This window comes from Tiliqua scincoides, chromosome 4 (assembly GCF_035046505.1).
Source record: "Tiliqua scincoides isolate rTilSci1 chromosome 4, rTilSci1.hap2, whole genome shotgun sequence".
In the NCBI taxonomy this organism is placed as follows: Eukaryota; Metazoa; Chordata; class Lepidosauria; order Squamata; family Scincidae; genus Tiliqua; species Tiliqua scincoides.
In genome coordinates this window covers 36,260,487-36,332,575 of record NC_089824.1, presented here as the reverse complement: position 1 = coordinate 36,332,575, position 72,089 = coordinate 36,260,487, and the positions used below count along the sequence as shown (strand labels likewise).

The 72,089-nt window shown below is 44.4% G+C and overlaps 1 protein-coding gene across 1 annotated transcript; it reads left to right on the top strand.

Moving 5' to 3' along the window:
• Positions 1-13,928: 13,928 nt before the first annotated feature.
• HNF4G (hepatocyte nuclear factor 4 gamma) lies at positions 13,929-50,778 on the top strand. Its single transcript, XM_066623862.1, has 10 exons — positions 13,929-14,043; positions 19,334-19,505; positions 27,540-27,634; positions 40,238-40,344; positions 41,220-41,375; positions 43,513-43,600; positions 45,186-45,338; positions 46,420-46,656; positions 49,363-49,482; positions 50,660-50,778. The coding sequence occupies exons 1-10, from the start codon at positions 13,929-13,931 to the stop codon at positions 50,776-50,778; spliced, it is 1,362 nt and encodes a 453-aa protein (XP_066479959.1).
• Positions 50,779-72,089: the final 21,311 nt, after the last annotated feature.

The window sequence follows — 72,089 nt, the reverse complement described above, 5'->3', positions numbered from 1 at the left end:
CAGAGGAACTCTGAACGTGACTGGAAGTGGCTTCTTCTGATCATGTCAGAGGTGTTCTGAGGTAAAGGAAGGCCACATGCGACCTCCTTATGCCTCAAAAGGGCTTCTGAAAGGCACTTCCTGTGTTTTGCTAAACCAGAAATGCATTTCAGAAGACTCCAGGAGGTCGCACTCCATTATGACCTGTGATCCACAGTGAGTCAAATCTGCAGGTTACAAACCTGCAGATGATCAGGGCCAGCCTGTATTTCTTTTTGTATTGTAAAAATTCTTAATGTACAAAATGTACATATTATTTACATTGACCCACATTAATTGACCCGCTCTGTCCAACGTAAGAACAAGACTGAGCAGTGTGTGACCTGGCAGTTGAAATTGTAGGGACCCCTCCTCTAGATACTCACATTTTAAATAATATGTTTGACAGAAGCACACTCACTATACTCTTGATATTTCCAAAGTGGTTAACCTTCTAGTTGTGACTCACTAAGGGCACAATCCAGCCCTTGACTTGGGCCAGTGCAAGTCCCTTGCACTGGCCCAGGAGGGTTGTAAATGTGCCATAAGGCACGTTTGCGCCTCCTCAGAAGTCGGCTAGGCCAGCATGCAGAGGCGTGCTGGCCTGTGGAGGCTGAAACAATCCTCCGCACCAATGGAGGCACCAAGGCTTGCGTTGGTCTGGCTGGGCTGATGCAAGCCTCTGAGGTAGGCGGGGAGGGGGTGGGGAGGAAGTGGTAGGGAGGTGTTTGTGGGCAGGGAGAGGGCAGGTGGTGGAGGCCCTGGGGGCGGATGGGCAGGGAGCGGGAGGTGGGGCTGGGAGCCAGCAGTTATGCCGGATCCCAACCCCCGTTCCTGGGGAGAACGGAGTGGCTTCAAGTCTGAGGAGTCCAACTGAGTCCGAGGAGACCCATAGGGGAAAAGACACCTTTCTCAGAGGTAAGGGGATATGTTTCCCCTTGCCTCTGGCTGAGCCAATTTGGCCTCTATCCTGTGCTAGATACAGCACAAGCCTCCTGGCTTGCCAGTTCCAGTGCAGAATAAGATTGTGCCCTAAGACTGTTATCCTGTGTGCACTTACTTGTGAATAAGCTATGTTGAACCCAGTAGGACTTACTTTTGGGTCAGCATGCATCAGAATGCATGGTACATCAAACCTGTACAACCAGTGACTACCCATGCCAGACACACAGCCCATCAACCATTTCATGGTATCTGCCAGGTCATTGAGAGCTCTCTCTTCCCTAATGATGCTCAGGTCAGGAGAAGAAGGAACATTTTGGCCATCCAAAGTTACCTAAGTGCATTGAAGGGTGAGATGGGCTTGTATGTACCTGACCTTCACACATTTGCCATAAAGCCTGAGACAGGCCTCACACATATGCGCAAAGAGATTTTTCTGTGCAATTAGAGATCTCTCCGAATGCATGGTTGTGCAGAATCCCAAAGAAGCATCAAATCTGCAAAATGATCTGGTGACCATATACACAACCCCTGTGGCCCACTGTGTGAAGTGGCAACATGAAGCATTGATGATGGGAGGGTTAACTGAGCAGTACAGCACCAATGAGGCTCTGGGAGTTATGGAGAAGTTGTGTGGAAGCTATGTTTTTTAAGGAACTCAGAGTTACCTTGTTGGCTCTTTCAGGTGCAAGTATCGGCGTGATAAATTAAAGCATTATCAATGGCTGTTGTGATTAGATTTGTTTTCCAGAAGCTGTTTATAGATATAACCTTGATTTTTATTAGCTTGTGTTCTATTTTATATCTTGATCACAGTTATTACATCTAATAGAAAACAGGACAATTAGCATGCGAAAGGAGTCTTACAGATAAGACAGGAATGCTTTCTGATAGCTTTCTTATCAGCTGGAAATGAGCTCACAATCTTCTAAAAGTGAAATATCATGCTTTCTGGCCATGCCATGCCTTGCACACTCATCCTTCTAAGGGTGGAACAGTATTCAGGGGCATATCTAAAGTGTGGAAAACCAGGACATTTACCCTAAGCATCACCGAAGGGGGAGCACTGGGTATGGACTTACCCAGGTGGTGAGCAGTGGCACCCCCCCATCTGTGGCGCTCTGGGTGATTCCTTGCCTTTTTGTGTGGGGGGGGGGAGAGGGTTGCGTCCAGGTGGGCCCGCCCAGCCTCCCATGTGTAAGTTTTGCTCTGAAATGGAACTTTTCCAGGAGGAAAGGGGGGTTTAGCGTATAAGTGCAGGAGCAATGTGATAGCGCAGGGGGGTCCTGCTGCTTCATCACCATGTTGCCCCACCCCAGGTTCCATTAGGCCTTGGCATGCAGCTGACTATGTTATAGGAAATGCAGGGCTGCTACCAGAAGTGGTGAAATCGTCTTGCATTCTTTCTCTTCCTCTGTAATGCATAGTACATCTCAGGGTCAAATCACACATTACTTTAAATGTCTGTGTTGGCTCAATATATATATATATATATATTTTTTTTTTTAAAAAAAAGGTACATGAAATGTGGTGAAACCACATGGAGGAGGTAGGGGAACTTGAACACTTTGCCTCCTTCTTGGTGCCAGTCTGGATCGCATGTCCCTTACATGCTGGTTGAATTAGGAAGGAAAAAAAAACACCTTCCTTTGGCTTTCCATTGAAACAATGCTCCTAATCAATAGTGTGTAGAGGTGTGCTATAAGGATTGGACTCCTTATAGTGGGGGCAATTGTTAACCCCCTCCCACTCTGCCAAAGTTTCTTCATATTTTCAGTGCTCCCACAGCAATTAAAAAACAACAACAAACAGAAACCCAGGCTAAAGTGTGTGCATTAAGGAACATGGGCGTTGGCTCCAGACCCAAGCTAAATGTGACATGGTTCATATGTGAACAGGGATTCTGATTCTGACTGATGTTTAAGGTGTTAGTAGCAGCCACTACTTTTTCTGGCAGGGAAAACCACCAAACGAAACCAGGGAACATGGCGTTGGCTTTGCGGTCAGAAATACCCTGCTGAAATCCATCATCCCACCTACTGTGGGAAGTGAAAGAATTTTGTCCCTGCAGCTCCAGTCATCAGCAGGACCTATCACTCTCATCAGTGCTTATGCACCGACTCTGTCGTCTCCAGCAGAAGCCAAAGACAAATTCTATGATGACCTGGCCACCACTGTCAAGAAAATCCCTGTAAAAGAGCCATTGTTCATCCTCGGCGATTTCAATGCTAGAGTTGGTGCTGATAACAGTTCATGGCCCACTTGCTTAGGTCAGTTTGGCACTGGGAGGATGAACGAAAATGGCCAACGCCTGCTAGAGTTTTGCTGTCATCACGGTCTCTGTGTCAGCAACACGTTCTTCAACACAAAGCCCCAACATAGAGTCTCTTGGAGACATCCAAGATCAAAGCACTGGCACCAGCTCGACCTGATCCTCACCAGACGCTCCAGCCTTCCCAGCATCAAGATCACACGCAGTTATCATGGTGCTGCCTGCGACACTGACCACTCCCTGGTGTGCAGCAGAGTGAAACTGCAAACAAAGCGGCTGTATCACACGAAAAAGGAAGGAAGACCTCGCATTGATACCAGCAAGACCCGGGATCAGAGAAAAGTGGAGGAATTTGCACAAGCGCTTGAGGAATCTCTTCCAGGCCCGGCCGACGCAAACGCATCCAACAGATGGGAACATTTCAAGAATACCGTTTACAACACCGCCTTGTCCATATTCGGCAAGAAGACCAACAAGGCGGCAGACTGGTTTGAAGCCCACTCTGAGGAGTTGACAACAGTCATTGAGGAAAAGAGGAGAGCTCAAGCAGCATACAAGGCCTGTCCCAGTGAGCGCAACCTGAAGGTCCTCCGAACTGCTCGCAGCAAAGTCCAACAGACTGCCAGGAGATGTGCTAACGACTACTGGCTCCAGCTCTGTTCCGAGATACAGATAGCAGCTGACACGGGCAACATCAAGGGGATGTATGATGGTATCAAGCAGGCCCTAGGTCCAACACAGAAGAAAATTGCCCCTCTGAAGTCTGCCACAGGCGAGGTCATCCAGGATCGGGCGCAGCAGATGGAACGCTGGGTGCAGCACTACTCTGAGCTATATTCCAGAGAAAATGTAGTCACCGAAGAAGCACTGAACAACATTGAGTGCCTGCCTGTGCTGGAAGAGCTTGACAGTGAACCAACCCTAGAAGAACTTCACGTGGCCCTGGACTCCCTTGCCTTTGGCAAGGCACCTGGAAAAGACAGCATCCCTGCTGAAGTCCTAAAATGCTGCAAAGAGATCATCGTCACTGAGCTGCATGAAATCCTCTGTCTCTGCTGGAGAGAAGGTGGAGTACCTCAAGACATGAGGGATGCAAACATCATCACGCTGTACAAGAACAAAGGTGACAGGGGTGACTGCAACAACTACCGCGGCATCTCTCTCCTTAGCGTTGTAGGAAAGCTGTTTGCCCGAGTTGTACTAAAGAGGCTCCAGGTACTTGCAGAGAGCGTCTATCCAGAATCGCAGTGTGGATTCCGAGCCAACAGGTCCACCACTGATATGGTATTCTCCCTTAGACAACTGCAGGAGAAATGCAGGGAACAACGACAGCCACTCTTTATAGCCTTCATAGATCTCACAAAGGCTTTCGACCTGGTCAGCAGAGACGGCCTCTTCAAGATTCTCCCCAAGATTGGATGTCCACCCAGGCTCCTCAGCATCATCAGATCTTTCCACAAGGACATGAAGGGCACTGTTGTCTTCGATGGCTCCACATCAGACCCTTTTGACATCCGAAGCGGAGTGAAGCAGGGCTGTGTTCTTGCACCAACCTTGTTTGGGATTTTCTTCGCTGTCCTGCTGAAGCAGGCCTTTGGAACTGCAACAGAAGGCATCTATCTCCGGACCAGATCAGACGGAAAGCTCTTCAACCTCTCCAGACTGAGAGCAAAATCCAAAGTCCAGCTGAAATGTCTGCGTGACTTCCTCTTTGCCGACGATGCAGCTGTCACTACCCACTCTGCCAAAGATCTCCAGCAGCTCATGGATCGTTTTAGCAAGGCCTGCCAAGATTTTGGACTGACAATCAGCCTGAAGAAAACACAGGTCATGGTTCAGGATGTGGACTCACCTCCCTGCATTACAATCTCTGAGCATGAACTGGAGGTTGTCCATGACTTTGTGTACCTTGGCTCAACGATCTCCGACACTCATTCTCTCGATACCGAGCTAAACAAGCGCATCGGTAAAGCAGCTACCACGCTTTCCAGACTCACAAAGAGAGTCTGGTCCAACAAGAAGCTGACGGAACATACCAAGATCCAGGTCTACAGAGCTTGCGTCCTGAGTACACTTCTGTACTGCAGCGAGTCATGGACTCTTCGCTCACAACAGGAGAGGAAATTGAGCGCTTTCCACATGCGCTGCCTCCGACGCATCCTCGGCATCACCTGGCAGGACAAAGTTCCAAACAACACAGTCCGGGAACGTGCTGGAATCCCTAGCATGTATGCACTGCTGAAACAGAGACGCCTGCATTGGCTTGGTCATGTCGTGAGAATGGATGATGGCCGGATCCCAAAGGATCTCCTCTATGGAGAACTCGTGCAAGGAAAGCGCCCTACAGGTAGACCACAGCTGCGATACAAGGACATCTGCAAGAGGGATCTGAAGGCCTTAGGGATGGACCTCAACAAGTGGGAAACCCTGGCCTCTGAGCGGCCCGCTTGGAGGCAGGCTGTGCAGCATGGCCTTTCCCAGTTTGAAGAGACACTTTGCCAACAGTCTGAGGCTAAGAGGCAAAGAAGGAAGGCCCATAGCCAGGGAGACAGACCAGGGACAGACTACACTTGCTCCCGGTGTGGAAGGGATTGTCACTCCCGGATTGGCCTTTTCAGCCACACTAGACGCTGTGCCAGAACCACCTTTCAGAGCGCGATACCATAGTCTTTCGAGACTGAAGGTTGCCAATACAAGCAGCCACTAATTGGATCTGAACTATGGTTCAGGAGGGAAAGGGTTTAACCTTTTTCTCCTGATCTGTTTTTCTGTTTGATATTCCTCTTTACTCTGAAGTTGCAATGTAGTCCTTGGGGGTGGGGGATGGTGAACATAAAGCTGTCATGTGGGTAACTGAATGCTTTACTCCATTAGGCAAGTAGAGACTTTGGGGGACAAGTTCAATCAAAACATTCCCTTCCACCCATTCATTGCTGCTTAGAATGCTTAGAAGTTCCATGGCCCATCTCATTCACATCATGTCTAGTTCGGCCTTTGTTCACTGCTCTGGTATCATTATACTGTGCATTTCTCTATTCCAAGGGATCCCACCTCCTTTTTTGGTTGGCATGCAGGCAGCCTTCAGTCCCACAGCCCTTTATATATGTGGGGTTATGTATGTAGGGACTCCATTTTGTGGTTTTACAAAAGTTGACACATGTATACTTTACGAGCCAACTTTGGTTATGCTACTATTGTAATACTAATTGAACCAGTATAATAAGCAAAATTTATGGCCGAGTGACTCCACATAATCAGTTACCACTGGGTATCATACCCAGTTACCACTGGGTACCATAATCAGCAACCTCTGGGTATCGAGGATGTATATGAAGTTTATTTTAGCCATGACTTTAACTGCCCAGTTCTATACTCACTGGGTTGCTGGTGGTGGAGATCCTCTTCCACAGGCACTGACTGCCATAAAGCAGACAGTGCCATTTGTAAAAGGCAGTCCAGCAGTGTACGAAGCTGCACGCTGCTTGAGCACTATCAGGAAGGCTAGAGTAGTAGTGTACCTGGGGAGGGGGCTATCCAGGGGGGTCACTTGAAGTGTGTGCAGCCAGCCCTCACAGAACAGCATCAACATGTTGCTTCAAGGTTTCCCAAGAAATCAGAAGTGATATTTTCAACCATTTAAGGGCCTTACAGGTTCTTCAGAGGGTCCAGGAGACTGTGCACAGAGACTTCCTCTGAAAGGGAGGCAACAGGCAGGACCGATGGGGGGGGGTGGCAGTTTGTGGTTGTGGCCCTGGGAAGCACTGGGGTCAAGATCTCCACTGGGCTGGAGTCTTCCCATGTGCTCCAGAGCAGTGCAAAGAGGCCGACAGAGGTAAGTTGGCAGGAGATGTGTGTGTGTGGGGGGGAAATGTGGTGGCGATGGTGTGGGGGATGGGTGGGTTGGCTCCTGGAAGGGGGTAGTTATGGTGGCTGCCAAATTCTAACCCCCTTCCTGCACCCAATCCCATGGTGTAGTTCTATGTGGATCTGCACCAGCTATTTAGCTTGTGCAGGTCCAAGTAGACACACACACCCAGTGCTGTGGAGGCTTATCCCCAGGTAAGGGAATAATTGTTCCCACAGGATGCATCAGTAGCCATTTTGGCACCATTGCATCAACAGGGAGGGAGACAATAGGTCTGGGCTCTTAATTATGGAATCTAGAGCTGGTATTTTTTAATTAAGGTCCAGATTGATTAAACAATCAATGTTGTAATAAGGAATTCTTTTGAAAACTTGTAAGTCGTCTTCTTGTGCTCTCAGGGGGGTTTAATTCAAATGCAGCGCTCATACTGAAAGTACTAATTGGGCCAGTCTAATGAGGTCTAGATTGATAAAACAATCAATATTGTAATAAGGAATTCTTTTGAAAACTTATTTTGTAAGTCCTCTTCTTCTTGTGCTCCCAGGGGGGTTTAATTCAAATGCAGCGCTCATACTGAAATCCCGAGGGATCTTAGGCCATTTGGCAGACTCCTGAACAAGTTTTACTCAGCAGCTGTAGCCTTTCAAGTGAAGATTTGCTTTCCTAGTTTATTTCAAAATGCTGTTTGAAAAAAAAGTTAATAAAGTTTGAGAAGTATTAAAAAAAAACAACCCTTGGAAAATAAGGACCGGTACAGCATTCTTATTCCTGGCCTTTCTTCCTAACGCTCGAGATCGTAACCCCTGATGGCTTGGTGAAAGTCCCTATTGTCATCACAGTATCCTCTCTTCCGCTTGATGGTGTGCCTAGGATATTTGTAGTGGTATTGATCACTGTGTGAAAGTCTACAGAGCAAGGATGGAAAAGGCCTTGCACAATCTATTTTCTTTGATATTTGGTTTTACATGTTAGAACAAGGTGTTTGATTTAGAAGTAAATATTGGTCCTCTAGGAAGACCAAATCCAAATGCCTCCTAAATAAACCACAGCATCTCTATGGGTATTTAATGGACTTCAATCAAATTGGTACTTGATTGCATGGTTTCACTTGCGTGACCCAGTGACAACACGTGCCACAAATTACTCACAAATTACTGCTCAGTTAGGTTTAACACTGAGATCCTACAAAGGACACTGAGATCCTACAAAGAAAGAGCCACCTGAAAACTTTTAAATAACTTTTTGTGCTATTCCACTGCTAAGAGATCCCTCTTGTCATTCTTAGTCATTCTTGTCCGGTCATTGATTAGACAACAGTAAGCAGAAACATTCCTACTTTCAGCATTTAGAGACAAGAATTCTTTAATAAATTAGGCTTGCACAATTTGTCATCTACCAAACCAAATGCTGCCACCAAGGAAATTTTTACTAACTTTATTATTATTTATTCCCCTTTTCATCAATAAGTAATAAAAAGTACAGTCAAGTCTAGTGAGATGCAACTCACATCAAATGCACCACTACAAAGCAGAAAAGGACATCAGCATTAAACAAGGACTGTCATTAATTATAAAATAAAAGGTAAACCAAAAAATGCATTAGTACTGAAATCACAGGTGTTAGTTTAATCATTTCTTCTACCCTGCCAGTGTACATTGAGACTGCAGTTCTATACACACTTCTCTGGGAATAAATCTCATTGAATTCAGTGGAATTTACTTTTTGGGAGACAAGTATAGGATTGCATTGTTAGTAAATAGATGACTTGTGCTTTCCATACCACAAATTACACATGAGAACAATGGATTTGCCACTAAGAATAGAAATATTCTTATGAGATTCTGCCTTGGGTCCTCTCCGGGAGAGAGGTAGAAATGTATGGATGGATAGATATATAATCCCCATCAAAACCCACTGTAGAGCTGTCGTTTCAGGTACCCAGTGAGTTATTCTTACAATGTAATCTGGGGCTGTTCATTGTCCCTTGTTTGCCATCTCTTGATATAACATTTTTTGCTGAGTCATGAATTGTTCATCTTTTTGCTCTATGTCTTAACATAGATGAAAAATAGCGAGAAGAGTAACATTTGAAATAGAATATTTAAATTTAGGCAATTATATATATATATATATATATATATATATATATATATATATATATATATATATATATATATATATAATTACTCTTTGCATATTTTTCAAATTAATGGTACAAATTAATGGTAGTGGCACATAGTTAAGGGGTCTCTTGTAGTTGCAAAAATAATGTAAGTAATATATATGTCAATTCTTTTTATCCGCTAGAGTTATGTTCCTGGAAAATCTAGTGGATACCGAATTAGCAGGTACCGAATCTTCCCCTGACTCATAGATCCCATTGACACTCTCAGGTTTGGACCCAAGGGCAGGAAATACAGCAGATGGGAAAAATGATGTTAGGTTGCAGGGAACCCTCTTCACCATATACCCTATGAACTTTATGAACCTGAATCTTAACTTAAAATCTGTGGGGCTGAGTGATAGCAAGGGCTGGTCAACACCTGCAACATCTGATGCTTCCTCCTCTGTTCTGGTTGTTCCTCGACTCATTGAAGGTTGCTGGCCCAACAACAAGGCCTCAGAGTTCAGCAGTGGGGAGGGGGTTGCTTCAACCGTCCTCCTCCTCCATCTGTCTCTTGGCTCCTTTCCTTGTCCTGCCTCAGTCCCAGAGCAGCCCTCAAGTAGCCTTCCAGAGACCTCTCATCATCAGCCTCTCATCGTTGCCAGGGTTGTGAAGGTTCAACTGGAGTTCCCAATATGGTGGGGTAAGTCTTGAAGCAGACACAAATGTCTCTTCTCTATAGGCCCATTTGAGATGATTCTCTATAGGCCCATTTGATACCACACTAGCGCAGTATTCGTGGATAATGAAAACAGAGTTGCAGGTAACAAGAGATTGGTGGCAATTCAGTTCTTTGCAGATAAACAAATTCACGTATAATAAAGAAAGCTTACTGTATATCCAAATAGATAGTATTACAGATAGTATTTGAAAGCTAGTATTTTTTTACATGTACACCAGAATGTCTTTGAAAATGAATTTGGTCTTAATTTAGTGGGCCCTCTGAATCCACAGATAATTAAACAGGGGGCAGGGGGGGGACACGGGACGACGACACACACTGGCAACTGGAATTGCCTCTCTGAAGCATCTAGGAGGCTGTGTGTGACCTCCTTACACCTCAGAAGGCCTCCTGGACACTTTGGAGAGTCACTTTTGGTTTGCAGAAAAAATGGAACTGTATTTTAAGGTCCTCTGGAAGATGTTCTGAGGCACAGGGAAGCTTTGTGCGACCTCCATGCACCTCAGAACACCTCCTGAATGGAACTGGAAGGCACCTTATCAGGGAGTTCTTTGAGGTCCTCTAGATGTGGGCTTGGCACCCACATTGAGTCAGATCCACGGGTGGTCCATGGATAAGGAGGGCCCAATACACCTTCATTTTTTTGATGTAATATTGTACTGCAACAGTTTATAGTTTAAGCAAATAAAAAAGTTAATCTACCCCGATCTCCTTTCTCCTCTTCCCTTTGAGATTGCCTAACTATATGCTTTTGACAAGCAAGGGGGTAGCATGAGGACAATGGTTGATCGAACTCCTAGGCAATCTAGTCTATGGGCTGCACAGCTATCCTGTGCACAGATCTTTTTCCTATCAATGGGGATCAACTGTTACCCTTTGCCCTGCTATTTAATTGTTTATCCCTCTCAGATTCAGGGAGCTAAGTTACATGATCAATTTGACGGATTGAAAAGGAAGGACAAGACATGGGAATCTGCTATATTTCCTGCCCTTGGGTCCAAACCTGAGAGTTTCAATGGGATCTTTGTGTCAGAGAAAGATCCGTTCAGTGGCAGTTTCTGTTGTAGGACTCATGAAGGACTATGACATCAGTGGAGCTTTATTGGCTGAGTTCCATGCAAGAAGAGATAAGCTGTAGAGCTACATATATCGTGAGCTGATGTAGTGTAATGGCAAAGAGAGTGAGTGTGAAACAGGGCTTCCTACTTTGAATCTTGCCTCTGCCATAAATTCAGCCCAGTCCTACAGCCGAATCCTACCTAAATCCCTGCACATTGATGCAGGTGTACTGGCACAACTTCCATTATATATTGTGAGGGATTTTGGGCTGCTGGAGGTCTTCTTGGGGGTAAGGAGGCATTTGTTCCCTTTCCCTGGGGTAAGTCTAGACAGCTGCAATGGGCCAATTTGGACCTGCACAAGTGATATTGCTGGTGGAAGTCTGCATTGATTCGCGCAGGTGGATCAGGCCCAGGGAGTTTGGATACAGCAGGGGGTTAGGCAAGCCCCTTAACCTCATCGGCAACATGGGGATCAAAATGCTTCCAACAGTGGTTCCCTAACTATGGGTCACAATCCACCAGCCAGGAAAAGACCTTTCTGTCCCTTTAAGAGGCGGGGAGGAGTGATGGCAGTGATGTGATTGCCAGGATTGCGCCACTGCCAGGGAGGGAAGGGTTTGTTTTTTTTAAGTTATCATGGTAGTGCTGGCCTACTGGGGGAGGGGAGTGCAACAAGTCCATGATGTCTCCGCAGGGCTACCCAAAGGGCAGCAAGTCTAAAAATAATTATCATGGTTTTGTGATTGCAAACCGGAAGTACATCTCAATCATCATTTTTAGACTTTCTGTGGCATGGGGAGCCCTGCGGAGTCGTTCCCTGCATCCCTAGGAGACCAGCACTGCCCCCGTAAGTTCAAAACAACCCTTTACCAGCAGCAGAGCAATCCTGGTGATCACGTTGCTGCCTTTGTCCCTCCCATGTGAATACTTAGGTGGTTTCCAGGAGAAGTCTGGGAACCCCTGGCTTACAAGATTGTGTGTAAGGATTTTATCAAGTTAACACATGTTAAGCACTTTGCACACTCAAGAAATGCTTATTATTATTGTTGTTGCTACATTTTAGAAAAGAAAATCTCTTTGGGGCTGTCAAATTGTTTGATTTAAGATTATAATGAGAACAAAAAAAATAAGATTTTTAAAAATACATCAAATAATTACCACTTCTGCCATGCAATTTCCTGCTGATGTTTTCCTGGTGAGATTAGTGTCCTCTCTCACTCATGAATCTAGAGTTTATCTGATCATTGGATGGCAACAACTTCAATATCTTACGACTCTTGTTTTCCCATTTGAACAAGGTTCAGAATACTATGTTAACTATTAATGAGGTACAACAAATCATAGTTTTACAGCTCCCTGGATGTAATCTTTAAGGGGAGCGGATCATACAAAGGCAGTAAATTGGTGAGTCATGAATTACTTGGATTATCGTATATAAGTGGTAGTCTGCCAGCAAATCTTCATGGTATGTGAAGCAGAGAGGACTGATCAGGGGATCCAGGAAGAAGTATTTTTTTTTCTTTGCTTGCATTTCTGCAGAATGGGTGCATTAGTAACTAATGTACATCTGCTGCTTTCATAGGGCATTCTACAAATGCCTCTGTGGCTCTTAGTTCTGGTTGACCTTAAACTCCAGCACTGCCCTTGTGCAATCCATCTGCCCCTTTTTGCAGTGAACAGTGCATAAACAGAGCCTGCTTATACAGGGCCCGATCCTAAACATTCACAGCGCTGGCGCTGAGCTCCAGCGCTGTCACTGGGTGTCGCAAATGTGCCATGTGGCCTCCAGAGAGGAGGGGCTGCCAGTGCTGGGCCAGTGCCAGTTGGCGCTGAGCCTCAATGCTGCTTGGAAGGCTGGCTGGTGGTAAGTAGTATCAGGGTGGGGGGAGGTGGGGAGTCGGTGGAATAGGGTGGGGGATGAACCTGGGTGGAACCAGCAGAGCTCTGCTCCACTGGATCCTGAAATCTGTGTTGGACCTTCTTGCCCGACACGAAGTGTCTCAAGTCTGCACTGGCAACCTATGCACTGTTTACTGGATTTAAGACTATAGTTGTAAGAACTCGAGGAAGTAATTTGGATTTAGTGGGATGCATGTGAAGTACATCACTGATCCCATTATTGTTGTATTTACCATAGAGAATTATAGAATCTGGACTGCCCTGCTGAGGAAGACAGTCTTTCCTCATGAAAATTGGTGAATGCCCCATTTCTAAGAACAGAAAAAAAGTGAAGTTTGGAATGTACAGGATGCTGGGCAGTGTGGCACTTACTCTATACTCAGGTGATCGCTTAAAGCCTGTATTGCAAACAGAGAACTATTAACCCATTTTTGCCCAGTCCACGGGTGTACACATTGGGTCACTTGCGTATATGCAATGTTGGGCAGAAATGGCTTAATGAGGAAGGACTTACAGTGTGCTTGCTTTGTATACATGAGTTCTTATATTACTATGGCTTCTTGGCTGAAATAATAAGCTTATTCACTTACTAATGAGCTCTGTAGAGAGGAAGTCACTATCTTATCTCCACCTTGTTCTCTAACCTTGCCATACCATACAAAACCGGAAAGTGATTTGGGTTGTTGGACAACTTTTGGTACTAATAAATATCCACACTTTTAGTGGAGGGCACTTTCAAATGATGAAGAAGTCAAGCCAATTAGAACTCTTGTTGAAAGTAATCCTTGAAATATTCCATTATCACCAGGAATAGTTCTTATAGAAGTGGTGATGGTTGGGGGTGGGGAAGGTACAAGGAGAAGATGGCATGCTGAAGTAGTCTTATAACTCCTCCCACTGCAACACTTAAGTCATAGAGTTACAGTTAATACTTGGAGTTATCAATCACTGATTGTCAGCGAAACAGATTGGATCACACCTTACTACACTGGAGAAGCAGTCATTTCCCAGATTCATGGTCAAGGATGAGGATCTCTGATTCAACTCTGGACATGGAAATGGCAAGCTACAGTGAAGTTTTAGACCCAAGCTACACTAGTCTGGAGTTTGAAACAATGCAAATCTTGTATAATGGCAGTGGTAAGTTTGAATATTCTCATAAATGAAAAGCTGTGCTTGTTAGTGGACAAGGGAAACTATGAAATTGGCACTATAAGGAGGTAGCCAAACATTTTGTTGTTAATGATGCTTTGAAAATTTGTTTCTGAAGGCTACAAAACGCTTCCTTTACATGTCACCATTAAATATGAGTTAATAACATTATAACGTCTTTATGACAGAGAAAACAGAATATCAGTTTTGCCTAATAAAATAACTGCATGCCATCAGTTGATTAATCAAAAGAAGAAAATTTCTGCGTAAGTTGTATTTACTGCAAGATAAATGAATAACTAGCATTGATAGTTTGAGAATGAAGGTGAATTTTTTTTTTTTTACTCAAAATTTAAATTACTAAGGTACAAATATCCAGATGGAAAAGTATCTTGATTTTTATTTCCAGATGATATATTTAATAAGAGGAATATTTCCAAGGTCGATATGCAGACTGTAGTGAGTTTTTAATCACAACCACACTCTACAAGCTAATGTTTAGCAGACAGAATCTCTTGGTATTTGACTAGAGTAACATTTTAACTTCATTTGGGTTGGAATGGACTATGCAAAGAGTTTTTGTCCCAGTGCAATCCAGACTAGTGAGTCAGATATGAAACAAGAAGAATGTAACTTTCATTTACAAACAGATTACCTTGTTTGATTGGGAGATGGGACAGTAGACTAACAAATGCTGGAGGAAATGGCTGAATCTTTTCTGGTTGATTTCTCTGTAGAGAAAACTTCATTCTTAATATGTCACATCAAGAAATCTAGAACTTACATACTAAGACTGTAGCAATGTAGCACTTGCATGCTTACCACATGCTTACATGCAAATGATCTCCTCTATGGTGAACTCGTGAAAGGAAAGCGCCCTACAGGTAGACCACAGCTGCGATACAAGGACATCTGCAAGAGGGATCTGAAGGCCTTAGGAGTGGACCTCAACAGGTGGGAAACCCTGGCCTCTGAGCGGCCCGCTTGGAGGCAGGCTGTGCAGCATGGCCTTTCCCAGTTTGAAGAGACACTTGGACAACAGTCTGAGGCTAAGAGGCAAAGAAGGAAGGCCCATAGCCAGGGAGACAGACCAGGGACAGACTGCACTTGCTCCCGGTGTGGAAGGGACTGTCACTCCCGAATCGGCCTTTTCAGCCACACTAGACGCTGTTCCAGAACCACCATTCAGAGCGCGATACCATAGTCTTTCGAGACTGAAGGTTGCCAACATACATACATGCTTAACACATAGACATACGTGCTTTACACATAGACGAACAAGCCTTGCTAAGGGAGAATCAGCATGGCTTCTGTAAGGGTAAGTCTTGCCTCATGAACGTTTTAGAATTCTTTGAAAAGGTCAGCAGGCATGTGGATGAACATGAAATGGATGGCCATTTATGAACAGGTTGAAAAGTACAGGATAGATCCTTGGGGCACTCCACTTTCCACTCTCCCAACACTCAACTTTCGTGGGCGTCCATGGGTTCAGATGTTATGTGAGAGGGAAAAGAGCGTCTGTCTATTCACTCTGTCCATCCCCTGCATGATTTGGAATGTCTCAATCATGTCCCCTCCTCAGGCGCCTCTTTTCTAGACTGAAGAGGCCCAAATGTTGAAGCCTTTCCTCATAAGGAAGGTGCCCCAGCCCAGTAATCATCTTAGTTGCTCTCTTTTGCACCTTTTCCATCTCCACTATATCCTTTTTGAGATGCGGTGACCAGAACTGGACACAATACTCCAGGTGTGGCCTTACCATCAATTTGTACAGAGGCATTACAATACTAGCTGTCTTATTCTCAATGCCTTTCCTAATGATCCCAAGCATGGAATTAGCCCTCTTCACTGCTGCCGCACATTAGGTCGACACTTTCATCGAGCTGTCCACCAGCACCCCGAGATCTCTCTCCTGATCTGTCACAGACAGCTCAGAACCCATTAGCCTATATGTAAAGTTTTGATTCTTTGCCCCGATGTGCATGACTTTACACTTACTTATATTGAAACGCATCTGCCATTTTGCTGCCCAGTCTACCAGTTTGGAGAGTTCCTTCTGGAGCTCTGCACAATCTCTTCTGGTCTTCATCACTCAGAAAAATTTGGTGTCATCTACAAACGTGGCCACCTCTCTGCTCAACACCTGAACCAGTGGACGTCCATGAAAGTTGAGTGTTGGGAGAGTTAGGACAGACATAAGAAAATATTTCTTTACCCAGCATGTAATTAGTTTGTGGAACTCCTTGCCACAGGATGTAGTGATGGCATTTTGCCTAGGTGCCTTTAAGAGGGGATTGGACAAATTTCTGGAGGAAAAGTTCATTACAGGTTACAAGTCATAGTAGGTATGTCTAAGTTCTTGGTTTTAGAGGCAAGCTGCCTCTGATTGCCAGAAGCAGGGCAGGGCACTAGGACGCAGATTGTGTCTGTTGTCTTGTGTGCTCCCTGGGGCATTTGGTGGGCCACTGTGAGATACAGGAACCTGAACTAGATGGGCCTTTGGCCTGATCCAGCTGGGCTCCTCTTATATTCTTATGTTCTTAAACCACAAAGTCTTGGACTACTTTAAATGCTAACAGTTGCTCATTAAAAATAAATAAATTATATGGGTGTTCTACAACCATGCTGTTGTGGAAGAAATGTTGAAGAAGAAATGAAGAATTGATTTCTCAATACAGGTGGATCCTATTTATATGCGTTAGTTCTGTTCCGTGACTCAGCACAATTAAAAAAAAACGCCTTGTGCTAAATTCCATAGAGTTAAGCAAATACGCTGCAGCCTGACACTTGGGGCTGGAAGGAAACTAAGGCAGCTGTTATCAATCCTCTCCCCTCCACTCTGCTCCTTAGGCAAACACTCCCTGGGTTTTTTAAAGCAATCCCCTCTCCTCCATCTCCTGTCTCCCCCTCCTCAGCCCTCCCAGTTGCCAGCTGTCCCGCTTCTTTCACAGGTGGGATGATGAGCTTTCAAGAGTCCAGTCCTATGCATTTCTACTCAGAAGTAAGCCCCATTGTAGTCAGTGGGGCTTACTCCTAGGAAAATGTGGATTGTAGCCTGAGATCCCAGTCCTATGCCTGCCTACTCAGAAGTAAATTCCATTCTAATCAATGGGGCTTACTCCCAGGAAAGTGTGGATCGGATTGTAGCCTGAGAGCCCAGTCCTGTGCCTGCCTACTCAAAAATAAGTCCCATTCTAGTCAGTGGGGCTTACTCCCAGGAAATTGTGGCTCGAATTGTAGCCTAAATCTCATGCTTTGCTTGCTGGGAAGACTTGCTTGCTGGGCTGTTTTGTTTCCATAGGCTGGAGAGCCTGCACCATCTCACTCCATCTCACTCTGAAGGAGGGGGATTTGGCAAACATTCCCTAGGTTTTTTAAAGCAATCCCCTCTGTTGCTACCATACCTGCCCCTGTGTGTGTCTGTGTGTGTGTGAGAGAGAGAGAGATCGAGAGCGGTCTACCTTGCTGCACGTGCTCTGGCAACAGAGGTTTTCTGGCCCCCCTTCCCCTCTTCAACTCTTTGCTGGCTCAGGGGCTCCAGGAATGTTACTGTTGCTTAGCAAGGGGAACCTCTTCCATGGCTCCAGGGCTATTCCCTGCCTGGGCCAGTCTGAGCCTTTGTGCAGTGTTTTGGGCTTCCTGGAGTTAGATGCCAGCCAGCACAGGGCAAAGGAGGCAAAGGTGTATGTGACTTTCAGTGCCCCCATTCGCATTGAGACAAATGGATAAAAAATTCGTGGATAAATAGGCTATTTTTTGTTAGCCACTTTTGGTATGATTACAGTGAAAAGCAGGATAAAATTTACTTAAATAAATAAGATTAGATAGTACCATTTGCTTGGGAAGACTGAATCTGGGCAAAAACAGGTGCAAGATTTTGGGGTGCTTGAAGTGGGAGGGCCAAATGCCACCCAGTCTCCACCCTGCTGGTCAACAGCATGCTTTCTCTTCTCACTGGGAGCACACCTATTTCCTCTCCCCTCTTGCTTGCCTTCCCCCCACACTCCATCCTTACCTTATGTACTTGCCACTGCCACCATGACAACAGTTTGTCACTTCCATTTTCCTCCCTCTGGAAAAGGAAATAGAGAAGACATTGATTGGTTCCAAGCACTACCTGAAGTCAAGTTGATCTTTGGTTCATTTTCTATACAAATTTCTGTAAAAATGTGACCTTTTGGGAGCCATCAAGTTGACCTCCCATAAAGGTTCAAATATTTGTACAAAATTTTGAATGTTTGTAATCGTTGACTACTCGCAACAGTTGCAAAAGTGCAAATGAAAGTGGTGAATTGGCCAGCAAAAGGTTGTACGTTTGTGAGTCTTCATGCTCACTTTGGTTCTGCTGCAAGCATCCAAGCAAGGGAGTTCACTGTTTTGACCTCTCCTGATAGAACATCTCTGATAGAACATCTCTAGTGACAGCATACCTCACCACCCTCCACTTCACTTCTTCCAGAAGGGAAAGAGTGGAGATGAACAACTGTAGATGAGCAGGTGGAGAGGGAGAAGAAGCATTTACTGGGGAAGAGAGGATAAAGAAGTATGTGCTGGGTGGGGAAGGAGAGGAAGAAGTCACAAATGCTAGGAAGAGGGACAGAGATGGAGTGGGGAGGTGAGAGAGCAGATGAGGCACTGATGGAGGTCCAATACCTGGTGTGAACACTTCACCTCTCCTCATGGATGACCTGTCCCTGGATGTCAATTCCAACTGGTGACTGGCACTGTTATGCTCATCAAACAACTTTATCAAGGGCATTTTGGGCTCTTATTTATATGAGTTGGGTTGGGATCTTCCTCATTTTGCTTTCTTACAGAGAATCGGCAGTGGTTGACAGCCACTGTTAAGATACTCATATTAATAGTAACATATATTAATGCATGGTGATTTTCACCAGCCTCCCTCCAAATGTTGCCTTCTGGCAGTGCCTTTCAGTTATTTAAAGTAACAAAGATCTTTAAGCAGTGAGATGTGCATGGAGAGCTGGGCGACTGTGTTGACTGTGTAACTCCCAAGCTGTTTGAGTTTAAACCAAAAGCAGTCATTGTTATGAGCATCATAAATTCTGACAACTGGGCATAGGTTTGAAAGCACTCATTAGAATAACAATCAGAGGTAATTAGGCATGCTGTGTTTTCTGCAGCCCTTAAATGGTAAATGCTAATTAAAAGAGAAGGCCAGTAAAATCTCCAGGCCTGTGTAATTTAACCAGAGAATTATGATTTTTTTCCCCCCAAGGCTTTGCTCCTAATTATGCATCATGTTCTTCTCTCTCAACAGACAGTTGTTCAACAGATCTGCTTAGTATGAACACTGCTGACAGTGGGGTCAGTGGCCTTTGTGCAATATGTGGGGACCGGGCCACTGGCAAGCATTATGGCGCCTCCAGTTGCGATGGATGCAAGGGGTTCTTCCGACGCAGCATCCGAAAGAATCACATTTACACTTGCAGGTATGAGGACTGGCACATGTCAAGAATGCAGTCGTTGAATGATGCATTTGAAATGTTGGCATCCTATCTTTCTTTAGTTTAGGATAGCTTCCAGAATTGTCTGACAGTGGTCAGACCACAGTATATGCTTAGCCTCATTTGCAGTGACATTGCCTACCTATTTTGACAGCTAGGCTGAAAGAGGTTGTAGCTCTTTTGCTGTTGCCCTCGCATTCTCCTCTTCTCCCTTTTCCTCTCTCTCTTCCAGTTCAGAACCAGAGGCTGGCACTTCACCATGTAAGGGGGCAGAATTTGGCACACCACTTCAGATACCAGAGGCCTTCAGCCTCTGGCTCTGCCTCCACACTGCCTTCTGCTTCTATGCCTCTTCATTCCAGCCCATTTGATTGGACTCTTCAGATCAGGTCCTAGTGACCATCTCTAGATTGACTCTCCCTGTGCATCTCTCCTAGTTTCTATTGAGACTCTGCTTCGAGTTCTGGAAAGACTGTTGCAAAGGGTGTAAATGTTGGCCTCCACGAGTAGGGAGAGGTTGTCGCTTGTTGTAAAGACTTGCGCATTGCTCTTTCCCTTCGCTTGTTTAGACTTCTGTTTGGGTTCTTTTCCTGTCTCTATTTTTTCTGCCTTTGTAACAGTGGCTGCAGTTCTTTCTTTGTTCCAATAAAGCTCTTAACAAAAGTCAGTCTTGCTGTGTGTGGAACTTCTTTAATCCCTCAGCTCTGCAAATGCTCTTCCCTTCAGTCGTGCCTCTCTACCACCAGCGCTGTGCAGTACCTAATTTGCCTGCTTAGATATGGGATTCAGAATGTTTCTCCCATACCTTACATGGTGATCAAATATGGGTCCCTTTAGTTATAAATCCTTGTAAATTGAAAGGTGGGACGGATATCAAATAAATGAATGTCTTGCGTACCGTCTTACTGTTTCAACTTTGCTGTTTAGTGCAAAACAAAAAAAAAATTTGCTGAATGGAAGTATGCACAAAATTACTCTTCCCACCAGCCAGTTGAAATCTATCACAAACTGTTTCATTTGCAAATGATAGTAAATATAGATTTTGATCTTCAGATATTCTTCTGCAAGCAGCATTCACTGTGAGGCTCTCACTACTGTGCTGTCCCCTGTTTTATTTTTAGTTCCTATATCTGTTCCCCCCCCCCAAGTATTACTAGATCGGTTGCTACAAGGTGCCCTCTGGCATTTTCTTTTATCTCTTTCTCATTTCTCAAGGAGGTTGCGTAGAACTGCTTGCGAGGTTAAAAGGTACTCTCTCTCCTGCTATTACTATCACTTGACATAGGTCTCTCTTTCAAGTTCTCCCGTTATCTTGAGACTTCCTGGCCCAAATTTATCTATATCTATATATGTTAATATGGAAATCGATGAAATGTGAACATGCCACATTGTGCTGTTGATTCCAGCCACTGTAGCTATGGCTGTTTTTAATCTCAAGCAATTTAACAGCCTGATCATATCAGTCCATTTTGACTGTCATAGCTCAATCCAGTGTACCACCACCGCTAAAGTAACTCTGGCAAACAAGTAACTCTGGCAAACAAGGCAGAATGTGCTCACTCCTTCCCAGCCATGGGAACCCCTGATATGGTACCTTTTGTATTTGGAAATATATCTTTCATTACTCATTAGAGCAGACCTAGTACGGGCCAAGCCAAGTAGGATAACAAAGATCTGTTATCAGATCTCTAGTCTCTTCTGATTTGGGGAGCAAAAAACAGTATTAGCTTTCCTCCATTTCAGTCAATACTGTGGCACAAGGGATGAGAGATTTAGGGCCCAATCCTATCCAACTTTCCAGCACTGATTCAGACCATGCATACGGGAAGTGTGCTGCATTCTGTGGTGCGGGGACAGACACAGGCCTCATCAAGGTAAGGGAATGTTTGTTGCTTATCCTTGGGGCTGCGTTGTGGCTGTATCAGTACTGGAAAGTTGGATAGGATTGGACCCTTAAGCCTTTTCTCCATCCCATATTCCAGATGAAATGCTATTTTTTGTCCACTTAGGGCATATGTATCTATAAGTTAACTGGGCAAACTTTGAGAAGGGTGAAAATATCCCTCCAGCAACCCCAATCCACATCTCCCTTTCCCCACAGCTGGGTTTTTATTAAAAATTGTGACTCTTTGTCATCATGGTTCTCTTGTTGTCTCATCTGGTTTGGCCCTATCATAAGCCCTGATGTGGCTTATCTGTACTGAGGCAGGAAACATTCACAGGGTTATCTGGGACCGAAGATATTTCTAGCTTTGTTATAAAGGCCTCACCTATGTCAATCTCTCATAAATAATACTGGAATAAGAACATAAGAACAGCCCTGCTGGATCAGGCCATAGGCCCATCTAGTCCAGCTTCCTGTATCTTACAGTGGTCCACTAAATGTCCCAGGGAGCACACTAGACAACAAGAGACCTGCATCCTGGTGCCCTCCCTTGCATCTGGCATTCTGACATAGCCCACTTCTAAAATCAGGAGGATGCATGTACACATCATGGATTGTAACCCATAATGGATTTTTCCTCCAGAAATTTGTCCATTCCCCTTTTAAAGGCATCTAATCCAGATGCCATCACCACATCCTGTGGCAAGGAGTTCTACTGACCAACCACACGCTAAGAACATAAGAACAGCCCCACTGGATCAGGCCATAGGCCCATCTAGTCCAGCTTCCTGTATCTCACAGCGGCCCACCAAATGCCCCAGGAAGCACACCAGATAACAAGAGACCTCATCCTGGTGCCCTCCCCTACATCTGACATTCTGACTTAACCCATTTCTAAAATCAGAAGGTTGCGCATACACATCATGGCTTGTACCCCATAATGGATTTTTCCTCCAGAAACTCATCCAATCCCCTTTTAAAGGTGTCTAGGCTAGACGCCAGCACCACATCCTGTGGCAAGGAGTTCCACAGACCGACCACACGCTGAGTAAAGAAATATTTTCTTTTGTCTGTCCTAACCCACCCAACACTCAATTTTAGTGGATGTCCCCTGGTTCTGGTATTATGTGAGAGTGTATAGAGCATCTCCCTATCCACTCTGTCCATTCCCTGCATAATTTTGTATGTCTCAATCATGTTCCCCCTCAAGCGTCTCTTTTCTAGGCTGAAGAGGCCCAAACGCCGTAGCCTTTCCTCATAAGGAAGGTGCCCCAGCCCCGTAATCATCTTAGTCGCTCTCTTTTGCACCTTTTCCATTTCCACTATGTCTTTTTTGAGATGCGGCGACCAGAACTGGACACAATACTCCAGGTGTGGCCTTACCATCGATTTGTACAACGGCATTATAATACTAGCCATTTTGTTCTCAATACCCTTCCTAATGATCCCAAGCATAGAATTGGCCTTCTTCACTGCCGCTGCACGTTGGGTCGACACTTTCATCGACCTGTCCACCACCACCCCAAGATCTCTCTCCTGATCTGTCACAGACAGCTCAGAACCCATCAGCCTATATCTAAAGTTTTGATTTTTTGCCCCAATGTGCATGACTTTACACTTACTGACATTGAAGTGCATCTGCCATTTTGCTGCCCATTCTGCCAGTCTGGAGAGATCCTTCTGGAGCTCCTCACAATCACTTCTGGTCTTTACCACTCTGAAAAGTTTGGTGTCGTCTGCAAACTTAGCCACTTCACTGCTCAACCCTGTCTCCAGGTCATTTATGAAGAAGTTGAAAAGCACTGGTCCCAGGACAGATCCTTGGGGCACACCGCTTTTCACCTCTCTCCATTGTGAAAATTGCCCATTGACACCCACTCTCTGCTTCCTGGCCTCCAACCAGTTCTCAATCCACGAGAGGACCTGTCCTCTAATTCCCTGATTGTGGAGTTTTTTCAGTAGCCTTTACTGAATAAAGCCTTTACTGAGTAGCCTTTACACTGAGTAAACAAATGTTTTCTTTTGTCTGTCCTAACTCTCCCAGCACTCAATTTTAGTGGATGCGCCCTGGTTCTGGTGTGAAGTGAGAGTGTAAAGAACATTTCATTATTCACTTTATCCTTCCCATGCATAATTTTGTATGCCTCAATCATGTCCCCCCTCAAGCGCCTCTTTTCTAGACTAAAGAGCCGCAAACGCCGTAGCCTTTCCAGCCCAGTAATCATCTTAGTTGCTCTCTTTTGCACCTTGTCCATTTCCACTATGTCCTTTTTGAGATGTGGTGACCAGAACTGGACACAATACTCCAGGTGTGGCCTTACTATAGATTTGTACAACGGCATTATATTAGCCATTTTGTTCTCAATACCTTTTCTAATGATCCCAAGCATAGAATTGACCTTCTTCACTGCCTCTGTGCATTGGGTCAACACTTTCATCGAGCTGTCCACCAGCACCCCAAGATCTCTCTCCTGTCACAGACAGCTCAGAACCCATTAACCTATATGTAAAGTTTTGGTTTTTTGCTCCAATGTGCATGACTTTACACTTACTGACATTGAAGCGCATCTGCCATTTTGCTGTCCATTCTGCCAATTTGGAGAGATCTTTCCGGAGCTCCTCACAATCACATCTGGTCTTCACCACTCAGAAAAGTTTGGTGTCATCTGCAAACTTAACCACCTCGCTGCTCAACCCTTTCTCCAGGTCATTTATGAACAAGTTGAAAAGCACCGGTCCCAGGACAGATCCTTGAGGCACACCGCTTTTCACCTCTCTCCATTGTGAAAATTGTCCATTGACACCCACTCTCTGCCTCCTGGTCTTCAACCAGTTCCCAATCCATGAGAGGACCTGCCCTCTAATTCCCTGACTGCGGAGGTTTCTCAGGAGCCTTTGGTGAGGGACCATGTCAAATGCCTTCTGAAAGTCCAGATATATAATGTCCATGGGTTCTTCTGCATCCACATGCCTGCTGACCTTTTCAAAGAATTCTGAAAGCTTCATGAGGCAAGACTTATCCTTACAGAAGCCATGCTGTTTTTTCCCCCAGCAGGGCTTGTTTGTCTACGTCAGGGGTCTCCAAACTTTTTGGCCAGAGGGCCACATCAAATATCTGGCACGGTGCAGAGGACAAGAAAAAAAATTTAAATATAAAATTTATATAAATAAATTAGAGAGGGAACTTGATGAGTGAATAAGTGAATGAATGGGCTCATTCATTCAACCTCTCTGGCCCTTAGAATACCCTGCAGATGTAGCCAGAGCACAGCTCCAATCATGCTCGGCCAAGTGGGCGAAAGGCTTTCAGGGGACAAGAGGCTGGCCACGGGCCGGATAGAGACTCGTGTTTGGCCCCTGGGCCGGGGTTTGGAGACCCCTGGTCTATGTGTTTTGAGATTCTATCTTTGATGTGGCATTCCACCATCTTACCTGGAGTTGTTGTTCAGTTGTATTGTACAACTTTCAACTTACAACTATAGGCTGACCGGCCTATAGTTTCCTGGGTCCCCTCTCCTTCTCTTTTTAAGGATCGGTGTGACATTTGCTATCCTCCAATCCTCTGGCACCATAACCGTTTTGAGGGACAAGTTGCATATCTTAGTCAAGAGATCAGCAACTTCATTCTTCAATTCCTTAATAACTCTAGTGGGCCCAGTGAATTATTGATTTTTAATTTGTCAATTAGGTCTGAAACATCTTCCCTTTTCACCTCTATCCGACTTAGTTCTTTGGTCAGCTGGGGCCGTTTGGGCAGCGGTATCTGCCTGAGGTCTTCTGTGGTGAAGACAGATGCAAAGAACTCATTTAATTTCTCTGCCATCTCTAAGTCTCCTTTTATCTCCCCTTTCCCTCCCTCACCATCCAGAGGGCCAACCACTTCTCTGGCAGGTTTCCTGCTTCTAATATATTTGAAGAAGCTTTTATTATTCCCCTGAATGTTGCTGGCCATGTGTTCCTCACAGTCTCTCTTGGCCTCTCGTATCACCTTCTTACATTTCTTTTGCCACAGTTTGTTTCTTTTTATTCTCCTCATTAGGGCAAGACTTCCATTTACAGAAGGAAACTTCCTTGCCCTTTACAGCCTCTCTAACTTGGCTTGTTAGCCATGAGGGCACCCTCCTGGACCTAGTCGAGCCTTTCTTCCTTTGCGGTATACACTTCTGCTGGGCCTCTATTACTGTTGTTTTAAGCAACCTCCATGCACTCTGGAGAGATTGGACTCTTTTTACCTTCCCTTTCAACCTCCTTCTAAGCAACCTCCTCATTTGAGGGAAGTTCGTTCATTGGAAGTCAAGAGTTTTTGTGACAGATTTGCCTCGTACTCTTCCCACGACGTGCATGTCAAAACGGATTGCAGCATGATCACTGTTCCCCAATGGCTCAGTAACATTTACATCTCTAACCAGGTCCTGAGTACCACACAATAATAAATCTAGTCGCCTGTCCTCTGGTGGCTCTATGACTAGTTGCTCTAAGGCACAGTCATTTAGCATGTCAAGAAACCTGGTCTCTTTTTTGTGACCGGAATACAAATTGACCCAGTCGATGACCCAGAAATGTTGGGTCATACAATGACATTTTTTGGCAGTGTGTTCAAGCTAGATGAAAGGAAGCTTTATACAACACACAATTAATTAATGCTGTTAAACTGGAGAACTGCTATTTTAATCCTTACCATATTTCATTTACACTTGCTGTAGTGGAGATAAATGATCACAGATTGTTTCAACATCGTTTATGAACTGTTCTGAGAATGTTGGTCAAAGAATGCTATATGGGGGGGTGGTATCTGCAGGGGTTCCATTATGGAACCCCCTGTGGATACCCAAAACTGCAGATATGCGGGATGCACCACTCCTTTGGGCCTTGTGAGACAAGGGAGCTGGGCTCCTCTTGCCTCCAGAGGCTCTTCTGAGCCTCATAGAGACCCCCAGGCCTCCGCAGGTCTCAAAATGGCCATTTAGGCTGAAAAACGCTACATCTGGTTTTTTGTTAAAATTGGAAGTGACGTTTTATGCCTTTAAAAGGTATTATGGGGACCGGGAAAGCCACTGAGCCTAGCCCTCATAATGCCTTTTAATGGTATAAAAACGTCACTTCTGGTTTTATGATAAACCGGAAGTAGTGTTTTCTCAGCCTAAACAGCCATTCTGAGACCTGCAGAGGCCATGGGTGGAAGTGGCTCCGAAGAGCCACCACAGGTGAGGGGAGCTCCCCACACCTCTGGAGGAAACACGGGGCCCCTGCATCCGTAGATATGCAATGGAACGTACTGAATACAGTGGGATTTACTCCTGAGTAGACATCCTTTTGTACTCCAAGATTATGTTGTAAGTCCATAGCCCTAAACCCATTTGCAATGGAGTAGAATTCCAATCCTGTCCAACTTTCCAGCACTGATATAGCCATGCCAATGGGTTGTGCGCTGCATCTTGCTGGGGAGGGGCAGTTATGTAGGCATCATAAAGGTAAAGGAGTATTTGTTCCTTTATATTGGGGCTACATTGACACTGGAAAGTTGGATAGGTTTGGGTTCTTAGTCTCATTGCACTCAGTGGGATGTATAGAACTTGCATTGAACTGCACATGGACAAATGCATGGACACTACATCTGGCAACAGCTCTTAGCTATGATAATTAAATGGAGCCTCCTTGCATAAAAGCTATATACTTCTGAATACTAGATGAAGAAGAGGAACATTAGCTGTTGTCCTCATGTTCTGCTTCTTCGTTTCACAGAAGCAGCTAGTGGAGCACATGGAAACAGAACCTTGCTGTAGATGAGCTATGGATGGCATGTTATTCCTGATCACATATGTATGAGCAGGATAGAATCGAACTGTAAAAGAGCCATCCTAAACATTCCTTAAACCAAGAGCATAATTTATGTGCCTCACTTTCACAAGATGATGAATAACCCAATGGGATTTTACTTTTCCATCATGAGAAATTATTCCCTTTAAAAGAATGGCAAAGAGAAATGTTTCAAGGCTGATTAAAGAAAAAATAGCAGTGAAGGTTGATAGCTGGAGACATTGTTTTGACAGTATCCATTAATTGTTCCAGTCGTGCTAATCAGGGTTCTCCTTTACTTACACTCTAATATATTTACCCTCGATTCTGTCCAACAGATTTAGCCGGCAATGTATTGTTGATAAGGACAAGAGAAATCAATGCAGATACTGTCGTTTAAAAAAGTGTTTTCGTGCTGGAATGAAGAAGGAAGGTAACTTTTTTTTAACCTGCTGTCTAAAGAAAAACACTTTGTATCAATTAGCAGGAAATAAAATCTATACGCAAATAACTAATGAATATATATCTGCAGTGTCTACCAAGAAAATAAATTTAAATATGTCTTTAATAATAATAAAACATGGTTTGCTATGTACTTTTTGTTTGCTTAATTCTATGATTTGTGAAAAGGGTAATTTTTTTTTTTAATGACTACTGTGCTAGTAAAAGATGCTTTTAGACTTTTATAAAAATAAGTTGCAGACATCCGATGTGGTCCTATGGATTACTCGGCTATAATTTATGCATGCTTACTGGGAGAAAGTCCCATTGACAACAGTGGAACGTCTGAGTAAACATGTATAGAATTGAGTTACTTGTGATAGACTTGAACTGGTAAGACCTTAGCTGAATGCCTGTTGACATGTGTGGGTGGACTTGGGTATGTCTCAGTCTCTTGGCTTCATACCTTTACCTATTACATGGAAAAATCATTGTTAAGGTGGTATAGGATATTGTGAGTGAGAAAATAACTGTAAACAAAAAACTTGGCATACTTAGGGCCCAATCCTATCTCCTGCCAGACTCCTGCCAGACAAGGCAGCAGCACCAATGGAGAGCACACTGCATGCTATAGTGGAGAGAGGCAACCAAACAGACCAGGGGAAGGATCATTGCTTACGATCGCTGATCCCTATTGTAAAGTGAACTGGTTATTATGTGGACATCCAGCACCAGCTAGTCGCTGAATGAGGTATAGGGTTTATAGCGACCATTGAATGAAATGCAAGAACCATGTGTTCAGAGCCATCTAGTGGCAGAATGCAGTATAGCTTCACTAGCATCTATAGCAATGGTTACAAACATAAGACGTGTGGGCAGGATGTGGCCCCCAGAAGCCCTCAGGGTCACCGAGCACCACCATCATCTGCTCTAAGTTGCTGATCAGTGCTGAGGTGTCACTGCTGAAATGGCTGCCTGCCTGATAATTGTGCTCTCCCATATCTTGACAATAAGATCAACATTTGCATATTTTTCTCTTCTGTCATTTGCCGTTGATGAGTTCCTAAGTGAGATAAAAGTGCTTTTTTTCTGGTCATAACCTACTTAATGAATCTCTTCCTGCTTTATGACATCATTTTCAGCCCTCAGCAGGCATCATGATTGCTATTCAGTCCACTGTATGAAACGAGTTTGACACTTCTGGTCTATAGCATGTAATTGAATGACATTGTCTAGCTTGTAAGAACCTTGTGTTCTTATCTTAGAAGACCTTCATATACATGATCAATTGATTGTGAGTTAGAAGATAGCAAAGTGATGCACACCTGTGTTCAAAAATCTTTTTACTTACCTTCCCATAGGCCTCCTGGCCCTTATTAAGTCTCCTCAGACTTATGGCAATTCTTTTGCTGGTATAAATCCAAGGAGACTCTTGGGGGCAAGTCTGGGCTAGGAAGGGGAGATGGGATATTGACATGCATGGCTGCCACTGAATTCCATCTCTGAATTGCCTCGCCCTGAACTGCCTACTATCGTCTTGTTCCGCCTCTTTCCCCCCCCCCCTGACTTGCCAGTGGCAGGACGGCTAAGGACAGCAGAGGTTCATTAGGCTGCTATTTCCCCTGCATGGCCATTTGCCTTCGGAGCAATGGAGTGACTTTTGTGCTGTTGCTCCAAGACTTATATGGATAAATTGAGAGTTAGCTAGTTCATTGCAGTATCAATGACACATTATTTTATCTGTCCAGAAGTTCACAGATGTTGCGTGGTGGAAGATTTTCAAGTCAAAATGGGGTAGCAGTGCCAAAGCATACAGGAAAGAAGTCTCCTTTTGGGGGGGGGGCGCTAGAGTTTTCTTTGTCACTGAAGCACTTTAAATAAGAATTGAGTTTGAGTGCAGGGGGAGGCAAGACAGAGAAATTAAGCTCCTCAAAGAAGGTTTGCTTCAGGTTTGATGCCTCCTCTTGAACTAGGAATCTTAACACTTTCAGAAACATCTGACATGGCCCGGAGACTATCTTTATGATTTCTTTATATTTCTATCCTATCGCTGCTAACATATACAGACCCTTCTTGGGTCTGTATATATACTTGGTAGAGTTTTCATCTTCTCCATCCTCCTCCACTGAGGTACTTTTGAAACTCTCCTAGCTTGTAAAGTATCAACTGGGGGTCTGTAATAGTATAGAACAAGACACCTGGATCAGTATTCCTTTATTCTGGTTTCTTCTTTCTAACAGCCCAATCCTAACCATCTTTCCAGGACCAATGCAGCTGCAAAGTAAGCTGCAATGCAGCCTTGAGGTAAGGGAGTAAAATTCCCTTACCCTGAGGAGGTCTCCAAGACTGCCCCCCTCCACTTCAGGATGCAGTGTGCACCCCTGTTAGTGCAGCTGCATTGGCAGTGGGAAGATAGTTAGGTTTGGGCTGTTAGTTTCATAAACTTTTGTGTCCTATGAGCTCTCCGTGCTATTTAGTACAATTTCATCATATTTTCACCACTGGCTTTTCACATTATTGTAAAAATATATGACACAAACTGATTAGATGCAAACTTTTTAAGACGAAGTATCTGCAGACCTCACATTCATTTCTAAGGAAGATCTTACTTTTTGTTTTGAAAAGAAGTACAGTATGTTTTAATGCAGTTCTAGCATTTATGGTGGATGATCAAAGCAGTAATGTGCTGATCCCTCTGGTATAATTGTATATTTAAAGCTTAACTACATTTTGTTTTTTCGCTGCTGAGTTAAGGAATGGAATAGATAGCATTTCTCCAGTTAAAAAGACTGGAGCATCATTCTTGATTCATGTCTACATGACCATTTATCACTTAGTGTTTATCACTGTACGACATTTCTTATTATGACCTTAATAAAAGGCCCATCAGTGAATGTCCTTGGCTAAGAATCTAGTGCGCCTTCACTATAAAGTGTGTTCATTCTTCATATAAACGGTGAAACACTATAGAGCGCACCCAACTCATATTTATTGGTGCATTGGTGCTGCCTCTCTACTTCTCTGATGCAGATTGCTTCCCTAAAAATAACAAACGGATCACTGGAAATATAACCGCTGCTCTTATAAAAGGTTATGAGGTTCATTGTGGAGTAAAAAAAATATGTTGATAGGAGCAGTGCTTTTCTCCCCTTGATGTGACCTTGGACATAAAATAGCTTCAGGAAATCTGATGGGTAGCTTTATTTATCTCTTTTATTTTTGTATTAAAATGTACACCTTATTACTTCCCAACACTTGTGTTCCACCTGTCCATTCTCTTTTCAGAGGATCTTATATTACTGTAACTGTTTCAAACTCTGTGTGCAAGAACTCTGTTATTTAATGCTTTAACAAATCTCAGTGCAACATCCTTAAATGTTTACCTCTGGCTGGAGATAGACAATTTTAAGCAAGTTGAAAGTGGTCTGAGAGAGATTTCACTTTTTGCAGTCTACAGACATGTTGTATTGTCCTGCTGCATGAAATAGGAAAAAAACGGCACAACCAACTTACCAGGGGCAAACATAGGATGAGTGTATACACAACAAATAGCGACTACTCTTTCAAATCTCCTGCAGCTCTTTGGGGGAAAACAAAACAAAAAAACCCCTTTCTTCTGTCTCCAACCACTTTCAGAGTACCATTGACGAAACACAACTAGAGGTGGGAGAAAGGTGCATTGAAGGTGGATTAAAGCTGTGGTGCAAATGCAACCCAGGTCTTCTCCAAAAGCACCATCATGTATTAGTACAATTCAAACAGGGGAAAGTGAAACATACCTTCAGACCAGAACTACTAGATCCCAGCCGTAGGTCAACTCCAGTTCAGTTCCCAGAATTCCCAGGCCCCAACAGTAAGCTTCGCCCCTTCTGCTAGTTTAAGGTGTGTCTAGTAAACACATGGCATTGGATCAAGTCTCCATGTGTTTTGGCATTGTTTGAAGGTGAAATTACTGGTATGGAGTACAAATATAAGCCTGGAACACAGGAGAGAAAAGAAAAAGTGAAAAAAAATAAAAATTAAAAAATGGCCAGGCAAATTTCCTACAACAGACAGGGGTTTGGACTAGATAACCTTTTAGGCACCTTCCAACTCTATGATTCTATGAAAACAGTGGTAATGAAATAAAAACACAGCTTTCAGCATTTCTTATTTTTGTGAAAACAACCCCCCCCCCCGCTCCCCAAAAAAATCTGCCCCTCAAACCATTCTATTTGGTTTTTATTTATTGTTAAGTGGGGGCTGCATGGGTAATGATTGTGGCTGCATCTGCTGACACTATACCACCTACATCACCTACCTAGTACACTTTTAAAGGGATTATAATTTATAATTGTAGTGTAAATTTTGAATAAAAACACATAACACCACTTTCTGTAGTTCTAGCTTTTGGAAAACACCAAAATCTGCAAAAAATAAAATAAAACAAAACGGTATTCTTCCACCTCTAAACATAACTAGCCTAACAGTATGCAAGAACCATTCAGCCGCTTCACCAATCCAAAAGTCTTAATAAAAATGGAAGGTTTAGACTTATCTCCACTCCAGAAAAACATGTTGGCAACCTTCAGTCTCGAGAGACTATGGTATTGCACTCTGAAAGGTGGTTTTGGAACATCGTCTAGTGTGGCTGAAAAGGCCAATTCGGGAGTGACAATCCCTTCCACAACAGGAGCAAGTGCAGTCTGTCCCTGGTCTGTCTCCCTGGCTATGGGCCTTCCTTCTTTGCCTCTTAGCCTCAGACTGTTGGCCAAGTGTCTCTTCAAACTAGGAAAGGCCATGCTGCACAGCCTGCCTCGAAGTGGGTCGCTCAGAGGCCAGGGTTTCCCACTTGTTGAGGTCCACTCCTAAGGCCTTCAGATCCCTCTTGCAGATGTCCTTGTATCGCAGCTGTGGTCTACCTGTAGGGCGCTTTCCTTGCACGAGTTCTCCATAGAGGAGATCCTTTGGGATCCGGCCATCATCCATTCTCACGACATGACCAAGCCAACGCAGGCGTCTCTGTTTCAGCAGTGCATACATGCTAGGGATTCCAGCACGTTCCAGGACTGTGTTGTTTGGAACTTTGTCCTGCCAGGTGATGCCGAGAATGCATCGGAGGCAGCGCATGTGGAAAGCGTTCAGTTTCCTCTCCTGTTGTGAGCGAAGAGTCCATGACTCGCTGCAGTACAGAAGTGTACTCAGGACGAAAGCTCTGTAGACCTGGATCTTGGTATGTTCCATCAGCTTCTTGTTGGACCAGACCAGTGGTGGGATTCAAATAAATTAACAACAGGTTCTATGTCCTAATGAGCAATGAGCAACTCAGCTTCAATTGTTTGCCGCAAAGGAAGTTGAAAGACTACGGCTGCACTCCTATACTGTACAGTACACACTTACCTGGGAGTAAGTCCCATTGAACATAATGGGACTTACTTCTGAGTAGACAGTCATAGGATTGCACTGTAACTTTAACCAAGTTACTGTAACCCAATGTCTAAATCCAAATTGCAAGGCTGCAATTCTGTCCTCTATAGTCATACTTACAGGCCTCTGGCCACTAGTTTCCAAAGAGGATAAACATGCGGCTGACATGCACACTTCAAATGGACATTTTTTCTTGAATTCTCAAGGCAGTTGTATAATGAAATCAGGAAGGCACCAAGAAGAGGAAGTGGGAACTGCCAGGGCTCCAGGTTACCAACCTCTGGAGACACCACAGCAGCATAGCACCTTCACATCTGCACAAACCAACTTGCTGCACTGGGCTTTGAGCTGGGCCACCTTCCTTCTCAGTGGGAACTTGGTGATTTTTACAGAGCAGTCAATCCTCTCAAGGATCTGGTTCACTTTTAGTGGTGAACATCTGGTCAGCAAAAGTGCACTGAGCACATAGTCTGACACCTCATCATCAACCAAAAGCAACAACAGCATAGTAACATCTTTATATCTCCCCTTCTTTTTTGTTCTATTACAGCATTCCTCAGCATCTGCCTCTCGCCCACTGTACCATTTTGCATGGCCCACCTCTGGGAAGTACAACTGGAAGTAACTGGAATGACTTTATCACCAGTTATTTCCATACTAAGAGGCCAGACATGATGCAACAAACCACGGTAAGAGAGAGGCTCAGGCTACAATCCTATCCACTTTTTCCTGGTAGTAAGTCCCATTGACTATAATGGAACTTACTTCTGAGTAGACATGCATAGGATTGGGCTCCCAGGGTAGATGGGAAGGCTTTTTTGAGTGCAAGAAAAGCAGAACTGAGCCTCCTACCACTGTTTGTTGCATCGTATTGCTGGTCTCACTGCCAGGCAGTGGAAGTCTGGGGGGGGGGGTCCTGCCATGAGTACCACTGGGCACCACCTCAGGTACCACTGGTGGTATGAGTACTACTGGTTGAGAAATGCTGCTCTATTGCTTTTACCACCCAGCCCCAAAAAGAATTCCAGTGAACTCTAAAGCTTCCCCCTCCAACTTCCAACTCTGCAATCCAATGCACGTCTACTCAGAAGCCCAACAAGTTCAAGGGGAGTTGTTGACTTCCAGGGTTTGAGAGAGAATGGCAGCCTTGAAGGACAGTTTCACTAATGAGCAAAAAGGTACTATGAGGGGACTATTCTTCTAGGTTGCTTTCCGACAGGCAAGAGCAGATACCCATCACTTTGGTCTACTCTAGTGGCGAGTCTCCCACAAGTTTGAGGGCTGCTACTGACCAGGGAGTGCAAAGCAGGGGCCTGCAGTGGGTGGGGAGGCAAGTGAGGCAGAACGTCCCCACCACAGTCCTTTGAAAGTGTTGCAGCTGTGTAGGTGCCCAGCACCCACAACCCAGCCTAAAAATGAAAATTAAGAGCACATGTAACAAGCCTTGCAGGTTTTGAGGTTCACCCTGATCACAAGTTCTTCCCAGTGCTTCTCCAGTTCTTCTTCATTAGGTGATAAGACCTAAACCCAATTTGCAAACTTGTTAAAAAAAATCTTCAATTTCTAGTCAGCCTGGCATTTCACTTGCATGGGGGGAGGGAGAATAACCTAAAGGAACTTTTCTTCGAGAGAAGGAGCAATGCTAACTGTACCATCCTCAGCACACTGGGAATAGCAGCCCAATCCTATGCAAGCCTACACAGGAGCAAATCACATTCTATAGTCAATTGGGCTTGCTTCCCAGGTGTGAGTAGGATTGCAGCCTAAGGGTTATCCAACTTTCCAGAGCCAATGCAGCCTGAGGTAAGGGAACAAACATTTCCTTGTCACAAGGAGACCTCCAGGACTTGGTGCTGGAAAGTTACAGTTAAGAGGATTTAGGACCTAATCCTATCCAATTTTCCAGTGCCAGTGCAGCTGTACTAATAGGGCATGTACTGCATCCTGTGGTGGGGGGCAGGGAACATTTGTTCCCTGAAATTATAGAATAAAGAGTAGGCAATAATTACTGTTAAAATAGGAGAGGGGGTCAGGGTTGCATAAGAACATAAGAACAGCCCCACTGGATCAGGCCATAGGCCCATCTAGTCCAGCTTCCTGTATCTCACAGCAGCCCACCAAATGCCCCAGGGAGCACACCAGATAACAAGAGACCTCATCCAGGTGTCCTCCCTTGCATCTGGCATTCTGACGTAGCCCATTTTTAAAATCAGGAGGTTGCACCATACATGTCATGGCTTGTAACCTGTGATGGACTTTGGAAATTTGTCCAATCCCCTTTTAAAAGCATCTAGGCCAGGTGGCATCTAGGCCATCACCACATCCTGTGGCAAGGAGTTCCATAGACCAACCACATGCTGAGTAAAGACATATTTTCTTTTGTCTTTCCTAACCCTCCCAACACTCAATTTTAGTGGATGTCCCCTGGTTCTGGTGTTTTGTGTGAGTGTAAAGAGCATCTCTCTATCCACTCTGTCTCTGTCCATCCCCTGTGTAATTTTGTATGTCTCAATCATGTCCCCCCTGAGACGCCTCTTTTCAAGGCTGAAGAGGCCCAAACGCCTAGCCTTTCCTCATAAGGAAGGTGCCCCAGCCCAGTAATTAGCTTGCTTAGTCCAGGGATTGGCAACCCATCTGCTCTGGGCAGCAGCAGCAGCAGCAGGAGGCGAGCAGCTGCGGAGCTGCACCTGCACTTCACAGGGGAAGGCAAGTCTTCCCTTGGCTCCTCTCACTGGGGACCTTGAGCCCATCCAAGCTGGAGAAGTGTGCCGGAGAGACATAAGCGATCTTCAGTCCCTTCCTTGTGTGAGAGATGGGGGGGGGGTTGATGTCTCTTAGGGGCAAAAAGTCTTCTGGGGAGAGCCACTGGTGGGGTGAGACACTGGGAGACTGACCCTCTTGCCTGGATCAAAGGGGGAGGGGGAGCTCCAAAAACTTCTGCAGTCTGGAGCTGGAAGGTGCCCCTTGGAGGTCCTGGGGCTGCGTTTCATTCTCCTCCAGACTGACAATGCAATGCTAGGCATGTCTACTCAGAAGTAAGCCCCATTGTGTTCAATGGGGCTTACTCCCAGGAAAGTGTGGCAGAGTTTGCCACACTTTCCTGGGAGTAAGCCCCATTGAACACAATGGAATTTACCTCTATGTAGGCACTGAGCACAATCCTAACCAGGTCTACTCAGAAGTAACTCCTATTTTGTTCAATGGGGCTTACTCTCAGGAAAATGTGGTTAGGATTGCAGCCACTGTCAATTGGAATGTGAAGAAGGAAGCATCTCATCTTTGTCACTGAGGCTGCAATCCTCAGGGCGCTGGATGGGCAGCTGAACTGCTCCTCCTCAGCGAGGCAGCATGCTGGCACTGAACTGAAGTCCTCATCAGCGAGGCTGCATGCTGACTGCTCCTGTTGCCCTCGTTAGCGGGAGGGGACACATGGCGGCAGGGGGGGCTCGCCCTTGGGGGCAGCAGGGGCTCTTTGAGCTGGAGCAGCTCCAGCGTCCCCCTCTTCCTCCCGCGCCCCCAACCCACCGGGAAAGCTGAGCCAGCTAGTTCAGCCGGGGAGGACAGGCGCGGGGCGGGGGGGACACATGGCGGCGGGGGGGGCTCGCCCTCGGGGGCAGCGGGGGCTCTTTGAGCTGGAGCAGCTCCAGCGTCCCCCTCTTCCTCCCGCGCCCCCAACCCACCGGGAAAGCTGAGCCAGCTAGTTCAGCCGGGGAGGACAGGCGCGGGGCGGGGGGGACACATGGCGGCGGGGGGGCTCGCTCTCGGGGGCAGCGGGGGCTCTTTGGGCTCTTCCTCCTGCGCCCCCAACCCACCGGGAAAGCTGAGCCAGCTAGCTCAGCCGGGGAGGACAGGTGCGGGGCGGGGGGGACACATGGTGGTGGGGGGGCTCACTCTCGGGGGCAGCGGGGGCTCTTTGGGCTCTTCCTCCCGCGCCCCCAACTCACCGGGAGGAGAGGCGCGTGGCAAGCAGCTGAACTGCTCCTCATCAGCGAGGCTGCACGCTGGCCGTTCGCGCCCTCTCCTGCATTCTCCGCGCAGTCGCAGGAGGGTCATAGCTGTGCGTGCACTCCCCAGCCAACAACCGGTTCTCCGAACCAAGAGGTGAACTAGGAAGCGGTACTATAGAACCGCCGCGAACCGGCTCAATCCCATCACTGGACCAGACTCTCTTTGTGAGTCTGGAAAACGTGGTAGCTGCTTTACCGATGCGTTTGTTTAGTTCGGTATCGAGAGAAAGAGTGTCAGAGATCGTTGAGCCAAGGTACACAAAGTCATGGACAACCTCCAGTTCATGCGCAGAGATTGTAATGCAGGGAGGTGAGTCCACATCCTGAACCATGACCTGTGTTTTCTTCAGGCTGATCGTCAGTCCAAAATCTTGGCAGGCCTTGCTAAAACGATCCATGAGCTGCTGGAGATCTTTGGCAGAGTGGGTAGTGACAGCTGCATCGTCGGCAAAGAGGAAGTCACGCAGACATTTCAGCTGGACTTTGGACTTTGCTCTCAGTCTGGAGAGGTTGAAGAGCTTTCTGTCTGATCTGGTCCGGAGATAGATGCCTTCTGTTGTGGTTCCAAAGGCATGCTTCAGCAGGACAGTGAAGAAAATCCCAAACAAGGTTGGTGCAAGAACACAGCCCTGCTTCATGCCGCTTCGGATGTCAAAGGGGTCTGATGTGGAGCCATCAAAGACAACAGTGCCCTTCATGTCCTTGTGGAAGGATCGGATGATGCTGAGGAGCCTGGGTGGACATCCAATCTTGGGGAGAATCTTGAAGAGGCCATCCCTGCTGACCAGGTCGAAGGCCTTCGTGAGATCTATGAAGGCTATAAAGAGTGGCTGTCGCTGTTCCCTGCATTTCTCCTGCAGTTGTCTAAGGGAGAATACCATATCAGTGGTAGACCTGTTGGCTCGGAATCCGCACTGTGATTCTGGATAAACGCTCTCTGCAAGTACCTGGAGCCTCTTTAGTGCAACTCGGGCAAACAACTTTCCTACAACGCTAAGGAGAGAGATGCCTCGGTAGTTATTGCAGTCACCCGTCGCCTTTGTTCTTGTACAGCGTGATGATGTTTGCATCCCTCATGTCTTGAGGTACTCCACCTTCTCTCCAGCAGAGACAGAGGATTTCATGCAGCTCAGTGACGATGATCTCTTTGCAGCACTTTAGGACTTCAGCAGGGATGCTGTCTTTTCCAGGTGCCTTGCCAAAGGCAAGGGAGTCCAGGGCCACGTGAAGTTCTTCTAGGGTTGATTCACTGTCAAGCTCCTCCAACACAGGCAGACACTCAATGTTGTTCAACGCTTCTTCGGTGACTACATTATCTCTGGAATATAGCTCAGAGTAGTGCTGCACCCAGCGTTCCATCTGCTGCGCCCGATCCTGGATGACCTCGCCTGCTGCAGATTTCAGAGGGGCAATTTTCTTCTGTGTTGGTCCTAGGGCCTGCTTGTTACCATCATACATCCCCTTGATGTTGCCCGTGTCAGCTGCTATCTGTATCTCGGAACAGAGCTGAAGCCAGTAGTCGTTAGCACATCTCCTGGCAGTCTGCTGGACTTTGCTTTGAGCAGCTCGGAGGACCTGCAGGTTGCGCTTACTGGGACAGGCCTTGTATGCTGCTTGAGCTCTCCTCTTTTCCTCAATGACTGGTGTCAACTCCTCAGAGTGGGCTTCAAACCAGTCTGCCGTCTTGTTGGTCTTCTTGCCAAATATGGACAAGGCGTTGTTGTAAACGGCATTCTTGAAATGTTCCCATCTGTTGGATGCGTTTGCATCGACCGGGCCTGGAAGAGATTCCTCAAGCGCTTGTGCAAATTCCTCCACTTTTCTCTGATCCCGGGTCTTGCTGGTATCAATGCGAGGTCTTCCTTCCTTTTTCGTGTGGTACAGTCGCTTTGTTTGCAGTTTCACTCTGCTGCACACCAGGGAATGGTCGGTGTCGCAAGCAGCACCCTGATAGCTGTGCGTGATCTTGATGCTGGGAAGGCTGGAGCGTCTGGTGAGAATCAGGTCGAGCTGGTGCCAGTGCTTTGATCTTGGGTGTCTCCAGGAGACTCTATGTTGGGGCTTCGTGTTGAAGAATGTGTTGCTGACACAGAGACCGTGAAGACAGCAAAACTCTAGCAGGCGTTGGCCATTTTCGTTCATCTTCCCAGTGCCGAACTGACCTAAGCAAGTGGGCCACGAACTGTTATCAGCACCAACTCTAGCAATGAAATCGCCGAGGATGAACAATGGCTCTTTTATGGGGATCTTCTTGATAGTGGTGGCCAGGTCATCATAGAATTTGTCTTTGGCTTCTGCTGGAGACGACAGAGTCGGTGCATAAGCACTGATGAGGGTGACAGGTCCTGCTGATGACTGGAGCTGCAGGGACAAAATTCTTTCACTTCCCACAGTAGGTGGGATGATGGATTTCAGCAGGGTATTTCTGACCGCAAAGCCAACACCATGTTCCCTGGTTTCGTTTGGTGGTTTTCCCTGCCAGAAAAATGATAAATTTCTCTCCTTGACAGATCCGGAATCTGGCAGCCTTGTCTCTTGAAGGGCGACGAAAACATGGCAGAGTATTGTTTGTCTGACGAACTGTATTCATGGCATGGCAGAGTATTGTTTGTCTGACAAACTGAAATGGCAGTTGTCTGACGAAAACTGCCAGAAAAACATGGCAGTCCAATATCCCAATATAGTTGATTCTAAACATCAATTATTTTGGAAATATTGGATAGCATCCAGAGCTTTGGCACAACACTGCTGCATGGGTGGAAGTGCCTTTTGTGAGCTGAAGGAGAATTCTACTCCTGCAATTGCATAGGCAGTTGCTCCTGGGCTTTGCATAAGCAGACCTTTCCTTTCACTCATAGATGGCATTTCTGCCAATGGCTGCACCACAGAGTCAAACTTCTAGGTGTTATCCATTTATTATGATGCTAGTATAAAATATTACAAGTCTACAGTTCACCTCTCCTGACTCACTGAAATAATATCATGGCCAGATTATGACATCCCGTGATGACCAAGATGTTATTTCTGAGGAACAGAGAAAATGATAAACTTATAATGTTTTTATATTGATATTATAAGTGTTCATCTGGGTTCATACATTTTTCTCAATAACATTTGGAGAGTCTGTTCAAGAACATGGTATGCATGCAAATAATTACAATGTCCTTTCTTCCCCCCTCCAGCTGTACAAAATGAACGGGACAGGATAAGCACGAGACGGAGTATATCTGATGGAAGTAATATTCCTTCGATTAACACATTGTCCCAGGCTGAAGTGCTTTCTCGTCAGGTACAACAATCCGATAGAACTGCCTAATGGGTTACCTTGACCTTTGAATACTTGGTGTCCATTATTTATAAATGCATCTGTCCATTTGCATTGGTGAGACTGGAAAGCAAAGGAACTTTTCCACTTGAGAAAATAATGATTTTGTTCCTTTTCTTTTATAATAATGCTTCATACATCTTTCAAAATAGTGAACTGCCTGAGTTGGATAAGGTCATTAGCCCCATTATTTGTAATTTGTAAGGAATCTTCTGAAGCGTTTCTCCAACTGCTTTGTAGTATTCCTATTGAGGTCTGTGGCATCTCATAGTTGAAAGCCCCACTCCGAAGATCTACTTTAGCTATAGCAATGAACACAGAGTTTAATGGGAGTTGAAGGAAACATACTGTTGACTGCTGTGTGTAGTCATGAAAGTTCCTAAACCAGAGAGTCAGGCAGAAACATCTTCCTATCATTCATGAGTCACATCACTTATCACAGGTGAAGTTTCACTCTTCTACTACCAGCCATCACAGTTTCTTCATCTCTTCCTTCTAAGATTGGTCAGATCACTCCATTTTCCCTCATCTTGATATCCATGGACTGCCTACCTTTGGCCTGACATCTGAGCTTCCTTCTCTTTTACTCCCTTGGCCCTGTTGTGTGGTAGGAGAAGTGACTGTCCAGAAAAGGAAAGTCTATTGTTGTTCATGGGGGAAAGAATGCTATGAGATTCTTGTAATTGTGTACATTCAATACTGTAGATCCCAACTTCTGCCCTCATATTGTCAAAAGACTTTGACAATATTGGGGGTTGGGAGGTAGGCACAAAAAATCCTTTGCCTGATGTTATTACAAAGACTACTGTAGTAATCTGAATTCTCCCCACTATGATCAGATCCCTGTTTCAAGCCCCAGTTCCGCTACCGATCTCAATGTTAAGAAAATTGCTGGCATCAGTGATGTCTGTGAATCTATGAAGCAACAACTTTTGGTTCTTGTAGAATGGGCAAAGTATATTCCAGCTTTCTGTGAACTACGACTGGATGATCAGGTATGACAATTAACTGGGCAGTCTCCATCATCTTGTTATGGCGGTTATATGACTGAACTATTGGGCAGCCCAATCCTGAGCTCTCCTGGTGCAAAGCTTCGGCGGCACCGAAAACGGCCGCTGCCGCATCCTGCATGCCTCAGACTACTGCAGACAGCACCTCAGGAGAAGGGACATCCGTTCCCTTCTCCCGGGTAAAGGAAGTAGCCCTGCAATGGGGCTACACAATTCACCGCCAACCTTTGGGTCGGTAACCGAAGTAGCCCTGCGATGGGGCTACTCAATCCAAAGGTACTCAAAGGTAAAAGCGTTTGTGTAGGGTGCTGAGCCCCGCACTGGATCTGGTGCAGCAGAGCTCCACCAGACCTGCCTCCCTTCCCTGCTCCCACCCGCGACATTCTTCCTCCCTGCCCTGTCCCCGCCCACTCCCCACCCTCTCCCGCCTTCCGCCCTTCTGTCACACCTCCTCCTCACCCTCTCTCTGCCCTCTGTGTGCCTCCCCCCTTCCTGGAATGCCTCCTCTCTGCCTCCCCCCCCCGCTTCCACTTTCTTCACCGTGGCTTGGCGGTCTGTGGGATGGTAATCCAGTGCGTCAAGCTCAGGATTGGGCTCTAAGACTCTCAGTTTAGTCCTATGCTATTCTGTGCTACGAAACCATACCTGAACCAGGAGAACAGGGCCTGAAAGGTTTGGAAGTAGAGAAAGACTTGGTAGGATTGGATTGAGAATTCAGCAAAGCAGGTCTAGAATACCATATGCAGCCATGTTCTGGGGCTAAATGATCCCAGGGTGGGGTGACATGGCAACATGACCATCACGTCGCCAACACGCCTGCGCACTACACTACTCTCCCAGAATGGCTCCATATTGGAGCCTAATAGACCTTTGGGAAGGTGTTGGGCCCCAACTGGAGGAAACAAGAGCGACCCCCCTGCAGAAAGGCCTGGAACCACCCAGAGCACCTCAGATGGGGGCATGCCACCACTACCGTTCACTGCCTTGTAAGTCCGTGCTTGGTGCCTTCCCCTTCCCCTAAGTGGTACCCAGGGCAGATGCCCAGTCATGCCACACACGAGATATGCTCCTGACCATATCATGCCACACCAGCAGGAGTCAAGCAAACAAATATGTTTGTGAACAAATTCAGGACAAGTAGAAGACTCAAGGCAAAGAGAAACTTAGGGAGAATCTGCTCACAATAAGACCGCAGGTGTTCCTCTCAACTTCAACAACCTTTAATGGCATCACGCATAATAAATATACAATCACAAATATAAAACCACAGTAAAGGTACACAAGAACGAAACCATAAAGAAATAGCTCGCTCAAATACACCAGTCAGGGCTGCCTGAAACTGTTAGAAATAAAAACTTTTGCAAGAAACTTGGCAACAAGAATCGTTGTTTCTTGTGAAAAGTCATATAAAAGAAACGCTGCGAGAAGGTTGGGGGGACCAGAATAACTAGAAAGAACAGGGCCCAGAATAGAGCAGTGAAGCTTACTAAACACAGGGCAAATGCAAAGAAAATGAATGACAGAATCAGGCTGTATGCCGCAATGATTGCAACGCCTTTGGTCCAAAGGTACCCGAGAATAATGACCATTCAACACTGCAGAGGGAAAAAGATTTAGCCGGGCTAGCATGAAAGCCCTCCTCTCAAGGGGATTCGTAAGAAACTGAAAATAAGAATAGCCATTGGCAAAAGAGGGGAAAATTCCGTAGTAAATGGGGGCACACCCGGTTCAAGTTAGAGGATAGCCATAGATGTTCCTCTCTAAAAGAAAAGTGAACAACTTCTTAATTTCTTTTGAAAAGCCTGTTGGGAGTCTTAAGTAAAAAAGACTAGGTTTACTAAAGTAGTGTGAGATGCCGTCAAGGGACCAGATCTTAAGGCCTTTTTTCGTTTAGGTCATCAGGTATTGCATGCAAACAAATGAGATTAGGAAAAAAAAGTTGGAAATTACATTGGAAGCAGAGGGGCAATGGAGTTACCATAAATTAAGCTTCCTTCTGCATAGCTGAAGTAGAACCATGACACAAAATAGTAGCACACCCCTGGCATAGGCCATTCTGCTTGTCGAGAGCCACATTTGCTTGAGGCATGTTACCATTGTTTTATGTTCATTCTTTTTGAAGGTTGCCTTGTTAAGAGCACACGCTGGTGAACACCTGTTGCTTGGAGCAGCAAAGCGCTCTATGATTTACAAGGACATTATTCTTTTAGGTAACATTTTTTTTATTTTGCTACTGCCGATACATTATACTTTCGGGCCCGTCCTATCAGGTCATTAGTGGTGCTGCATTTGTCACACAGATTTTGGGGAGAGACAGGGAGGTGGATTCAAAATTCCTGAGGTTTGGAACACCTCCTGGTACAAAATTCCTGAGGTTTGTATCTATACGTGGTGCTTATCTCATCAATTTAGCACTGACAGAACTATGAACTACAAGTATGCACTGATAGACACATTTCATAGTGTGTGTTCCCAATTTTTTCCACAGTCACATTGTGGGCAAAGGGGGAGATCAGCCTCCTTTGCTTCCAACAAAATCAGTGTGATTGGGGAGATCTGCTGCTCAGACTCTGCGCCTAATTCTTTTGACCCTCTTGTGCCACTGCCTCGTACCCACTGTTTTAAGACGGCTATGGGAGGACGTAATTTCGCTATGATAGGGAGGGGGTTTCAGGAGGGTCTTGTGGCTTTCATTAAGAGCCCCCTAACTTTTCCCTATCATTAGAACATTGCTCAGCTTCTTTGCATCCATGAGGCAACAATTGGGGTAGGGAGAGATTGGGCTCAGAAACAGCAGGCCAAAGTACATGATCCCATTGACCTCATTCCTCCTCCACTCTGTGGTCACATCGCCCTCAAACTCGCTTCACCCCAGCATAGTTGTGGAAGGAGTGGAGTTCCTACTTCCAAAGCTGAACAAAGCATGCTGTGCTAGGCTTTCCTCAGCCTGTACAACAAATGCCTCCGACTCTGATCAGGATTAGTGCCTGTGTGGTCCTCTCCTGCCTGAGATATTCCCCAATCCCAAGCAGTAAAGCAAATACCTTTTCCACAGTGATACCCAGCTTGTGGAATTCCTTTTGAACATAAGGTTATGCCTAAGGTTACAGCAGGGACCAAAGTAGCTCTGTTGCGCTTTCGGGACCTTACAGTGCTCTATTCTGCTGGTATTTTTTTTTTCTTCCTTAAACTTTTATTTTTGATATTACGTAAGTGGTTTAATTTGCTTGGTGCTGTGTACTGCTGTTCGGTTCTGCTGTTGTGGTTGCAATGAGTTTCCTTTCTATTGTATTTTATTGTGTTATTTTAGTAGGTCACTAGCTTCTTTGAGCACCTCCCTAGCAGGAGGGAAAAGGAGGGATGCAAATGTTTTCAACAAATAACTAAAACACAATACTTTATTTGTCTTGAACTTGTTTTGGATGGAGGTGGAGAGTAATTTAGATTTCCCCAATGCTGTCTTGCAAAGGGAATCCCTACTTTTCTCTGTGTGGACTCCTGATACATCTACACACTGGGGACTTGATTCACTAATATATAGCTTTGTTTTCATAAAGCTGTATGTTTCAGCCATGCATACATTTACTCACTGAAATAAAATTATGTGCAATGATATACTCCTACAGTACAGTAATTCTGGTCTATTATATCTGGGAAGAAACATTGATAGGTGTGAAAAATGGGCTTAGTGAATATATTTGTCTGTGCAAATGTGCTGTAGGAACACAGAAACCAGTTTTGAATTTGGGGGCTGCAGATATTGTTAATGATACTGATTTTATTTTGTTTCACAAGGTAACGATTTTGTAATCCATCGTAACAGCTCTGAAATTGAGATCAGTCGAGTAGCAAACCGGATTTTGGATGAGATAATACGACCGTTTCAGGAAATTCAGATTGATGATAATGAGTATGCTTGTCTAAAAGCAATTGTGTTCTTTGATCCAGGTGTGTTTCAAGATTTTTTAAAAAAAAAAACACAAACATAGTAAAGATAATGGGATCAGGGACGCAAGATAGGTGTTCACTGTGGTTTTTTTTACAGGACCAGGATCCTGATGCTCTTGAGAAGATTAGACTCTCATCTCTTTTAGAGACAATGCATAATCCATATGCCTTTAGATACAAAGGAGAAGGTTTGCTGTGTTCATGATGCCCTAGACAGTGAGCCCTCGGTATCCATGGGGGATCTATTCCAGCCCCTCCTCACAGATACCTAAGCCCATGGATAATTAATTAATTGCAGCGTGGCAATAACTTATCTTCGGGTGGCACCTGGCCATCCAGAGCTTGGCCACCCAGACCCCTCAGAAGGCCTGTTGGATGCAAGCAGAAGTGCGTTGGCCATTTCTAGTGGCATCTGGAAGGTGTTCTGAGGTGTGGGGCAACATTTGAGCTACTGTAGGGCCACTTAAGACAGTGGGTCAATAGAACTGCAGTCATAATTAAAGCATAAAATTGGGCAATTTTTCAGAAGATTCTGTACCTGTTACTGATGTCATTATCCAACATGGCATTTTAATCTCCATAGTTTGAGAATATGCAGCCTGATAATATAATAGTTAGTTGCTTGATGCAGCTTACTTCAAGGAATAGCCAGGGTTTCATGTGTGTCAGGGCTTAATCCTAGAAACAATTTTCAGTAACAGGGCTAATTTTTGGAACATTTCAAGCAAAGAATAAAAGGGACCCTGAGCACGTTCAGTATACCTTTCTCTTGCCACTGTGTATTTTATCCCCATCCAGAATTAAGGAGCAGCTTTCCTTTCAGAACATATGCTGCTCTTTAATACAGGCCTGGCACCTGTCTTGTTAGAAATCAACCTAATACTTTTCTACTGGAGAGTAAACCATTGAAATAGTAGGAGAATATGCATGCAGATCAGACTGTCAGCCTCCTATCTCTCTTGAGTCCTCAGCAATACCTAGTGGAAAACAACATTCTATTGCTTTGGTGGTCATATCTCTAGGTAAATTGGAACATGGTCTGTGCCATCTCTTGTGTAATGTTTTCCATGTTGTTTTAAAGATGCAAAAGGGCTGAGTAACCCAATGAAGATCAGGAACATGAGGTTTCAAGTCCAGATCAGTTTGGAAGATTATATCAATGACCGTCAGTATGACTCTAGGGGACGTTTTGGAGAACTCCTGCTACTACTGCCTACTCTCCAGAGTATCACCTGGCAAATGATTGAGCAAATACAATTTGTGAAGCTCTTCGGAGTGGTGAAAATTGACAGTTTACTTCAAGAAATGTTACTGGGAGGTAGGTGTGTCAGCAGGTTTGATGGACCTCCTTTCTGTTTAACTGAAGTTAAAGCAGGGAAAAAGAAATCCCTTGATGCTGGTTGGACAGCTTTGCAATGATTTCTTTCTCTCTTCATTGGAAAGTTATTTCCAGGGGAAGTGACAATTCTGGGCTATATGGACCAAACAGAGTGACATCAGGAGTTTGCTAGTCCGGTACTAGCCTAGGACCCACTCCTATCAGAAGGCCTACTTGATCAGGCCAACACCTGAACCACCAGTACTACTGTCAGTGAAAGCTCCCAATGTGGCTTTGGAAGCTGGGTAGAAGGCAGCATGTGGGGCCCATGCAGGACTTTGCTCCAGGCCCCCAGCAGCCTGGCACTGAGGCATATTTCTATATTGAAAGTGATCTGGGTTCAGCATTTTGGGTTCCAAGTGAGATGCAAAGAGTTGGAGCTGGTCATAGGGCAATGACCAATTTGGCTAAATTGGGCCTGGCACTTGAAGGGGCCTTGCCCTGGGGTGGTGAGTGGAGTGCCTGTAGCCGTAGCCAGCACCTCACTCTGTAGCTGATGCTCTGGCATTGAATCTTCCATGCCAAGGTGTCACGAGGAGAGTGCAGCAAGCAAAGCATTTTCACTGGACAGCCCTCCCTCTCGCCCCTTTATCTGATTGGCTTGAAATTGGCCCCCTATAAGTAGTTGGTTGTGACATCACTGTTGGGCACCTTGCTGCTGCTGCTCATCTTGGTGAGTGGGGTGTGTGTGTGTGTGGGGGGGGTGAGGGTCTTGCAAAAATGGTCTGCATTGGGCTCTGCAGCTTCAAAGGCCAGTCCTGCAAAGAGTAGTGCTGGGGATGAGTTCATTATGGTGCCAGTGTTTAGTGCAGGAGATTTTTTCAACTCCCTCCAAAACAGAAGCTGTTGATGATGAGTGGGGTGTATGTGCCTATGTTCTTATCCTGTATCAAAGTATTCCCCAGCATTTTGCTGCTTTGTTAGATTGTTTCTAACTCACAAAGTGTGGCACATCATTTGTACCTCATGCATTAAATAGTTGGGGGGGGGGGGAAACAGAGCTACCACTATACTAAATAGTTCATGAGCCACGAGTAAAACCAACGTAATGTACTACTTGAATGTAAGCCCATTTAGAAGTTTCAATTTAAGGAAATCCATATCACTGCTGGCTATCCTCTTCCATATTTGATGATCTGACTGTGATATTCTGCTTTCACAATTAGCCCTGATTTGCGCTTCGCTGAGAACATAGAGCAAACATTTTCCAAAGACATAGCAAGTTTGCTCAGAAAATGTTGTGAAGTGCAAAGTCAATTAAATGCAATGATACTATTCTGAAATTTAACCACCTACAAAATGGTGATAAAATAAATAAATAAAAAGCGCTTTTAAAAACTAGAATAAATTATGCTTCCTTAAAATTTAAAAAATGAAAACAGACCATGCACTAGGAAGGTAGAGGGGTAAAAAAAAAGCAAAAAACGGTGCCACTCACAGTAACATCCGACCCAAACACACACAAAAATAAAAGCAAATTAAACCAACCAGATCCATAGTTGAGCAGTGATTGCAACTGCTGAAAACCACAGAGGGCACCCATATCTGTGGATCCTGTGTCTGCAGTTTGAATTAACTGCATATCGGATCCATTCCTCCCCCCCCCCGCATACCTCATCTGGAGTTGAGGGGAGCTGAGCTCCCCTCCCTTCCGGAGGCTTTCTGAGGCTCACAGAGGCTTCGTGCAACTTCCGCAGGACTCAGAATGGCCAAAAAGGCTAAAAAAAGTGACATCTGATTTTACGCTGTTTTATTATAAAACTGGAAGTTGTTTTTTTTTTAGCCTTTTCAACAAATCTGAGGCCTGCAGCAGCCTTAGGCGATTGCACTCAACCTCTGCAGACCTTAGAAAGCCTTTGGAGGGTAGGGGCATCCCCTGATATCTGCGGTTTCAATTAACCAGGGGGTGGTGTTTCCAGAATGGAACCCTTGCGGATACCGGGACACACCTGTACCTTCTGTGGACAACATGAAAAAGTCATTTAGTTTAAGATTTTTTAGTGGATATATTACCTTCTTTGTGAATATAGCACAGCATCCCATAGCCTCTGGTATCCCACATTTAAGATAAGAAGTTACCATGTATCCAATGTGCAGCTATTTCCGTTCTTCCTGCATGCACAAGCAAGACAAGTCCTTGGGGAACAGGTTTTGTATGAAACTGGTCTATAATAATAATAATAATAATAATAATAATAATAATAATAATAATAATAATAATAATAATAATAATAGGTATTTATATACCGCCTTTCTTGGTCTTTATTCAAGACTTTATTCAAGGCGGTTTACATAGGCAGGCTTTATTAAATCCCTTATTAAATAGGGATTTTTACAATTTCAAAGAAGGTTCTTTCTTTCAAGAACGACTACATTCAAGGTGTTTCATTCCGATCTGGCTTCACATTCTGGCCTCCATCCTTCCACGCTCAGAGCAGATGGAATTGCTTGGCTTCAGCTTGTCAGCTGCTCCAAGGTCGCACGGTGCCGGTGGCCTCGAACTGGCGACCTTGTGGATGTTATCTTCAGGCAGACGGAGGCTCTACCCTCTAGACCAGACCTCCTGCCCTACTAAGGAAATATAATATTTTACATTGTATCACATTCATTTAAATTGGCATGTTTATTTCTTTACTGTTGTTGTAGGTACATCTAATGATGCAACTAATCAAAATCCAGTACATCCCCATCTAGCTCAGGATCCACTCACTGGGCAAACTGTGCTTATAAGTTCAGTAACTGCTCCTGCACATGCAGAACAGATATGTAAGTTATTGCACGTTTATCATTTGGTTGTAACTTCTGGGTTTGCTAGCTAGTTAAGAAGAGTACGATGTGAGTGCAATCTAGAATATTTATTATACTTTTTCACATCAAAATGGTGTGTATTCCATGATTCCACGCACGTACAAAATTTGGTTTCTGGGAAATTTTTATCTATTAATGTTTTGGGGCTAAAGAGGAGAACTTTCAGAGGACATAAATTATTCCCTAGAAAATTCTTCCATAATAATTTTCATTGCTACCTGTGGTTTGCACGTCTTGCTTCATGTACAACTGCTGCTTCAGTACCATTTTTATCTCCAAGTCTTTTTCCTGTATGATCTCAGCTAATCAGGGATCACTTGATGAACACACTGATGCCACATCAGTCAGTCCAGTCAGATTTGGCTACATGTTGATGTAATTGAGGGCCAACAAAACCGAGGCTTTGACCTCACTCTATATGGGTAGAGCAGTGTTTCTCAAACTGTGGGTTGGGACCCACTAGGTGGGTCGCGAGACAATTTCAGGTGGGTCCCCATTCATTTCAATATTTTATTTTTAATAAATTAGACTTGATGCTCCCATGGTATGTGATTGCATTTGGGGAAATGTTACAGACCTGTACTTTTAACAAGCTACTATGTATATTCTTTTAACAATGATAGTAAATGGGACTTACTCTTAGGTAAGTATGGGTAGGATTGCAGCCTAGGATTGTCAAAAATTTTCCTGCTTGATGATGTCACTTCTGGTCATGACATCACTTCCGGTGGGTCCTGACAGATTCTCATTCTAAAAAGTGGGTCCCAGTGCTAAATGTGAGAGAACCACTGGGGTAGAGGGAAAAAGAATGGGATGGAATACTCAATCTGAGAACTAGAGTGTACCGCTTTGTCCTCTGTCTAAAATTGGGTGTGGTGAGGTAACAGATTATTCCTGTTGCTGAAGCAATTATGTTGCATTGACTAGATAGAGTCCAGTTGCCTTGGCAACTAGAATGTTCTGGTAGACATCTTTGTTCAGTTTTAAGTCTCCCCAAATTGCTGGTGTGGGGGTAAGGGTGCTTTTTGCATCAGGTGAAAATGTCCATGAAAAGTGTTCATGCCCAGACACACATCATTTCAACTCAGCCTTCACAGATCTGCTAATTAGTCATTGCTCTCCCTGTCTTTTCCAGCAACTCCTGAAACGCCATTACCCTCCCCTCCACAAGGCTCAGGCCAGGAATACAAGATATCTACAAACCAAGTTACAGTTATTTCACAGCAGTCTCTTCTGAAACAAAAGCCATTGTGATATTGATCAATACTTTTTTGTTTTTGTTTTTTGGTAATATGAGCACTGGATAAAACTATTATGACACTGGATGTTGGAAAACTCAGGACAGATAACCTAAACCCATCATTAAAGAGACAAGTACTGTTCCCTTTGGAGAAGGGTTTATTTTATCACTTTTGCTAACGTCTTTTTGAAAAGCGTGAATTCAGATGTAATTTGTGAATACTACAGGAGATGAATGGGGAGGCAAAAATCTGTTCATTGTTTGCCATGCCTTTGAATCATAATTGAAGAGGTTTAATTTATTGTCCTTTTATACCGTTTGTCATCTTAAGAAAAAGTCTCAAGTATTCCTAGCAGAATGTAGAGCCTGATTGCAATGAAATTGTAAGCTGAAATTTGGAAATAATGAAACAGCAAAGCAAGCGGTCTTAACAGTTAATCAAACCAGGTGTCTCATTTTCTTGAACGAAAATGGTGGTTGGGAGCCAAACTATTCTCTGCAAGCTTTTGATATGATGCGTATTGTTCAGCACAATCCTTTGTAGATTTATCTGAATTTCTATAGTGCATTATTCTCAGGTAGGTGTGCATGGGGTTGCAGCCTTAAACCCTAAACTTGAACATATGTATAAAGAAGTTTCACTAAGGTCAGTGAAATTACTTCCAAAATAAGTTGTTATTGTTAGAGATAGTGACTCCAAAGATGCCTTCCCCCCCCTCTATTTACTTCTGATCTTAGGAATGACCCTTTCAAGAGATGTTTTAGTTTTAATTTTTTTGTAAGCCACTCTGAGCAAAAGTAGCCTTGATTTTTTTTTAATGTTTTTTAAATTTTAAATCATCTAGGACAATTCAGGGAAACATTTTTTCCCTTCCTCCTAAGGCCTGAAATAGATAGAGAGGGAATGTTTGGAACGTTTAGGGGAAAAAATGCAATATGTGTTCTTTTGGGATGAGTGAAATCCTTTTAAAAATGATTGTTTTAAAATGATATTGTTGGAGCCAGTACACACCGTTGGTACTGACGATAAACACACATATGTGGCTGTGTTTAACTGGATTACTTACACAAGCAACGCTCATAGGGCTTGAAGATGGAAAATTATTTTCACGTGGTGTCCAATACAGAACTACTTCAAGTTTTGGGTCCTAGAACTCAATCTGGGAATCTGCCAAAAATGTTGCTCCTGCAGCCTGGTGGCAAGGTTTTCATACAGCACAGCCTCTTGACAGTGCTTCTCTGGGCCAAATTACAATTTATAACTAACATATGACAGTCCTGGAACGTGCTGGAATCCCTAGCATGTATGCACTACTGAAACAGAGACGCCTGCGTTGGCTCGGTCATGTCGTGAGAATGGATGATGGCCGGATCCCAAAGGATCTCCTCTATGGAGAACTCGTGCAAGGAAAGCGCCCTATAGGTAGACCACAGCTGCGATACAAGGACATCTGCAAGAGGGATCTGAAGGCCTTAGGAGTGGACCTCAACAAGTGGGAAACCCTGGCCTCTGAGCGGCCCGCTCGGAGGCAGGCTGTGCAGCATGGCCTTTCCCAGTTTGAAGAGACACTTGGCCAACAGTCTGAGGCAAAGAGGCAAAGAAGGAAGGCCCATAGCCAGGGAGACAGACCAGGGACAGACTGCACTTGCTCCCAGTGTGGAAGGGATTGTCACTCCCGAATCGGCCTTTTCAGCCACACTAGACGCTGTTCCAGAACCACCTTTCAGAGCGCGATGCCATAGTCTTTTGAGACTGAAGGTTGCCAACTACTAACTATGACGTTATACTTAGATTTTTTGTTTGTTTGTTTGTTTCTTTTGGGTAAATAGTGTGCTGGAAAAATCCCAATGGGGCAAACCACAAGGTGGGTGAGAGGGTGGGCATTTAGGTCTTTGCTTCTGCTGCAGTCCCTACCTCAGTTGAAGTCCCCGCCCCCTCCACGCACTATTTTATTGAAAAAATAAAATCCCACCCTTATTGTGCCCCTTTCTCCTGAAAGCCAGCTCAATACAAAGAGCATGTGTGGGCAGGGAAGTTTAGAGCTGGCATTTGGCCCGGGACAAGAAGCCTGATTGTCGTCGTCTCCCCCCTTCCTAAATATTGTAATAAAATTTTTTGTACTATAGTTTGTTTAGTCCTGGCCTGGAGCCCCTGAAAGTCCAGGAATTTTGTCCTCCCCCCACCCCCCTCTTTTCAGGCCTGTATGTGCAGCACAATCAGGGTGAGATCTGCAACTGAGACAAAGAGCCAAAGCCCCCTCTTCCCCCCGACAATGGGTTCTTCCTTTTTCACCCCCTCCAATGCAGTACATATCTAAAACAAACAGAAAAAGAGACATCATTATGTATTTACTGTAATGTGCACAGTAGTTTGGCTCTCTTGTTTTCTCAGATTCCTCAATTTCTGCAAGTGAAATAAACTGCTGAATGTTTTAAAAACATATTTGCCATCAGATAACCTGTTGAAGTGAGAAACTTGTTTGAATTTGGATTTTCCGTAGTGCACAAAGCTAAGGGAGAAAGTTCAGAACCAGAAAATAGGGAGTTTACTGACGCTGATTCTGTTTAGAGAGAAATAAACTCATTAGTGTTTTTGAAGATATATTCTGTACTTGGGTGGACTTAAATAGATGATCATTTTTTCCACTATTCCTATGACCCTTGTAGTCCAACTGGAAGCCTGTGTACTCAGAAGTTCCACCAATGTCAGTGGTGCTAACTCACGGTGAAGTGCACATAAGAGTGCTGCCTTATTCTGTCTGGTCTTGATCTCGTGAAGATGTCATTGATATTATCAAGTTTAACAGAATAGCCACATTTATTTCTATTCCTCAGTTAAATAGTAGTCATGAGTTTCTTCAGTTTCTGGGTGATAATATGATGCTTCCATGGCATCTGCAGACCCAGATAATGAAACTTTTGATTTATTACAGTATTGATAGTTTCTGTTTTCAGTGTCTGTCTTTTTCCTAACTGACAAAAAAGTGAGTCATGTCTTTTTGTATCATGAAGGTGCTTTCGCCTCCAAAGCCTAACAGTGGATGTATTGCTTTAATAAAATTAAGGCAATTTTAATTTTAATATGCTTTAAAATGTTGTCAAGATTGAAAACAGTACAATTTTTACCTGCTAAGTAATTTCAGGTTCTTAATAGGAAATAGTTATAAAAAAATAGTGAAGTAGGACTGATAAGAAAGTGTTGCATGTTTTTCATTTTCCCCCAAACTTTCTGCTTTTTCTGAACTTCATGCTTTCTAGAAAAAAAAGGAACCAGGACAAAAGATTTCTCCCAGCACAAAATTTCAAGAAGTATTACATTTCTTGCCCCTTCTGACAATACTGACATGCCACAGAACTGGCTGCAGTTCAATTCCTTTCCACTCAAGAAATGTCAGTGCTCCTCAACCAAATAGCTCCTTTCCATACTAATGCTACCCTCTAGAAACTGGGCAGTCCTGGTGAGGAATGGAGCCCAGTTGCTTAACTTATGTGATCAGAATCACGTGATAATGTTATTTGAGCAAGAAAGTAGATAGGCAGCATATCTGATGCTTAACACTCAACATGATTCTAAAAAGTATGATAAAATGCTTTCACAGACTGCCAAAATGTGCTAGATTTCCTGCAGAATCATAAGCATATTTCCTTAGAACTGTAGTTCCAAAACTTACCTGGGTCACTACACGCCCACAGCCTCTTCTTCCTAGCTCAATTGGGTGTTGCCATCTTGGATCTCACAAAATCTCATGATATTCAAAGTAGCAGTGTCCAAATCTCATGAGATTTTGCAAGATCCAAGATGGTGATGCCCAGGAGAACAGGTTAGGAGAGGCCACTGGGGATGTCCTGTGGTGTTCATGTTTGTGTGCCATGATGCCCTAAGGCAGGGGTGTCTAAAGTTTTTAGCAGGAGGGCCACATTGTCTCTCTGACACTGTGTCGGGGGCCGGGGGGGAAGAATTAATTTACATTTAAAATTTGAATAAATTTACGTAAGTTTACATAAATGAATATATTAAAGATGAACTTATATGAATGCATGAAGGTCTTGCAATAGCTCAAGGCTTATACAAGGCCTTGCACAAAGCAAGGCTGGCCTTTCCTTTGCTGCCACTGCTGCATCACAGACGTGAAACAACAAGCAGTGGAGGGAGCCCTCATCCCACAGCTAACGTAAGCGGTCAAACAGTCACCCTCACACTGAGAGCAGTTGCGTCGGCCCAGTGTGGGCTCCAACGAAGCTTCAGAGGGCCAGAGGCTCATTGGAGACTGGGGGCTCCCTGAGGGCCGCATTGAGAGACCTCGAGGGCAGCAAGTGGCCCCAGGGCCGGGTTTTGGGCACCCCTGCCCTAAAGTGTTGCGATACAGACTTTTGGGTACCCCTGCCTTTGAAGTAAGTCCCACTGAGTTCAATGGAACCTCCTCCCACATCAGTATGTATAGGATTGCACTCTCAGAATGAAACTCTTATTTTTTCTTCCAGCTTAGAATGGTATCTGTTTTATATGGACATTCATTGTTAAATAAATGTATTGTAATTTATTGAGAATCTGATTTATTTTCTAAGTATAAAATTATTTTTTGTAAGCTTAATTGCAACAGAAAAATGACTGGCTTTGTTAAAATGTCATATTGTACTGAGCTGTTTGAGCTATGATGTAATGTATGGATGTAGGGCTGAGTAGCCATGAAATGGTTGCTGCAAATGTTTTGAGACTGAGTGTTTTTCATCAATGCTCAATAAACAGATATTGAAAACATATGAAAGTTAAATGGGCCTTGAAGTAACTTTTTTAAAAAAAATTCTTTGCATAATGTAAACAGCGATGTTGTTTTTGAAATTGGCTGTCATAGCCATAAGGAGAAAAAGTTAAACTATATTGAAATCAGATGAGAACCACATAACAGTTCTAACGACATCAGCTACAGCTTTAATTAGGCTAAATTCCTCCTATTTCTTACTCTGAAGTTGTTCATTGAAGTCTCTAGAATGTCTATGAAGTGAGAGTGATTTGAGAGTACAGCTCTCGTGCTGTAAATCAATATAAACTTTATTTCATGTCCCTGATCAGAAAAGAATGTATTGTTTAACCCCATGCTTAGTCAGGAATAAAGTAAATGCTTTTCTTTTTTCTTTTCCTGAATTGGGCAAGTTGTGAGTTTATATATCTATTTTATTTCTTAAAATATAATTTTTTAAAAGGAAATTTACTACCCAATCTTGATTTCCTGCCATGGTATTGTATGCCGTCATGCAGTGGACCACGCTGTGCATACTATGGTAGTGGTGGTGGCTGATCAGATGACGAGTGAGAGGTAACTTTTGTGCTTACTTCCTTGTTGTCTGCCTCATTGCCTATGGGTCTCCTCTGACCAATGCCAGCTATTTTTGTGGTGTAATTTATTTACTTATTGGATTTGTATTCCGCCTTTCTCCCCGAAGGGCACCCAAGGCGGCTAACAATCAAGTTAAAAAATACAAGGCAGATAACCATTAAAAATACAAAACACTTAAAAACAATTAAAACAAGATAATTGTATCATAGCAGCAGATTGAAAGCACACAGTAAAAGACATAATTTATAGATTTATAAAAACAGCCCTTTATAGATTTATAAAAACAGTGCCTCAAAGGCTTTCCTGAATAAAAAAAGTCTTCAGGCCCCACCGGAACGTTAATAATGAGGAAGCTGCTCTCAATTCAAAGGGGAAGGATTTCCATAGTGCAGGTGCCACCACCGAAAAGGCCCTGTTTCTGGCCGCCATTCCCTTCACCGCTCTCAATGACGGCACAACCAACAGGGCCCCTTCTGATGACCTTAGAGAACGGACCGGATTATACGGAAGAAGGCGGTCTCTCAAATACGCTGATCCCAAGCCGTTTAGGGCTTTAAAGGTCATAACCAGCACCTTGAATTCTGTCTGGAAGCGAATGGGCAGCCAGTGTAGCCACTGGAGTAGCGGCGTGAAGGAGTCAAAGCACCGACCCCCAGCAACTACCCAAGCCGCCGCATTCTGCACTAGTTGTAGCTTCCGAACCGTCTTCAGGGGCAGCCCCATGTAGAGCGTGTTACAATAATCTAATCTTGATGTCACTATGGCATGGACCACTGTGGCCAGATCCGCCCGAGACAGCTGGCGCACCAGCCGAAGCTGGGCAAAAGCACCCCTGGCCACAGCTGATACCTGGACATCCAGGAGGAGCTGCGAGTCCAGGAGAACCCCCAAGCTGCGAACCTGCTCTTTCAGGGGGAGTGCAACCCCATTCAGAGCAGGGCGATAGTCCAGCACTCGCATCGTGGATTTCTGCACCAGGAGGACCTCTGTCTTGTCCAGATTTAATCTCAGCTTGTTCGCCCTCATTCAGATCCCTCCAGGCAACGCTCCAGGACAGAGACAGCCACCCTGGAGTCAGGTGGAAAGGAGAGATAGAGCTGAGTGTCATCAGGATACTGATGGCACCCAACTCCAAATCCCTGGATGACCTCTCCCAGCGGTTTCATGTAGATGTTAAACAACATGGGGGACAATATAGAATCCTGTGGTGCCCCACACCTCAAGGGCCAGGGTGCCGAACAGGAGTCCCCCAATACCACCATCTGGGACCTGTTGGCCAAGAAGGACTGGAATCACTGCAAAACAGTGCCCCCGATCCCCACCTCGGCCAACTGTCCCAGAAGGACACCATGGTCAATGGTGTCAAAAACCGCTGAGAGGTCCAAAAAGACTAGCAAGGATGCACTCCCTCCGTCCAGCCCTCAGCGTAGGTCATCCACCAAGGTGACCAAGGCCGTCTCTGTCCCGAAGCCAGGCCTGAAGCCAGGTTGAAAGGGATCCAGATAATCTGCTTCATGCAGGATCCTCTGGAGCTGAGACGCCACCACCCGCTAGATCACTTCTGAGGAGAGGAAGGAAGTAACGTGGGTGGGAAAATTGGGCGTTGGATTTGGTGAGCACCTTTGCCACCAAGATTCATCCCTTCCACCCACAGACTGTTCCTTCATCCACCTTACCTGGGCCAATGAAGCATCCAAGTGAGACCAGTGTGCAAGTGGTGCTGCTCGCTAGTTCTGTCAATGGCTGTACTGTGCACAATGGTGGCATGGCATTCGTACTGCTACAATGGGGCCAATAGCAGCAGATCACGGGATCCCCTGCATCGGCCCTTGATAGAATTGGGCTGTTAATGTAGTTTCAATTTGATGATGTATTGGTATCAGTTCCCTCTGTACCTCTTCACGTGGATCCAAGGGCAATCGGCATGGTCCATTGCTCTGCACACAGCATGAAGTTTCCATTTTCACCTTTGGGAGAGAATAGAAGTTTTTGTATGCAGGAATAGTGATGGGTGAGGTTCCCTTTCCTCATAGGAGTGGGGCCACTAGCTCAGTGGTGGTGCACATGTTTTGCCTGCAGAATGTGGCATGTTCAATACCTGGTATTTCCACATAGGGTAGAGATGGATTCCTATCTGAAACCCTGGAGTGCTGTTGCTGAAGTGTGTTGACAATAGTGAGAGGGATGAACCAAGGCAAGAAGGCGTGGAAGAGGCAAGGTAAGGCAAGGTAGGGAAAGAGAGCCAGTCCATTGGCTGGTGCAATGTTTGGGGGTGGAGCTTTAAAGGTGTCCATTGGTGTCTATTGGTGTCCATTGCTGCTTTTCCCCAAATGGAGCATTTAGATAGGTCAGTCACCACTGGCAGCAGTAAAACAGGACGGGGTTTTAAGATGAGGGATGTTGTTTTCCTGATGCAAACGTGGTCAGAGGGAATCCAAAAATGATCTCCAAAGCTACCCAGCATGGCTGCCCTAAAGGCTGTCCTATTTAGGGTGTGTGGTTGAATCCAGCTTCCTCAGCTCCCTTTCAAACGGTTGATTATGTGAAGCTGTTATTGGCATTTGATGATATACTGCATGGAATTAGTGTGGGATCACTCAAAATGGGGACAAGGTAGTAGCTGGATGTCCCCTCCAACTTATGAGCCTGCACCAAAGAAGAGGGGTGATGATGAGTGATGAGAAATGAGAGTTAGGAGCCCTGCAGGATATGCTTGAATTGTCTCTATACATTCAACATATAGTGGTCCTATTTTATAGCAAATACCTGGTCTTATTGGGGTATGTGGGAAAGTGATCAGTCGCAGAAAGGGGTGAGGGAGGAATGACCAAAAGTAAGTAAAAGCATGACTTTTGTGAGACAGATCTTCGGTTGAATGCCAGCTTTTCCAATACTTGATTATTGAGTACTTTCTCCAATTTTCTTTTGCATTTTTTGTCTGCGGCTGTCATTTACCAGTAGATATATACTTTCTGAAGTTCTTATTAGGGAGCAGAAAACCATCTAGCCATAAGAGAAGCTGATCACTGTGCATCCCAAGAGTTTAAAGATCTCACAATGGGCTCAGCTGATTGAATTTGCTGTGCTCAAAGGAGCAGGTAAATGTAGTGTGGCAAGCAGAGGAGGAAGCATGCTGGAGGGTACCGACCCCCCAAAAAAGCAGATGCCAGTCCTGTGCACAGTCTGCTCCACAAGCAATGCTCCCTAGTGGCTTACTGGTTCAATTGCCCTAGTTAGTGCAATGGAAAAGGGAACAGCTGCCTTCCCCCACTCTTTCCACAATAATTTACTAACACAAATAGCGCTTTAAAAATGAAGTAATCAGGCCACAGGGAAGCGACTGGGAAAGATATAGCTAAGACTATTTTTAAGGCAAGAAAAATTTACCTTCCTTCTGCTCTTTCTTTCCATCGCTCACAGTGAAGGCTATAGTTAATATTTGCCACCCAGATTGTATCTGTGAGTGGGCGGATGCATTTTAAAAAACATTCTCATTGTTGGAAACTTCAAAGATATTGCCCACTTTTGTGCCTTTTAAAGCGTACCTCTCGGCAACAAGAAGTATCAGAGATATTTTTAGCATTGTGTTTTAGCATCCGTGCATTGTAGGAGGGTATCACTTGAGCCCTAGAGGACAGGAGGGAGGGATTGTTGGAGTCTGTTTTCAGTGTCGGTCCCAATAAAATAAAGGCTTGATCCTAGGAGACACTTTGAAGCTGGAGAAAGAACTCCAGCAAGTCACTTACCTGCCAGAAATTGACTTCTAAGAATTTGTAATGTGTTTAATGTGGCTTTGAGTAACAGCTGGTGCACATGATTGCATTTTAGTTGGAAAAAAAGTTGGTTTCTCTCTCAATATCCATGTAGTAAAATGGGCTTCTGAAAATACACTGTCTAGATCAGTGATTTTCAACCTTTTTCATCTCATGGCACACTGACAAGGCACTAAAATTCTCAAGGCACACCATCAGATTTTTGACAATTGACAAGGCACACCATGCTGCCAGTGGGGGAGCTCACATCCCCCATAGGCCCTACTAATAAATGACCTTCCCCAAAATTCCTGTTGCACACCTGTGGACCACAACAGTGTGCCATGGCACAGTGGTTGAAAATAGCTGGTCTAGATGGTAGTCTGCACCCTGAGTGAAAAAGCAAGTGAGCACAAACAGCTCACTCAGGGTTCAAACCTATCCCTTTCCAGTCCATAGCAAGCAGTGCTGCTGATAGAGCCCTTGCTGAGTTCTTGGGGGGGGGGGGGAGGAGGCAACCACATGGCCCAGGAGAGATAAGTACCACTTTTTCTTTTGCCCTCCCTGTTAGCTTCCTGACTGGGGCTGAAAACTTTTCTCTTTTGTTTAACCTTTTCTTCTTAGTTTAGATCAGGGGTGCCCAAACCCTGGCCCTGGGGCCACTTGCAGCCCCCAAGGCCTCTCTGTGCGGCCCTCAGGGAGCCCCTAGTCTCCAATGAGCCTCTGGCCCTCCAGAGATTTGTTGGAGCCCACACTGGCCCAACGCAACAGCTCTCAGCATGAGGACAACTGTTTGGCCTCTCAAGTGAGCTGTGGGATGAGGGCTCCCTCCACTGCTTATTGGTTCTCGTCTGTGATGCAGCAGTGGCAGCAAAGGAAAGGCCAGCCTTGCTTTGTGCAAGGCCTTTTATAGGCCTTGAGCTATTGCAAGACCTTCATTCATTCATATAAGTTCATCTTTAATATATTCATTTATGTAAATTTATTCAAATATGAAATGTAAATTAATTCAGCCCCCGACAAGGTGTCAGAGAGATGATGTGGCCCTCCTGCCAAAAACTTTGGACACCCCTGGTTTAGATGGCTTTTGTTTTTTGCTTTTATCGTCCAATCCTAAGCTCCTTTACCCTGAGAAGTCATCAAAATACAAACACTCCGCTGCGAAATACAGCAGAAGTTACATAGGATTGGGCTGCTACTTTATGTTTTCTTGGGCTTCTTCTGCTTGGCTGTTGTTTTTGTGAAGATGTTAAATGCTTTTATTGTGAATGCTGCTTGCTTTTACATCTTTTTTTTTTTTTTTTGTACTGATGCTTTTATTGTAGTAACATTTTTATTGTGAGCTTATTAATTGTTTAAGCCATCTTGGATGCCCTGGTAATTTGGGCGGGGGAATAGAGAGACCAACAAACAGACATTACCAAATGAGCTCTAAAGCATTTTTTGCAAGAAATCTTGAAAGCAGTTGCAGAATGAAGACGACAGGAGAAAAACACATCCAGAGCGCAATCTTAACTGAGGCTTTGGCCTGCACAGCAGTTGCTGTGTTGACGGAAGGTGTCTTGAACATACTGTAAAGCATGTTCACGACACCCTGGAAGTAAGCAGTGTTGGCAGGGAAGCCTGCATCGCCCCACTGCCCCGTTGTCTTCCATTGGTTGGCTGCTGGTAGGGGTCAGACCTGTGCTGGGGGATGGAGGAAGTTTTCGTGGGGAGAGGGCATTTCTGGGAGGGGGGCAAGCTGAACAAAGGGCAGATTGGGGCAGAGTCATCAGAGGAGGCCTCCGCCATATCTTACGTCCCATCCCAGCCCAGGTAGCCCTACATGGGGCTGCTTTAGCTGGTGGAGATCCGAGCAGCTCCATATTGCTGGCTGGGTAAGGGGAAAAAAATATCCAGCTGTTTTCCAACTAGTGCTGGATACAGCACAGGACATGTGACCTGGCTGCACTAGTACTAGTTCGGATTGGGCTGCCCATCATGTCATTTTACAACAATTTCCTATTTTAGCTCATATATGTTTCATTTGTAAGTCTCGTTCCTTGCCTCTCTCCAGCACCCAAGATAGCACTTTCTGTTCTGGATCTTCTTTTTTTCTTTCCTGTTCTCCACTTCTTACACACCTGATTCTGAGCATAGGAAAGGCAGTATAGAAATCTTTTAAGAACATAAGAACAGCCCCACTGGATCAGGCCATAGGCCCATCTAGTCCAGCTTCCTGTATCTCACAGCGGCCCACCAAATGCCAGATAACATATCTGGTGGAGCACACCAGATAACAAGAGACCTCATCCTGGTGCCCTCCCTTGCATCTGGCATTCTGACATAACCCATTTCTAAAATCAGGAGGTTGCGCATACACATCATGGCTTGTACCCCATAATGGATTTTTCCTCCAGAAACTTGTCCAATCCCCTTTTAAAGGCATCTAGAATGGATGCCAGCACCACATCCTGTGGCAAGGAGTTCCACAGACCGATCACACACTGAGTAAAGAAATATTTTCTTTTGTCTGTCCTAACGCGCCCAACACTCAATTTTAGTGGATGTCCCCTGGTTCTGGTATTATGTGAGAGTGTAAAGAGCATCTCTCTATCCACTCTGTCCATCCCCTGCATAATTTTGTATGTCTCAATCATGTTCCCCCTCAGGCGTCTCTTTTTTAGGCTGAAGAGGCCCAAATGCCATAGCCTTTCCTCATAAGGAAGGTGCCCCAGCCCCGTAATCATCTTAGTCGCTCTCTTTTGCACCTTTTCCATTTCCTCTATGTCTTTTTTGATTAAATAATTAATCAAATCAAATTAAATAATTTTAATTAAATAATTTAAATTTAATTAAATAATTAATTTAAATTTAATTAAATAATTAAATAATTTAAATTTAATTAAATTATTAAATTAAATAATTAAATAATTTAAATTAAATAATTTAAAACTCTCCAAGTAGGAGAGTTCAGACAACCAATTCAACAATCTCCTCTCATCCAGCTAGCCCTGCATTTTCAACTGTTTGTGTAGTATCTCTATTCAGAACTCTCAACATCTCAGACTCAGTATGTCAGTGACAGATCTGCTAATCTGTCCTCCCAAGTCCTCCTTGTTTTTTTCTCTCTTAACCATCAAGAATGCTATCTATGCTGCCTTCCTTTGTAAAATAAAGAGAAGCCAGGTTCACATATCACCATCAAATCCTGAAAAACACAGCAGAATTTGTTATCAAATTCCAGCTCCCAGCCCTTAACAGGAACTGTCCTCTAACATTGTTTTGTTAAAAGTATAGCAGCTGCTAGATCAGAGTTTGTGTATTCAGCATATTTAGAAGCATTTCCCTGCTGTTACTGTTTTCCTTTGGTAAATGTACAGTTTATACACTGCCATGTTGATTTCATGTTAGAACCATCCTATCTGCAAACACATCAGATTGCTGGCATGGTAGCATTAGGCCAAAATCCTAACCAACCTTCCAGCACTGACATAGCTGTGCCAAGGGGGCATGTGCTGCATCCTGCAGAGGGTGACAGTTATGGAGGTTTCCTCAAGGTAAGGGAATTGTTTATTCCTTTACCTCGGAACTGCATTGCCCTTATCTTGATGGAAGAAAGTTGGTTAGGGTTGTCCCATTAGTGTCATAAATAGGTATGGAGGAGTACAAAGCCTTGAAAATGTTATGAATTTTAAAGTGTTGCCAAAACCTGCCCTTGGACTTGTCTCGAGATTTGGTTTCCAAGCTGAGTCTTTCTTGAGTGGTCTTTTACTGCTGTTGAACACCCCTTGTAGGTTTGCATGAGCAAGAATGGGCCTTTTCCCGAAGTCTGTTTTCAGCCATTATCATTTGCAGGGTCATCTGGTAGGGATGATGTGAGGGCAATGTGGTTATTATCTACTTCCTACCCCATCACTACAACTACTGTTGTAGAATCTGACAACTGATCCTGAAAATATTAATTGTCCCAAGCTGCCTCCCTTCCTCCCTCCCTCCCTCCCTCCCTCTCTCTGACAGACACATAGGACCCATGAGAGGGGGTAAAAGGGGTAATTTGTACCCAGGGGCCCGGGAGCCAAAGAAGGGGATCCAGAAATTTTCTGGGATCTTATAGATTTTATAGACAGATATTCTGGGCTCTATCTCACTTGGACTCGCTGCCCACGTGAGATGCTGGGTTCATGGTGCTGCAGTTACCAAAAAGCCATGTGCTGGGCCAATTAATGCAAACGTGACCCTCCTTAACACAGTGTCAAGTCTGGGAGGAAACTGGTCTGCTACAGTAGCTCTTGGGCTTGTGGATCTGCTTGCCATGAAAGTATAGGAGCTCAGGGATAAGCTATGGGGCTACAGTTGCTGCAGAAGTACATTTTACTTCTGGGCAGAAGGTCTGATCTAGAGGGTAGAGCCTCTATTTGCCTAAAGATAACATCCACAAGGTTGCCAGTTCGAGGCCACTGGCACCGTGCGACCTTGAAGCAGCTGACAAGCTGAGCCAAGCTATTTCCATGTGCTCTGAGCGTGGGAGGAAGGAGGCCAGGATGGAGGCCAGATCAGAACGAAACATCTGAATTTGTTGTGGCTCTTGAAAGATAGAGCCTTCTTTCAACTGTAAAAATCCATACGGGGATTTAAATTAGCCTGCCTAGGTAAACCGCCTTGAATAAAGACCAAGAAAGGCGGTATATAAATACCTGTATTATTATTATTATTATTATTATTATTATTATTATTATTATTATTATTATTATTATTATTATATTTTAGTGTAAAAGAACACTTTCCATTCTAGTGTGAGCCTAAATACTATGATGCTAATTTTCTGCAATTATTTTCTATATTTAAAAGATTTTAGAGAGACTTAGGAGTGCGTTTGTTTTTCCATTTTACTGCATTGAGCTGCTGATGTGGCACAGGCAGGTAGACCTGGGCTCTGCATTTGGAAGCCCAGTAGATCTGGACTGCAAAAACTTTTCCAGCTGTCACCACCTTTGTCCCTGGCCTGTTTTGTCCCTTCCCCATCCCTGTTCTGTCCACCCTTGTCACCATCCTCCCCTGCTCTGTTTCATCCCCTTCCCTATTGGGAAGGGGCCTCAAAAAAACTTTGTACCCCTGATAAAATTCCTCTCTCAGGCCCTGCTAACACACACAAATGCACACAGCAATTCTCCCAAGCCCATCAAGAAAAAAAGTTAGTCTTTTATTTCATAATAAAGTTTATCTCAGACAGGAACATAAAATAATATTTTAAAAATATAAATTTAATAATAAAAATATATATACAGTGGTGCCTCGCATAACGAAATTAATTCGTTCCACAAGTCGTTTCGTATTGCGAAAATTTCGTCTTGCGAAGCGCGTTTTCCCATAGGAATGCATTGAAATTTAATTAATGCGTTTCTGTGGGAAAAAAAAAGGTCAGAACAAAGCCAAATTTGGTTTACAAAGTGTTTATTAAGTGCTCTTTAAAGGCATACATACTGTACAGAGGATTTCAAAAATTTCAAGCACAAAACTTCAACTTTTTAATTTTAAAAATTCGTCTTGCGAAGCACGGCCATAGAAAAAATTCGTCTTGTGTAGCACGGCATAGAAAAATTCGTCTTGCGAGTCACCAGAAAAAAATCGCAAAAACGCTTTCATCTTTCTTGCGAGTTTTTCGGTGCGCGAGGCATTTGTTATGCGAGGCACCACTATATATATATTATAATGGAGAAAAGACCTTTGAACACTTGTTTGACCTTGTATGGTTTCATTAGAATAGACACATTATCTGTGGTTATCTAACTTTCCATATTGCATTCTGCTGATGCACATGAATAGGAAAAAGATGACAAGGAATATTAAAATAGTAGCCATACCACACCTGGGATAATTTTTTTTTTTTAAATCGTTCAGCTGCATAGCCAGTGGCCACAGTTTGAACTTCTGTGTTTTGGGAAGAAGTCTACAAATTCAAACTACAGACAGAAGGAGAGAAGCAGGTACAAGATAATCAGGAATTCAAAAATAACTTTGATGTAGTACAAGCACATAAATACAGAAGCTGAAAAATTACTGTTGTAAAAAAAATGACATAGTTTAAAAACATTTTGTGCACCAGCCAAAATAAATTCAATACATATAGATTTCCATCAGAGCCAGAGTCAAGTTTTCATTCTCTTTCATCTTGCCATATCTTCTTACCACTTCATATTTCAGTTTTGCTCCAACCAAATGAATGGGGAAATTGAGAGCCCTGTGACAATCTAGGATGACAAAAATGGAGTCAGGCAGCAGTTATGCAGTTAGGACATTCGATAACCTATTTCTGAGGTTATGTCTGGCACACAGGGATGTTAGATTCAGGTCTGCAGTTCTTAGACAGCTGATCCACTGGCATTTCAAAGGCAAAGCTGCTGGTTCAGTGCTGTCCACGTTTCTCTCTTATGAGTTGTAGGACTGTACCTTAGCTGCATTCAACCAGGAGCAGTTTTCACCCAATTGATGTAAACCTGCAAAATAATAGAGCATATATATGAGCATCAACCTTGGAAACATTTCAGTGTCCATTGTTAGGTACCAGTAAATAATGCTGAAGTTCTTCAACCTGTAAAGAAAGACAGGACAGGATGAAAGCAAGGCCCATTGGTTAGTGACAGCCACGACCTCTCTACTTTCACTCTCTTTACTGGCTAGACTGGAATTTACTTGGAAAATGATTGCTGCCATCACCCAAGCTAGGAAGTACAGGGAGCAAGAGGGCACTCCTCATTAAATTATCAAGGCACTTCAAAATCTGGGGGATCACCTTAAGAGTAGTATAAAAGCTTTATTAATTGGGATCAATAGGGAATGGGGAGTCCGTACAATCCGGCTCGTCTTCTTAGGTCATCAGAGAAGGCCTTTTTACAAGTGCCGCCGCCTAAGGAGGTACGTGGGGCGGCGGCAAGAAATAGGGCCTTCTCAGTAGTGGCACCAATGTTATGGAACTCCCTTCCCCTTGATTTGAGAATGGCTCCCTCTCTTGAGACTTTTTGGCGAGGCCTGAAGACCTTTTTGTTTAAACAAGCCTTCTGAGTTCATGGCCTTTTTAAAACATCTTTTCTATATCTTTTAGTATTTTTACAGGCCTGATTCCTCTATGATTTGCTGCGTTTTGCTCTTTTTATCTGACTTTTTATCTGACTACGGTTTTTATGGGTATTTGTTAATGTGTTTTAATATGTTTTTATTTGCGGTTAAATTATGTTTTTAATCTGTTTTTAATATGTTGTAAGCCGCCCTGGGTCCCTTCGGGGAGAAGGGCGGGATATAAATAAAGTTGTTTATTATTATTATTATTATTATTATTATTATTATTATTATTATTATTATTATTATTATTATATTGCTGCTTAACCAGATGAACTGGTTAAAATGTTCACTTAAGAAAGCCACCTGCCCACCACCTCGCTTACAGATAGACTCACCTCTACAGTGTTGCTCTCTATCCTTCCTTTCTCACAAGGACTCTCTAGGAATAGAAACTCTTGATGTCCCAAGCAGGGCCGATGTGGAAAACCTTGAGGGTGAAGTGGCCCCACAGAGGTAGTGGGGAGGCAGCTTTGTTAACAGGCAGGTTGTTTGTTAACCAGCAAACCTTCACCTCCACTTGCTGCCTTAAGTGAGCAGAGATCCAGGTTAAAAAGTTTTTCCTGTCATTGCAAAAAAATAACTGCTGTTATAGGTGTGGCAACCTGCCCTCTCCTGTCTCTCTCTGAACCCAGAGTAAGCAGGTCAAACAAAACTAAGCAAATGGTCTATTGAAATGAAGAAAAGTCACCAGAATGGTGCAGAAATGCAAAAGATAGGCAAATGCCCTGGATCAACAAAGGTATGGGAAAGAAAAGGGAAGTGACTGACAAAGGCTGGCAAGGAAGCTAGCAAATAACTGATACTTTCCCTGATTTGATTATTCATGCTGGTGCAGATTCCCAGTCCGAGCACTCATTGGTTGCACTCAGTGCCGAGACGGCATTGGTTGCTTCCAGTGTCAAACCTGGGCAAGTCACATGGGGTATTGGACTTGACTCTGCGTTCTATAGCCTGTGGGCATTAACCATATTTACCTGTGGAATTAAATATTGTGGTGTCACCTAAGCTCCTGAATGTCAAGGTGTTGGAAATCAGGTTGGCTTCATGGTCAATGTTGAGTTTAAGCTGTGCTGCCTTGTGACCGAGCAACTCAAAGCCCTGGACAGCTCAGAGCGCAGCAGTCCTGGAAGCCTGGCAATAACAGGCTGACATGTGACATCATCACCATACATACATAACATGTGACATCATCACCATACATCTGAAAATGGAGGAGAACTGCTGTGCAGCAGCCTAAGGGGTTCACACAGTGACATGGACCCCTTTAGAGGGAATATTGTTTGTGGTCCAATGGTGGTTCAGTTAAGTTCTTTGTTTACTAGTCAGTTGGGAAAGAAGATGCTCTAAAAGGGGCAATGGTTACTACATCTGGATGACTCAGCAGACCTTTTAGGATGCTGAGGCATCACAGAAACATTTGAAAGGGATGGAAAGGTCCTAAATAGGTTTTAAAAGAGGCAAAAGAATGGGGATATGTTAAATAACAGCATCATAGATCTTTAGTCTAATTGATGGGCAGCCCAATCCTAATCTGGGCTGTATCCTGTGCAGGGTTGGAGGTGTCTGTGGTGCAACTTGGAGCAAGAGAATATTTCCCCCCTTACTCTTACCTGCAATGGGGCTACGTAGATCTGTGCCAGCTAAATCGCTGGCACAGGTCCAAGCAGCCCAGTCTTAGGGCAGGTGACTTAGGAGGGGAATTAGGATCTGGTCTAAGTGCTAGAGGGTGGTCTCACTCAGGGTTCAACTAAGTCCTAATGTAGGGACAAGTATCTAAGGAGTTAATCTAGCACCCATGTGCAAGCCTCAATTCCGAGCCAAAACCCTCCTACCCAAGCTGGTTGAGTTTTATTAAAGTCAATGGCTGCAATCCCACAGAGTTTAAAGCGCACTTAAGGCCACTGATGCAAATGGTCTTAAGTGTGCTTAACTCAGTATTGGATTTCAGCCAATGGGAGTAAATCATGTTAAGTGGAAGCACAGTGGCTTAGATAGTTTGTGTATTACACAGCAGCCTTTTCTCATTGATCATTTCTAACTAACCAGATCAGTAAGGTTGCTGTGCTGAAGGAGACTTGCAATGTGGCATTCTTTATTCACACCAGCCTTCTCTCCTTTTTGACAGCATATGGCTGACAGGCCACCTGACCTTCCACGCAGTTATAGATAGTCATACACTAACAGCACCATCCTATGCATGCTTACCTGGGCAAAATCTACACTGACCACAATTTGACTTACTTCTGAGAAAATGCATTGGATTCCCCTCTAAAAGGCTGTTCACATGTTAAACTGTAACTGGGTCCAATTGTTAGTTTATACTTGGGTACAGTTATTCACGTGGACAATGTGTACCCGTGTGAGAAAACTGCACCTGGGTATTTCTGTATCCAGCATAGTGTGTGAATAGACCTACAACTAAAAGATATTTTAAGTATCTGAGTGACCCCATGTGACTAAGACACACATGCTCATGATGCAGACATGTTCTAGCCCCTTTCCTTATATCTGGGTAAGTCCAGTCCAGCGTTCTTACTTGCATGAGGTGCAGTTCAAATGTTAGGACCCGATCCTGAACCTGGTGTGCTGGCTCACAGCTGGCGTGCAGTGTTGCAAACACAAGGCACATTTGCGACACATACTGCCTGCCCAGCATGGGCACTGGCTCAGCTTGAGCCCACACTGAGCCAGTGCCAGGCAGAGAATAGGCGATCACCGCTCGGAGCTCCAGGTGAGTGCCTGGCTGCAGAGAGTTAAGTGGGAACATGGGGGGAGGTGATCTGGGGCAGGGGGAGGGCAGGAATGGCAGGGGAGTGGGGCACGAGGGAGAGTGATGATGGAGCTGACCTCTGCCAGATCCAAAGCCCCACGTCAGGCCACCTGGCCCGACACAGGACTCCCTTACATTGCACTAGTTAAATAGCTGGTGCAGAGTTGAGGAGCCCCATTGCGGGGTTACTTTCCTTATCCATGGGAAAGAGATGAATGTTCCCTTTCCCTGAGGAGCCGGTGGCGGCTGACCAGTGTGCTCAGGATACCACAGCAGCCATTTTGGCACTTCAGCAGGCCTCCAGGCCAGGCAGCTCAGGATTGGGCTGTTAGTAGGTGTGGTTAGAGGGATGGTTCATCCAAATTGCTGACCTCCCCCATCAAGGAGACAGGTCTGGACTGGAATGGAGAGGAGAGAAAGGGTCAAGATGTGCACACATCTTGAGTCGGTCAGTTGAAGTCTACACCTGATAGATGTTTGCCCTGTCCAAGTAAAAGAGAACAGTTGGCATCCCTCCAAAAGGCACAGAGGTTTGCTAGAGAAAAAGGCTAGACCCCCCTACCGGATACCAGGCATTCAGAAAATGGAGTCCTCTGTTGTAAACAGAATGGTCCTGCCTCTGGTATGAGGGAACATTTTGCATTTTTGAGGTCACAAATCTATTTATGTGCAAATGATTTCTTGCTGATGCCGTAGGAAATACAGCCACTGTTGCCAAATATTTGTTTGGTTACAAATTGAATTTGCAGACAGACTGGACACAGGAGGATCATCAATCACAATGGAACCTAACTGACGATTATTATTATTATTATTATTATTATTATTATTATTATTATTATTATTATTATTATTATTATTATTCCTGTTTTTCTGCTTTTATAGCTTTTTTTCATTTCAGGCATTAGACACTGGATGCGAAGGCAATTACTGTCCCTGCATGGATGCTGAGCTTTTTCATTTCTGTCTCTTTATTATGGCAAATGAATTCCCTTCCCATCCTATCCCATTTTCCTTTTTCTCCTATATGGGGATTTTGGGGTCAATTTTTACTTCTTCTTTGCCTTTCTGCATGGTATTATCGAGGCTCTTTTCAACTCTTTCTTTGTCATTTCCAGGACTTCATCTGAGTCCTTGAAGTTTATTCAGTCAGAATTTGGGATGCAGTTCTGTAAAGGGGAACTCTCCTCAGTGAATGAGAGCCAGATTCTATAAATTCATCTACCAGGACAAGGAATGTTTTCATGATCATCATTGCTTTGTGTATAATGTTAATATTGAGAGTTATGCCTGTTTTGTTTTGGTTCTTTTCTAAATTCCCTTCAGCTTGATTGGGAATTGGGTTCAGAATACAAAGGTATATCTACCCACTCCAAAAAAAAGTCACAAAATTGCTCTTTTTCTCCTGAATCAAATTTGAACCCCTCACACTCCTAGAGTGATGACGTTAGAATGCCTTCGTCCAATCTCACTGTAAGCCCTTGACTCAATGTGTGACCTCTCTAAGCATCTAAGAATAAGGGATCTTAGGAAATTTAATTTTCCTAGGGCACCTAGATTGCTCTTTGGCAGCTCAGAGTTGGATGCCAGCCAGTCTTGACCAGGAGACAGACCAGGGACAGACTGCACTTGCTCCCGGTGTGGAAGGGACTGTCATTCCCGAATCGGCCTTTTCAGCCACACTAGACGCTGTTCCAGAACCACCATTCAGAGCGCGATACCATAGTCTTTCGAGACTAAAGGTTGCCAACAGAATATTATTAACACTTTAGCAGCACTGTTAAAATTACTCCTATAAGGGAATGAGACTAACCCACTTTCCAGCCTAACCCACTTTCCAGCACTGACATAGTTGTGCCAATGGGGCATGTGCTGCACCCTGTAGTTGTGGGACAGTCACGGAAGCCTCCTCAAGATAATGTTTGTTCCCTTACCTCGGAGCTGCATTGCCCTTACCTTGGTGCTGGAAAGTTGGTTAGGATTGTGCCCATGGTGTTGAATGGCTAAAGTAAATGCTCAGGAACTGTGAGCCCAATCCTATGCATGTCTACTCTGAAGTAAGTCCCATTACAATCAATGGAGCTTACTCTCAGCTAAGTGTGGATAGGATTGCAGCCTGTATCAGTGTGAAAAGAATTGGGAAATGAGATATGCTTTCAACTCAGAAGGCTCAGGACAAATTTTAAACTCTCTGGCTACAAGGAAGGAAAACACAGAACTAGCAAAGACAAAGATAAAGGGCCTTTCCCTGCCTTTTTTATACACTTCCGCTTTTTCACTGTGATTGGATGGTTCTCAGCTGTGTAGGTGTGGGAAGAAGACCTACTGGATTGCTGGAGACTTCCTTGGAAATTTTTTTTTAATTTTTT

Excerpts from the sequence above, each read along its gene's own strand:
- HNF4G (XM_066623862.1), top strand. The coding sequence starts at position 13,929 with ATGAGGATCTCTGATTCAACTCTGGACATGGAAATGGCAAGCTACAGT. Across the intron at positions 27,635-40,237 it reads TGCTGGAATGAAGAAGGAAG|CTGTACAAAATGAACGGGAC; the intron begins GTAACTTTTTTT and ends TCCCCCCTCCAG. Across the intron at positions 41,376-43,512 it reads AACTACGACTGGATGATCAG|GTTGCCTTGTTAAGAGCACA; the intron begins GTATGACAATTA and ends TTCTTTTTGAAG.